Source organism: Micromesistius poutassou (assembly GCF_964030765.1).
Source record: "Micromesistius poutassou genome assembly, chromosome: 1".
NCBI classification, from domain to species: Eukaryota; Metazoa; Chordata; class Actinopteri; order Gadiformes; family Gadidae; genus Micromesistius; species Micromesistius poutassou.
The window spans coordinates 7,896,316-7,948,566 of record NC_140271.1 but is presented as its reverse complement, the minus strand read 5'-3'; the positions used below and the strand labels follow the sequence as shown (position 1 = coordinate 7,948,566).

Here is a 52,251-nt window from a genome sequence, read left to right as displayed (position 1 = left end):
TCGTTCCAACATATAGCTATCATGTTCGCTCAGTGTAGCCGTGGATCCTCAAACAATACATACGTATCCGGCACGCGTCACGTGAGGCAGGAGTGATAAACGGTCGTTTGTAGCTGGAAAGGCGGGACGGAAAATGATGACGCAGAGCAGACTGTCAACCGGAGTAGAGAGAGAGAGAGAGAGAGAGAGAGAGAGAGAGAGAGAGAGAGAGAGAGAGAGAGAGAGAGAGAGAGAGAGAGAGAGAGGGGGAGAGGGAGAGAGAGAGAGAGGGGGAGAGGGAGAGAGAGAGGCTTGAACGGGATAGCATACCCTCTACCTTCACTAGTGGAGTAAAGAGACGTATCTGACGAATGACGATCACATGAAACAACCACAGTGTAACATGGGCACGCCACTCGTTTAGCTGCACGTGACAATCGTACGCCGATTAGGATGCACAGTGGGGATTAATTGCGACTGTCAGGAGATACATAGCAAAGAGTGTTCTATAGGACGACGATGCCCGTGACAACCTGTGAGCTGATGTGCCCAAGAAATTAAGCGTGCATTTGATTTCTACTTTAATCGTTCAACGGAAGTTTCTGTGGGCGTTACACCATTTTTTGGGGGCATTTTGTTAATAGACCATGGACGACGACAATCACGGTAGGCTCCAGTCAATGCGATGCTGCATTTTCTACTTTGAATATTTATGTAGGCTATTTGTTGTTGTTATTATAATTATTTGCCGGGTTGCTGTGGGATTGGAGACAACGGCCTACTTGTTGTATTTGCTATATATATTTTTTTATTCACTAAGGAAGTACAACGAAGTAGAAGTTTCCTTATTTATTTTTTTTATGTTTAAATTGCAAAAAATAAATTTTAAGAACAATGTCTCCCTTCTGTAGTAATTACCAGCTGCTACGCATCATTCCCCTGTAGCGACTAGGACCTACCTTTGCGAGGTCAAGTTACCAACCTGCAGATATAGTACGCTGAATACTTCTCAGAGACACGTGGTCTGTCTATAAAGCTGTCATGGGTCACAGTCAGACCGCTCTGTATGCAGCCGGAGCTAATGCAGTATGTATGGATTGACCTACATATAGGGCGCTGAAAAGAACCCATAATGCTGTCTGCGTCCGAGTTGCCCAACCGTGAAGACTAACTAATGCACCATTGTGTCATCATACTGTTAGCAGTCATGGATCTGCGGTCTCTTGTCCTGACCACTATACCTACACTTATGAGGCATGAGGTCATGTCAAGCCCTCAAGCTCCACCATTGACCAAAGTTGAGAAGTAGTCTTTTGCCAGAGGGAGTGCATTTGTCCCGTGGTGAGGGCTTTAGGTCTAGAGATGGGACTGTGAAGTAGAAAATTTTGAACGAAACCAAGCTATTCAGTAAAAGCCTCTTCTCCATGACAATTATTTGTTGCAGCAGGTTAAATCGCAAAGTTATAATCCTCATCATAGAATATGAGTCACTCACTGCACTGCAAATGTAGCCATTATCCCATCATCCTGGGTGCTTTAGAGAGATAACAGTCCAGTCCTTGCATGCCCATTGTTTGGTGAGCTTATAATGGGCTGCAATGTGCATGCAGGGTGGTATGCCTGGTATGATGGTACACACTATTGTGCTATTGTACAATTGCACAGGTCTTGTCCCTGGCGATGGCACATGCACACAAAAGCACACACGTCTTTCCACTAGTAAAATGCCATGCTAACTGAAATAGGTTATATTCTGCCCTTGTGGTGTTGTCTACTGTGTAGATCTAAGAATGGACAGACAAGGGCCTCTGGTGTGTGTATGTGTGTCTGTATGTGTGTGTGTGTGTGTGTGTGTGTGTGTGTCTTCTCCAACTTGTTAACACTTTTGAAAAGTAAGGTGTAGATACATTTTGGTAATAATTACGTCCTAATTCCCATATGCGCTCACAAACACACACTAACACAAAGACAAGCACACACACACACACACACACACACACACACACACACACACACACACTGGACTTCAACAAGTGAATGTAGTTTGACGAGGAGAGATCTCAGAGAGAGTGAGAGAGAGTGTGCGATAAGAGAGAGAGAGAGAGAGAGAGACAGATAGGAGTTGGAGGACAGCCAAAGTGGTAATGGAGTTGTTCAAGGAGAGAACAGAGGGGGTAGTCTGCATATTCTCCTTAAATCAATGCGTTAGATCCAATATAAGTTCCCCTGTCTTCTCTAATGATGAACTCTCGGAGCATGCTGCTGGCAGACAGGAAGTGTTTTACATCTGTCCTCGGGCTGCACAGTGCAGTTTAGAGGATCTTCCAACAACACAGTTTTTCTTTTATTTTCCTTCCATACTTTACTTATATTTATTGTTTTATATTTATACATTTTTGTTATGGAAAGTGTAAGGGTGTTGCCATATTAGATACGAGTGACTCGTACCGTGCCCCAGGATCGATTGGCTATAACTAAAAAGGTAGGTTTGGTAAAGAACCGTGTACCCTAGTACATATAAACTGTTCTTGAGACCATTCTTTTCAAGTGGACCTGGGCACGGTTTGCTGATCCGCGCTCGGGTACAGTACACAGTGTCCACACTGTGTACACAAACTGAAACTTTGGGGTCAAGTGTACTCGGATCCTGGCCCGGGTCACTGATGTGAAAGCCCCTTACGGATAAGAATAGCCTACCTGCTGGGTATCGTTGAGCTAAACGCCCAAATCACTTTGCAAGTAAATACATTTTTTCTTAATACATTTTCAGTTTCAGGATAATATAAGAATTTTAAAAAAATTCGCCATTCCTGGTGTTGCAGTTTATATGGCGCCATATACTGGATTAGAAACGTCAAAGTTTGATATTGATAGTGTATCTGTATCAGTCAGACAGTAACAGTCAGCAATAACAATGTCTTCAGCAACGCGGATCCCAAACCGGCCTCTAATTGGCTAGACCAGACATAATGAGCCCCTCTAAGGAGCAGCCCGTTGGCTGGTAAACCAGTAGTGCGTTTGCTCATGACATGGCTAAGCAAAGAAACACAGGGAGTAAGAAGACAGCCACGTCAAATCAAACATCCAAACCCGGCCTCATTTATTTGCTTTGAGAGTGTTTGGCTTGTAATGTGTGTTAGTCTATGGAGCAACCGCCTCTTCTCGTCAGTCTATTTATAGAATATTGGCCCCCATACACAGGGGGACTAGAATAAGCGAGACCCATATGGTATGAATCAGAATATTTACGCTAGGCGCTGGTTTCACAGCCTTCTGATGGCTTGTGTTTCTGGCCATGGGCCCCATTACACACTATGAAAACAACTCATTGACGAGAATCTGTGTGTGTGTGTGTGTGTGTGTATCTGTGTGTGTGTGTGTGTGTAAGTGGGGTGTGCCTATGGGATTAATACACATTTAATCGTAATTGAGGCAAGAACAGGCCTACTCCCTATCTAGAGCTGTTCATCTGTCTGCCAGTGGCTTATAGGATATTTGTCCTGTAGCTCTTTGCTAGATTAGCGAGCGTGTTTTGTGTGTGTGTTGTGTTTCTGAGTTGAAGTGGTGCTGTTGTATTTTTCCAGTCGGTCTGTTGTAATCCAAGTACATATCTAAGGGCATATTCACACCAGGAAAGTCCTTTAGTTCACTCTCTTTGGTCTGGAACAAAATACAATGTTTACTTTTTGGTTTGGTGCGGTTCATTTTCACATTGCAATTTTTGCAACAGTCCCAGAATTTGACAACAAACCCACATGTGTGCAAAGATCATTCAATCATTGGACAAAAAGGTATGGGGCGGGGTAAAGCGTTAAATAAAAAAAGGGGGGAGGGTGGGGGGAGAAAGCGGCGGTGAAAGTAAACAATCATGGATATCCAGCGTGATATACATTGATCTGCAGACAGGTCGACCTCCTCCCTTATCCTGGTGCTGAATGTGTTAAATGCATCAGCATTTTTATGTGTGTTTTCCAGCATACCTTTTACATGTTTTTGTCGGACCGTCGGGTGAAAATGAGTCGTGGGTCAACATGGAGCAGAGGAGAGGGAATGTCTATTGGATATCGGACCCAAATATCAAACAATATCAAACAACAAAAAACTAATCAAACAATAATTCCCATAATGAGTGCGACTGAGCGGGTGCCTGTTACGTCCAAGGAGGTGTATCATTTTTAGAACTGGATCGGACCAAGGTGCGTACACCAGCCCAAAAGGTCAGCACCAGCAATTTTTTTGGTTTGGTTCGAACCAAACAAGGCAGGTGTGAATACGCCCTAAGAAGAGGGGATCTCTAAAAGTACTTCACATTTGAGACCAAGTCAGTCTTAGCTAGCACAAACCCCCTTATGTGAGCTTGATAATGAGCTGGAGCTTAACCGAGATGCCGTAGCACAACATTTCTATAAATATTGCTTGGAGAACTCTGAAAGGTCAGATTTGTGTGAACTTGGAGAAACTGCTTTAGTTGAACATGGTGCTTGCGCCTTTACTACAAATGATGAAATGTATTTATTTATTGAGCATTTACCAAATGGATGGAGTAGATAGGAGCAAGAACAAACAAAGCAGAAAAAAATCCAGATGCAGAGCAGATTACATATTCTCGACATATGAAGGCACGTGTAGGCAGATCAGTCTCCAATGCAGTTTCCAATAGGGTTTTCCTCTACAGATTACCTCTTCACCGTTGCTTGATGACCATGACCACTTCCTGGTGTCATGGGTGGGTCTGGGCCACTGTCTGGCACTAACAGGATCAGCCTCTCTCTGTGTCCCAGCCTCAGGCCAAGTCACTGCAACCTTCTTCTCTGTTTCATGCACTTTCTCCCGGTCTGTTTTTCCTCTCAATATCCTTCCCTCTCTAGCTGTAGGTCTTTCTCTCCATCTCACACTCAGAATGCATCTGCAGGCTCTGTGTATGTGTGTATGTATACTTTACACTTCTCTCTCTCTCTCTCTCTCTCTCTCTCACACACACACACACACACATGTTTTTCTTCTTCTTCTTCTCTCCATATCTTTCTCTTAACTTTTCCTTCATTATCTGAAACAGTGGACCTTTTAGTGGTAAGTCCCAGTGTGTATTCTAAAGTATTTAAACTGCTTTGGGAAGTAGAAGTAATTAAATGAAGTAGTGAGGTCTGGATGAGAATCGGATGTGGACAGCTCTTTACATTCAACTGTGTGTGTGTGTGTGTGTGTGTGTGTGTGTGTGCATAGGTGTGCTGCTCACGTGTGCACCCATGTGTGTTTTCGCATGTGATGTGTGTATGTGTACCATCTTTGACAGATGGTCTTCTGTACAGCGCAGCCAGCGACTTCCTGTTGAGAATGAATCTTACCAAGGTAGAGAGGCCTTGGCTCCACTAGTCACAGATATCACATTTCACGGTATACTCACCTGCCGGTGCTGGCCTTAAGGGCAGTTCCGAGGGAGTGTACAACAACCATGCGAACCACATCAAAAAAAACGTTTACTGTTTCTCGTCTGGGGCCCCATTTTAACGCGTGCCCCTCCTCCATGAAACCTGTGTTATGGCGAGGGATTTCAACTCCAGCCCCAAGGAGCGGAGACCCTATTGAAGTTGATGGTCAGGGGCAAAGACAGTTGACCCTTTTTGTGCGTTGAGGTTCAAAAGAGTCGTGCTCGATTTTCCAGACTACAGCTCATGGGGGGGGGGGGGTTAATAAAGTGCACTAGTCCTCCTAATTCCTATCCAGGCTAGTTTCCTCCTCTACAGCCAACTTAAAAAGAAGAAAAATAACCAGTCTGGAGTAAGTGCTGAAAAAAACCCCTGACAACCCTCAGATGAGAACCAGATTGTGCAGTATGTCCGGGGGGGGGGGGGGGGGGGGTTGAAGTGTGAGGCGAATCCAAGTGATTTCTTCTCTCTCCTTTGAAGGGAAGAACTGCAATGTGCGCTGGGATCCCAGGAGCCTGAAGTCATGCGCTGAAATTAATTTTTTAGCAAAGAGAAATAAAAAAAGTCAGGTTTCACTCAGGGCTTGATGGGAATCTCATGGTTTCACATGTTCAAGTGAGGTATGCACATGTGTCTGTATGTTTAGTGTGTGTGTGTGTGTGTGTGTGTGTGTGTGTGTGTCTGTATGCATGTGTGTGTGCTGTGTATGCGGTTCAGGAAACGGAAGGGAACAAGGAGCAAGGGAGTGTGTAGGAAAAGGCAGGGCTGGAGCAATTATGTAAGAGGCAGATACTCAAACCTGCTGAGGTAGCAGGGAAGAGGTGTATCCCACTCTACCTCTCTCTCTGTCAGTTGGTACGGCTCATCCTTCGTTCTGAGAACACGTAACGCTCAGATGGACTTGTGTTTCCTCTTAACGTTAATGTGCCTGACTAATGCTCCGTTGGTTTCATAGGGAACAGAGCATTAATGCAGAGATAGAAAATAAATGTGTCTGAAGCTAGTCTCTATGTCAAACTGCTGGTGGAGGCACTTCTACGAGCGATGAATAATTGTTGTGACTTGAGGTCTGTACTAATTCATTTAAAAGACATGGCAACTCAGGCAAAAATGGGTCCAAGCTGCCTTTTCCAGTACACGTTGATCACCTATCGTTATAGGAGGCTTTGCTTTGAGGTTCCCCTTCCTTCCTCCAACCCTTTTGATTATGTTCACAGGTTGAAAATCAATTACAATGCGAGTCAGAACAATTCCAGATGTGATCTGGCAGATCCAGTACCATTCTGCTCGCAATGTGTCCTGGGTGCAGTTACACCTTGCATTAATATTTTTATTTCACTTATCCATATAATGTAATCCAGATAGATGGATCACTTTTTCTGACTGTTAAAATAGAGATTGCTTTTTAATGCCAGATTTAGATGTGGTCCACTTCTTCAACAGTACCATCACCACCCCAAACAACACCCCCACCACAATCACTACCAACACCACCGTTGCGACCAACACCATCACTGTCATCACCACCATCACCAAGACTACCACCACTACTACCACCACCACCACCATTATCCCCACCATCAACACAACTACCATCAACACAACCAATGTCATCAACACCATCAACCCAACTACCACCACCACCACAACCCCACTCACTATGTCCTTCTCCTCACCATGTCAGTGAAACACTGCCACATGTGCTCAGTGCGTACTGTGGGATATCTGCCAACAGGGCATGTTTTAGTTCCTTCCTCATGTTTTTCTACTTATGTTCTTTATTTGTGTTGCTTTAAGATGCTGCTGCTGCTAGTACTGCTGCATCAAGCACAATTCATTGTAGTGTAGCGTGGGCTGGGGGTCCGGGGGACGGGGGGCGGGTGGAGCAAGGGTGAAGGGAGGTTGGTCGGACAAACGTTGTCGCAATCATGCACTCAGGGAGACTCTGTGTCGCTCTGAGTGGCACTGCTTGTCTCCTCAAGATCAGCAAAATGCTGCAGAGAACACAGCAGGGCAGCTATGTAGTGAAGAGAGGCCCTCCACCAATGCTTCCCTGTGTGTGTGTGTCTGTAAGTGTGTGTGTGTGTATGTGTGTGTGTGCACACGTATGTGTAACTGACGTGTACATGTGTGTGTGTGTGTGCTTGGCACGTGTGTGTTTGTGTGTCAGTGCTGCTGCTATATTTGATTGTATAAAGAGGGTTATTGTGAAACGCAGATATTCACAGACATTGTCTCTACAACGGTATGTCTGTGTTTATGTTTGTGTGAGAGAAACAATGTCAACAGAGAGAGCTTGAGAGAGACAGAGAGAATGATAGAGACGGATAGAGACTGATTCAGAGAGGCTGGGATATTGAAACAGACAGATGGAAAGACAGAGTTAGGGATGGAGATAGAGAAAGAGAGACTTTGATAGAGGGACAGAGTTAGGGAGAGATTGATAGAGAGACAGGGAGAGATTGATGGAAAGTCAGTGATTGATTGAGACAGACAAAGAGACAGAGCGAGGAAGACATTGATTGAATGAGAGATACAGAAAAAGAAAGGACAAAGAAGGAGAGAGATTAATAGACAGAAAGAGATTGATAAAAGACAGGCAGAAAAACAGGGTGATCAGATAGAGAGACAAAGTAAGACAGTTAGAGAGCGAGCCGTGAAGGAGTGTGCATCGGATGTACAGTGTTGTGTACGATGAGACTTCTTTAAGTAGGTTAAATGTTGAGTGTATCTATGCATGTATCTATGTGCGTAAGTTTACTTGTCGATTGAGTGTGTGCTTCAGTATGTATATACTTGTGTGTTAATGTGTGTGGTTGGGGGTTTGCGTGTGTGTGTAGATTTACTGTGCAGTGAGTGAGCCCTCTCAATGCATAGACAAAGAGGGGAGATCAAGTCAGGCTTGGTGATGGGTGTGTGTGTGTGTGTGTGTGTGTTAGGTGGGTTTGTGAATGACAGTGAGTCGTTTTGGGTCAGTAGCTCGGCATAGCTGCTGCATGTCATGTCTCACACACACACACACACACACATGCAGAGTAAGCGCACTCACAACACGTATAAACAGGATGCAAGCCTGACAACCTGGGAACAAACAAAAAAAATGGAAATGGATGGAGGGAACCATCTCTCCTGGTCGTTTACGTATCAGTGTGTGAATTATACAACCTCTTTCGTTGACCCTGCAGTGTATAACCCTAGATCCTCAAGAACAGGAGACAGATGCTAAAGACAGTGAAGAAGAGGCCTGTTTATATATACAGTATATAATTTACAGTATAAATTATCATATATATATATATATATATATATATATATATATATAGACTGTGTGTATATGCACACACTTTCTCTATCGGTTCTGCTGTCCTCAGTTTCACACCTATAACTCATGCATTGTTCAGCACTCAGCAACACATCCCGCTGTGATTGATAATGCAGTACATCATAGTAATACAAACACACACACGTGCAAGCACACATACACACCTACACACACACATACACACCTACACGCACACACACACACACACACACACACACAGCCATACGGCTATCAAAGGGTTATCATCATAGTAGACACATACTCATACATGCACACACACACATACACACATGCACACTCACACACTCATACTTTCAGTGGACCCAGGGGGTTGGCCGGTCAGAGGTGTGTCGTAACTCTCAAGGGGTGGTTTCTTCACCGATAAATCTCAGCTAACCTTTGACCTGTTGTCACGTCCCATCTACATAGTTGAAGGAGAGGAACGACCTGATACAATGGGAGGAGAACTTATTCTTTCATTCATTTTTAGTTCTGCTTAACTGACTAGACGGTTGGCCTGTCAGTCTATCAGGAGGGGTTGAATGTTATACTCTTGCAAGGAATTTCCAGCACTGAAGTTGTGTCTTTCAATACATTTATATTTTATAGGACTTACCAGTCAAAGCCCGTCACAGTCAAATGACTCTCTGAACAGGAAGTCCCGCATCATAGGTGTTATTCTGCAAACTGCTGCTGCTGCTGCTGTGGCTGCTGCTGACCAAGGCTAACACTCTAACGGTCGTGGGTTTTTCATATTTCCTTCCCACGTTTTTCCCATATTTACTTAAAAGTATGAACGCAGCATTTATCAAGCTGCACTCATCATTATGTGATGCAGCTGGTGGGCGGAGGACAGGCTGGGAGGGGGCAGCTTCACTGGGTGCTCCTCCTGTGTTCACAAGCTGTGTTCTTACCAGTGTATTTGCATTGTAGATGAACACAGATACTTCCACGTTATGTTTGTGGTCACCATGTAACGACCATGTTACGTGCTTTTTAAAACACCTCTCTCTCTCTGACTTTAAAGTCAGGAATATACAACATTTTAAATACCCTATCTAATGCATCTTTCTTTTTTACTTTATTTTACCTATAACCTAGTCTTTCTCTTCCTTTCTCTTCGCCTGAGTTGGCATAATTAAGCTATTAATTTTGAATATACATCCTTGGTCAAATTGAATAAACAGCTTCTACAGCCTATGCTATTAAACCATAAACAAATGCAAATAACTAACCCTGACACCCAAAAAATAAAAAGGCAAAATAAATAAATACATACAAATCGAAAAACCTTAAATAGTCAGTAATGGCCAGGCTTTAACCACCCACACTCTTGGTAAATCCTCATGTCTGGTGTGCTTAGCTCCATCCGCTCTGCTCTCCTCTTCTCTGCCTTCCTCTCCTCTCACCGAAAACAGCTGGCGGGGGCCTGTTGGCAGCAGAAAGCATCACTCTATCTTCCTGTCGCTCGCATACACCCACTCCATACTCCATACTCCATACTCCCACTGTGTCATTTCTTTCCCCCCTCTTACCTCTCCATGTCTCACGTTCTTCTGTTTTCCAGATGAACTGACTGGAAAGCTGTAGCATCCAATAAACATAGCTCTTAGGGCATTTTTTTGCTTCATTTCTGTCACACGCTCTGTTTGTCCTCTGCAGGCCCCTGTATCGGCTTTCTGGCTAGTGAGACACTCCAGTCGTTTCCTGAGTGAGACACAAAGGACCATGTGGCCAATTTTTAAGAGGCATGGAGCTCTATTCATTTAGCGATCCCAGATGTACTCACAATAGTACATTTAGAAAGTTACACATCCCACTCTCCAGTTTGGAGCCAACTTTGCTTGGTGTGAATTGACTGCATCATACATGCAAATACTAACTACACCTTATTTACTTGTTAAAGACAGAGCTGAGAGCAATTAGCAGAGGATTAAGTGGCGAAAGGCTTTTTACGTTGTGTTAATTACATATGTTGATGATTTAACTGGATAATTAACTACTTTTGCATTGCAGCCACTTCACCAGAAATGCACAATTGTCTTACAGTTGCTAACCTTCTTGCACATGGGTTTCAGTGCTCAAGGTTGAGTCCTCAGTCAACAAGTGAAGCTCATGTCTGGTGAGATTATAAAGACTGGGATCCTCACATTGTAAAAAAAGAAATTACATTTTCCGTGAACACATTTACCAATGATTTGTCTGATGCTGCATATATAGCATTCTTTGCGTTGCCCTGCCACAATAACCGCCGTCCTCCACTCTTTTATCTTAGACTTCTTCCTCTTCCTTGAGAAAAAATCATTACCCCAAGATAGAGACAGAGATATGAGATAGTGAGAGAACGGTTTGCTTTTTATGCCATCAACAGAAGGCAGACACACAGATGGCTAAAAGCAGTTTCAGTCATGAGGCATATCACCTGAGCAGATAATGTGTGCTATTTGAGAAGGAGTATACATTATAAGTCACTTTTGAAAAGAAACATCTGCTAAAGGGTTCAATGTAAATTACTTTGTGTAAAGGCAAATAACTCAGGGGTAGTTTTCAGAGGGAAAGTTAATAATAAAGAATGTGTACAATCTGAGTCAGATATACTAAGGGGAACTTGAAAAGCTACAACTCAAGTCTTGCGATCTTTGACATAATTTGTCATTTGTCATTTGGGTTATGACACAGATATCAGACCCATTCCCGACTTGGTTTTTCATCCCGTAAGAGGATGGGTATCTTGAGGCAGTAGGCACTTGTGTGAGGAGACGTCGCTTTGATACAAATAACCGATTGGACTGGTGGATGCTCTGATCAGGCTTGCTAAAGCTTCAAGTGATTCTGTCACAGGGTCCTGCTGGAGGCTTTGGAGTGACAAAACAGTTTATGTTGATTCGATGTGTCCTCTGATCATATTTTCATAGAAACATGACTATGTTTGTTTAGAGATGACAGCGAACCTAACCAGCACTGACTAGTGTGGATAAAAATGCATGTTTTATTTAACTAGATAGGATAGAGGAACAGGCGCTGTTCCTTTCATTTCAGTTGTCGTAAGACGGCTATATATGCAAAGCAATATTCCTTGTTTGTAAAAAGTGTAAGTTTGTATGTTTGTATGTATGTTTATGTAAATCATCTGTGGATTTTCTGAATGAAGCTTTTGGCGGAAGAGAGGGATTTATTTGAGAGAGAGAGAGAGAGAGAGAGAGAGAGAGAGGGAGTAATAATTCTCCTGAATATAAATCTGTGCTGCACTTGCACAGACTCAGTAAGTCTGCTGGGGGGACTGCCCTTTTGGCCATTATATTAAGAGGGGGAAAAATATGAGCAAACTTTAAAATCAATAGTACTGATGCCAAAGTTATGAGGGTAAAGTGATAAAGTGGGCGAGCGGCGAGGCCCCAGGCCAGGCTCAATGTGTAATCTTTATAAATCTTTCTAAAAGCTTTATACATTTCAGGATGAATCATGTACTTGGAAATGAGACGACAGAGAGGAGGCTGCTGGCTCTGTTTTGGCCCAACACATTGAACTGAACATATTGACGACCATTTGAATTTTCCAGACATGCAACCTTTCTCCTTGTGGTGTCCTCACATGGACCTTTATTTAAAGTAAAATTAGCCTCAAAGTGTAATAGCACCAAACTAGGGTCCCTACTAGGGATCGACCAATATGGATTTTTTAGGGCCGATACCAATACCTTTTCATCAGCCTTAGCTGATGACCTTCACGCCGATACCAATTTTCTTGAGCCGATATTTGGAGCCGATACTACCCTGGAAATCCAGAGTTCAGATTCCCCTCGCCCAGAACAATAACAAATCACATCGGTGTATCTGATATAGGCAAGCCAAAAGCGTTGCTGTTTTACCGCAGGATATGGCAAGAGTCTTATCTATTGGTTAGCTCCACTAGTCTGGATACGTCACCCCTTGTATTCTTCTGATTGCTTGTAGTGTTATCCAATTGCGTGCAGTGATATTCTCAAATGCATGCTTGGTGCCGCCCCTCGAGTTGGGCCATTTTCATTACTCATTGCCAGACCCTACAGCTTTCTAGATGTGGGTCTGGATTTCCAAACAAATGTTACAAGTCTCATTTTAAAAAAGGAACTTTTATTGAACTGTCTGTAAATCATGCCAGGAAAAAAAAAAAAGAATAATAATAATAAAATTGGCCGATATATCGGTCGATCACTAAAGCATCAATAACTTAGTTAGCGTACCGGGAGTTTATTTAAAAAGACTGTTTTACAAGTCTGTGCCTTACCGGTAGGTCCATGTTTACAGGAAGTCCATACTCACTGCACGCTCCCACGTAAATTGCTACTGTAAATAATATAATAGAGGCGCCCCTCTTGATACTTGGCTGTTTGTGACAATATCTAGTGAGTGTTGGCAACAGCTTTAGACTAATTTGGGCTCATTACTCTCTTGTCTTTGTTGCCTTAGGAAGCAGAACTCCAGATAAATGTACAGTCACTAATGGGGGAATGGGAGCCTCCGATGTGGAGTGTTAGCTCTTTGTTTTGTCCAATCAAATCACTAAAAGCAGCCATCACCGGAATGGAAAAGCTTGATGCCACCGGGGGTAGTTCAATCTCAGACCTCATCAAAGTTTAAGAGGTTGCTCTCAGAGTGAACGGACATAGTAGGAACCATGATGCTGCAGTGTACTCCAAACCCATCTGTGAAAAGTGGATGTAAATGGCTTTGCGGTGAACACCACTTTACAAACGATGTTGATGTACCTGCATCATATTGCACCAATTATTCTTGTTATGATTGTCCACCCACTGGCATTTAAATTTTGAATTTGTCCATATCCTGCTGTTTATCAAAACGTTTTAGATAACTGAGCATTAATAGCACCAATTTTACTTTTAATATCCAATAAGGCTGTTTGTTGAATGTCCTCCAATTAAAAAGCCGAAAAAGTATTGCAACAATTTGTGTGTGTGTGCATCACTGCATGTGTATCTGTATGCATGTGTGTTGGTCTGTACATGCACACATGTGTATCAGCGCTTATGTTTATGTATGCAAGAAAAAGGTGTGTACATGCATACATTTGAGAGTGTGTGTGTGTGGGTGTGTGTGTGTGTGTGTGCGGTCTGTGTGACTTCAAGAGACATTACTTTAAGTCAAGTCAAGTGAAGCTTTCTCCTAAAGAGCAGGAATGTGGACGGGACAGTAGATGATGGGAGGTCTGGTAGTACCAGATTGTGACGTAGCAGCCTGTGGAATTTGGCCTCGTTCCACATCACATACAATCTATCAAGAAGCAGGAACTGTGAGACGGCGCTCCACCTGCACAATCCTTTAGTGGCTTTTGCGTGATGTCAGATGGCTGTGAGTGGGCGTAAAATTGCCAGGACGAATGGATTACTGCATTGTCTAATGTGCATGCCATTGTGTCATTAATTGCTCCACAAGGTGTAAGAGATTAAGTGTAGAGTTACTAGAAGGTTCTCAGTAACACTGGAACCCTCATGACCAGCAGAAGGGGCCGGGACATTCAGCTCTTCTTGAATCCTGTCGTGCTGATAGGAATGATGGTCATGTGACCACTGTAGAAGAGAGATGATTGGACGGCGATCACGCACAGGCCATGAGTATTAATCAGTTTGATTAGTTAAAAAAGATAGTGAATTGTTGTAGAGTGGATGTGTCTTGCACAATGTTCATTTCTTGATCTTTGTTTTCCACAACAAACTTGTAAATGTATTTTTACTTTTCATGTAATGCAATGGGAAGTTGAGGAAATATTTGAAGTAATTCCACTACATTGGATTGAATTATTCACACACACACACACACACACACACACACACACACACACACACACACACACACACACACACACACACACACACACACACACACTTCATTGGTTTATGATGTTATTATTCAGACGTGACATACTGGAGTGACGGCCACGTACGTACTTTGTCATGTGCGTTTTTTGGTCCTTTTTACCCCACCAACCCACTATAAATAGAAAAAAGTAATGAGAATTTGAACATCCCGGCAAAAGTTGTTAATTTCCAGAGACAGTCTGACATATTCCTAGAAACTGCTTACATCACTGCTCTCACTCAGCTTGAATGCAACTCTTGCAGCGATTGCAGTAACCAGACTCAAAGGGCTTTTCTTATGACATTCTGCTACGAAGAGTATCCTGAATTAACTTTTAATGAGGAGCACCAGGGCCCTTCCCTTGTTTGTGTGGTTTCCATTGTTACTGGCAGCAGCCCGAAGCGACCAGCACTTATCAAAGCACATGTCCTCCTTATTATCGTGTCCTGTAGCAAACCTGGAGGAAATCAGGGCGTTTAAATGGATTATGAAATCACCAGTTTGCTCACCGAGGAGAATGCTTTGTTGGAATGGACATCAGACACTGTGTTTGGAAATGACTGATACCTTTTATACATTCATATTTTTATTCATATTTTTATTCATATTTTTATTCATATTTTTAAGGCAGATGAGCAAAACTAGACTGTGTGGATAGTTTTCTAGTTGTCTTCTCCTGGTCTCTTTGAGGTCTAATAGCTGCCTTATCCTATTGACCCTTTTCCCCATATATCCATCTAGCACAGCGCCATCAGCATGCCTTCCAGCTTACTACTGCTGTAGCTGCTGCACTCTATGTCAAGCAGATTAGACGGGGTGAATCCACGGTCTTGTGATTTAGCAACCAGTCAATAGAGGCACGTCAGACTTTCAGAATCAGATTTGAATCTCTCCCAGCAAGCTGTGCCAGGAACCTAAGCATTCGTCTTCCAGCTTGTCCCCACCACCCCGCCAGCATCTTCAGACACTCAGGCACTTTTTGAAGAAACTTTTTGTCCTTTCCCAAATTTTTTTCCTGCCTCTGTGCCGTTTGGACATGAGACGACGTGAAGAAATCACATTATTCAAGGCTAAGGGGATTTTTCCACTTGACGATTATTTTTCAGCTTTTCTTCTTCTTGTCGCATTATATCTTCAATGGAGAGCGAGAGCTTCATGTTTCACAAAGACAGTCATTCAGATTATATCAGAGAAACAGAGAGATTGTGTCATGAGGGAGCTTCAGACAGAGCAGTGATGCTGTTGAGCAAAAAAGTATAGATCACATGCAAACAGATCCATTCTTCCGTTTGACGTGCAGAGGGCAGGGCAAAACAAGTCATGAGCCAAACATTCAGAGTCAAAACCACGAGATGAGACCTCATTGGCAGGAGGGTCAATTGCTATCAATAGTATCTGCTTAACATTGGCTTAAAGGAGAATTCCGGTATTATAGCACTTTGAGCCCCCTTTCTGGGTTGTCTAGGATGAAATAGAGTGGTTGACACCAAAATGTTGACTATTGGTCCTGTCTCGGGTATTTGGCTCATTTAGAATCGCCCCTGCCTGCTTCAGAATGGCTTGCTACGGGCATGCACAAATCTGTCCTTAAAACAACCCTAAACGTTGGTTTTCAGAAATGTGCAACTCACCGAGTGGTTAGTAGTGTTCGTTGATGTTCCAAATCAAGTATCGTAGCGAAATACAGATTCTGACGTGTTTTATTGCGTTGGTTGTAGTCTTTTCAGTCTTCTAGCCCTACTGTTGAGACGGAGAAACGAGCAAAGACTACAAACAAACGTAAACAGCCCCCCTTTCCATTTCCGGCCAACGAGCAATGAGTCTTCCAACAGAAATAAATGGGATTTACAAAATGTGATAAATGTGCAATAAAACACGACAGAAACTGTACTTCACTACGATACTTGATTTGGAACATCAACGGACACCACTAACCACTCAGTGAGTTGCACTTTTCTGAAAACGAACGTTTTGGGTTGTTTTAAGGACAGGTTTGTGCATGCCCGTAGCCAGCCATTTTGAAGCAGGCAGGGCGATTCTAAATTAGCCAAATACCCGAGACAGGACCAATCGTCAACATTTCGGTGTCAACCACTCTATTTCATCCTACAACCCAGAAAGGGGGCTCAAAGTGCTAAATACCGGAATTCTCTTTTAAGGACAGAAGGGTCTCAAATGGCTCGCAGCCATTGCCCCTATAATGTATTAAACTTGAGGGAGTGCATATTTAAGGTCATATACTTTTATATGATCTTTAACATGCATTGAACTAGGCTTGTGACCCCATCCAGATATTTAAGTTTCCTTTTTGCAAAGAATATCAGTCAAGCCTTGATTTTCTTGGACTGCAGCTCCCTCCCTTAGTGCTTATTGGTCCTAGCATTTTTCAGTTTTTGGACTTTCCACAGGATTGATGCCTGACCAATTTGCAAAAAAACCCAAATGTGAATGAATTGGGATTCATCTCACGAGGCTAGCATTGAACCGTGCAATGGGATTTCTACTAAAGCAATGCCAACAGAGTGTGTGCTTATGTGAAAAAACAAATCAAGGCCTCGGTGTGTCTCATGGCCTCCACTGGGATTGTGTTAAAGCAGACCTTCACGAACCAGGAGTCAGTCAGAAACCTAATCCGTTATCTTGAGCCGTAAGCTTTGACCTGCGCTGGGAAAGTTGACCTCACATCGTCATTACTGTGAAACAGCAGCAAGTTGTACTGGATTACATAACATATCGCTTGAACACACAATATAATGTGCATATGTGGAACACTTTTTGGTGTGTATTGTACATACACATTATACAGTACCACAATAAAACACAAAATATATTGTGTATTGTACACAATACACTACTGTGTGCATATTGCATATATTGCAATTTCAATCAATATATATCTACTTATCTATCTGTCTATCTGTCTATCTGATTATCGTTAGCTCTATCTATCTATCTATCTATATATATATATCTATTTATCCATACATTTATACATCTATACTTTACTCACTTTACTTCCCATCTGCCACACATTTCATCGATTTTGCTCCCAGCTAATTTAAGCTAATTCCTGTGCACTAATTGCCATATTATTAGGGCAACGGAGCCATATTCACAGAACCATCATTAACCATCTGAGCACTGGGCCAAGCAAAGTGCTTTCTCGTCCATGACAAGGAGCAGTCCGTGTGTCCGAAACCTGACGGTCCTCATCTCTCTCTCTCGCTCTCTCTCTCTCTCTCTCTCTCTCTCTCTCTCTCTCTCTCTCTCTCTCTCTCTCGTGCGCTCTTGCTCTCCCTCTTTCTCTCTCTCTCTCTCTCTCTCTCTCTCTCTCTCTCTCTCTCTCTCTCGTGCGCTCTTGCTCTCTCTCTTTCTCTCTCTCTCTCTCCCTCTCTCTCTCTCTCTCTCTCTCTCTCTCTCTCTCTCTGTCTCAGAGAGTAAAGAGAGTACTGGGTGTAGAATGTTTCTCTCGCCTCATTCGTCACAAAAGGAAGGGGAAACAAGAGAGTGCAAAGCTGCTTAGAGCTGTGTGATTACGTTAAGGGGATTTCAATCCACTCTCACTCCAAGTGTGTGTGTGTGTGTGTGTGCGTTGGTCTATGAGAGAACGAAGAGCGTATAGCAGAAGCTCCGTCTGCTGTAGCTTCAAGTGAGAATGACCTACTTCCTATGAACACGCTCTCAAATGGATTGCCGTTTGGTGTGTGTGTGTGTGTGTGTGTGTGTGTGTATAGGGGGTGGGGGGTAGAGGGAACATCAGAGAGATATGGGGATGAGGGGGGAAGGTTAACGTGGAACTGTTAAATGAACGATAAGTAGTGGTCTCTCAGGACCTGTGCCTTTGAATAAAATAAATGTGCGTGATGCATGTATGGGTACATTGTATTGCCTTTGTGTATCTTTGTAGTGTGTGTGTGTGTGTGTGCATACGGGCAGTATCAAAAAGAGCTCACCTGTGCATACAACATCGTCAGGCAGTAAACGTGTATTTTATCGGTCAGCCAGACGGCGGCCATCTGACCTATATATCTTTATGATGGGCTTTATGATGGGCTCATGAACCCTGCGAGGTGGACCGTTAAGAATAGGACAACTGATATTTGAAGACGGAGTGTGTAAAATTCTATATTTCGTTGTGGGGGGAGGGGGGTAATTTGATGTGGATAATAGGACTGAATTTTGTAATTTATTATTTTATTCACTAAGCATTTATTTATTATGGTTGGCTGTACAACTACTGTGCAAATATGTTTTCCTTTAAAGTGTTTTTACTCTGATTGTATTTTAACTCCCTGAGTTAGCTGTATCTCCTGCTCTGATACACTTGATCCTGCTGCGCAGGGTGCAGGGGAAGGTTACCAGTAACGTGTGTGAGAGTATAGAGAGATTCAGTGATTTGGTATTCACTGGGTATTCACATATCCTGCCTAATCCATGTAACTGTGGAAGGACAGGTTGCTTGGCTCTGGACTGTATTCTCCACCCACACACACACACACACACACACACACACACACGCATGCACACACACACACGCACGCACACACACACACACACACACGCACGCACGCACGCACGCACGCACGCACGCACGCACGCACGCACGCACGCACGCACACACACACACACACACACACACACACACACACACACACACACACACACACCTGTTCTGTTTCGCATCTTTCTGTTTCTCACATCGCTTGCACTTATCTGATACTGTTTTGCAATCTTCTTCTCTTTTTTCTTCTCCCCTTTGTTAAACGCTCAGTACCGGAGGACTTGTCTCTGGAGGAGAAAGATGAGCTTTCCAACATCCGGCGCAGGAAAAAAGAGCTGCTGGATGATATTGAGGTAATGACTCTCACCGTTCAGATGATGCTGTTATGCAATGCCACCATCCCGTCAACCCAGCTTTACAACACATCCGATACACTGCAAGCCAACTACACATCACATCCCATATACTACACACAAACCCCACTATACATCACATCACATATAATACACACCAATCCCACTATACATCACATCCATACTACACATCAACCCCACTATACATCACATCACATATAATACACACCAATCCCACTATACATCAAATCCATACTACACACCGACCCAACTATACATCACATCACATATACTGTTAATCATCCCCACTATATATCACATCACACACATACTATACATCAACTATAGGTGTGAAAGGGCCTTTAAAATAACAGCATATTAACAGGTAGCTTTAGGACATGAACCAATATTAGTGTTGCTGTCAGCGTTTTATATCAATGTGCAACATGGCATATGATGGAAAAAAATATATAAATAAAATATAGAAAACATGACACAATGATACAAAAGCTAATTCATGTTTGGGCACTATGTCGCAGGGCTGTGTTTCATTGGTCGAGCCTTTGTCTTATTTGAAGTGTCAGTATAAAGCCCCAGTATAAAGCATACAGAGCCTGAATTTTGTCTCATGTTTGTGGTAGCGTGACACAAACAAGAATAAGAATCCTTTTGTTGTAACAGAGCACATAAAGCGCCAGTGCAGCTTGGCTGTATTTATGTTTCACAGTCAAGACTATCACTATTTCACCTCTGTCCCGACATGGCTATGTTCTTTGGTTTAAACCCAATGGGTCGAGCGGTTGTAGCTAGCATGCAAGCTAATTTGCTTATCTTCTCCATTGCAGCGGTTAAAGTTTGAAATTGCAGAAGTGATGACTGAGATCGAGCAGTTAACCTGCGTAGGGGATAGGTAAGACTTCACCCTTTGAGCTTTTCTATTGTATCTTACCCTCTCTTCTCCCTCTCTTTCCTCCTTCAACCTCGTTCAATCGCTCACTCCCCCGAGCCTCACACCTGTCATCAGTGTGTGTGTGTGTGTGTAACTTGCATGTGTTTGAAGAGGGAAACGGAAGTAATCGCTGACCAAACATTGTCTAAACATGCTCCATTTAGACCAAGGTGCTGATTGGTTGGTTTAGCGGGGAGGGTGACAGCGTTTCTGTGCAGATGGCGAGGGGGCAAAAGAATACACACACACACACCTGCGCAGGTGGCTATTTTCATGTGGGGTGCATGCAAAGATCTCTTGAAATAGATGGTTGTTGAAAGGGAAATTTTACAGGGAAATACAAACCTTTCAAAAAGCAAGACGGCTGGTTGACAGACAGGTCAAACCCATTTTCAGCTATGTATTTCTCCATCTGCCTGTATTCATGAAGAGGAATACTAACCATTCATGTAACAAAACATTCATGTATCAAAATAATTTGATCAATAACTGAAAAACAAAAACTGGGGTTGGTGTCTAATCATGTACGCTTGTGTCTGTTTTCTTGATTACAGCAAAACGACACAAAGAAACAAACAGATTGCCATGGGAAGAAAGAAATTCAACATGGACCCCAAAAAGGTCAGGCATCCTCTTGCTTCTCAAATTAAATTGAAAAGGTCCTATTGAGTTACGGTCGGCCGGTATTTTTTATAGTGGATATGAAATTACATTTTCAACATGATCTAATTAGACAGCGTAGTAAACCACACTGATATGTTTCCTGTTGTTGTTCTTGTATCCTTGCATAGGGTCAGCTGTCATATTCTAAACCTCAAACCTCAGGAACTGTCTAAATGTTTGCTCATTCAGCAGATGCTTTAATCCAGTGGCTGACAATGAATTTGTAGCTAAATTAAAAGGTAGTTAGACACTCTAAGCTAAGCATTGAGTAGATGTTTTAATCAGAGCATGGCCATGGTAAGATTTTGCAAGGCGCAGGTAATGTGCAGTCCGTAAATCTTCAAAGTAAACGTCTTCAGACAATCTTTATAGAGAAAAAATGGGTACATATGAAGATGTAGTTTGGCCATATGAGGTCTGCTAAACTCCATTTAAAAAGCAGTGCATTTATTTGACTACAGTCAAAACATATGACATTTCGTCCATGTAGATTTAAAGCGATGGCCAACAGGATGTTAAAATGTAAAATAACTAGGGCTGTCAAACTATTTTTTTTTTTAACCGCGACTAATCACATAGTAGTTAACTCGCAATTAATCACATTTTTTAAATTCAAATAATATATAATAATTAAAATATATTTTAAATCCACTCCAATTGAAGTTAAATGAGATTATCAAATGGAATGACACATTATCATTCATACCAAATGTACTTAATAAGCAAAATCTAGACCAAGTGATCTTGAGTATTATTGACTCACTCAGTGTAGGTTGAATATGAAACTTACGGAACACCACAGATTTGGGATTTGTAAACAGGCAGTTAATTAGTACAATTGTAAACCAACAGTTACTACTAAGTGTAGTTAAATTCAAATAAGTAGCACCACAGATTTGGGAATTATCACTTACTGCAATTGTAATCAGGCAATCACTTACTGCAAGTTTAATTGAATGTAAAGTAAGTGGAACTAAAAACAAAAATGATTTCTGATATGAATGTTGACATTCTGTGGTCAAAACCTTTAAAAAAAAACAGAGAATGTGCATTAATGCGTACATTTTTATTAATCTTGTTGAAATAAGATTGCGTTGCGCATTATTAACGTGCTAATTTTGACAGCCCTAAAAATAACCATAACAAATCACAGAGGGTTGTATGCCCCACACACCTACCAGGTATATTGTCAGGAACTTTTAAAGGAGTATGTTAATATACATCTAAAATTCAGCCGATGAACTCAGGTCAGACGCTCCGCCCCCTCGCTGTTTTGTACTTCCCGAAGAATCGAAACGCGGTCCATAGGCATCATCGCCCCCTAATGTGAGGGGCCTGGTTTGGCCACATGAGTGTACAGTAATTGGTCAGCTGCCTAGCTCAGTAGCCAGGAGTGAAAAAGCACTCAACTCATTAAATCAGCTTGAAGGAATAAAAGGACATTGTTAGACAAAAATAACTTGTGATTGCAATGGATTTCATGTGTGTGTTTGTGTGTGTTTGTGTATATGTGTATGTGTGTGTGTTTATGTATTTGTGTGTATGTATTTGTGTGTATGTATTTGTGTGTGTGTGTGTGTGTGTGTGTGTGTGTGTGTGTGTGTGTGTGTGTGCGTGTGTGTGTGTGTGTGTGCGTGTGCACGTGTGTCTCCGCAGGGCATCCAGTTCCTCCTGGAGAACGATCTTCTCCAGCACACCCCCGAGGACATCGCTCAGTTCCTCTACAAAGGTGAAGGCCTCAACAAAACGGTCATCGGAGACTACTTGGGGGAACGGTAAGGAATCCCCCCCCACCCCCACCCCCTCCAAGCTATAATTCTCTCCCACCTCCTCCCTTCTCTGGGGAGGCTGGAATGGGCCCTCCCTTCCTCCCCCCCCCTTCTTGTCTTCCATCCTACTCTTCTGGAGTAGTTGGTACACATAGACGGGACTGGATTTATGGAGCTGGAGGAGGAACCCTGTTTATACCTACATGTGGTTTGTTATTGGTGGGAAATCAATGGGGTTTGGGGCGGTTTGGGTCTGCTTCGCTCCGGAGGTAGAGAGGGTTGACTTGTAACCGGCAGGTTGCAAGTTCGAGCCCCGGCTCCTCTTAGCTGAGTGTCGAGGTCTCCCTGAGCAAGAATGTCGCCTTGCATGGTTAACTCCACCATCGGTGTGTGAATATCATGTATGAGCCGTTGTAAGTTGCTTAGGATAAAAGTGCCCTGGATGTAAATGTAAATGTTAAAACAACATGGCAGCCTAAGCCAGAACGACAGTCAGTACCTGTGATTAACACATTAATGACGGTGGTATCATTGGAAATTTTAGGATATTCTCATGAATCCATAATATCAATAACATTATCCAGATTCAGCTCCCTGCTGTACGCGGCCTGTGATATTTAACAGTGTCGCAGTTTCTTCGATACCCCTAGAACATTCCTATCAGCCGTGGCTCATTTGTGTTCCTGAAGATTCCCCTTTTTTAATAGATCCATGTTTATGTTATGTTATGTTAATGTTTCTCCTGTTGGATCTCAGAAGTTTTCCGACGATAATCGTTGTCTTTCCCGCCCTTCTGTGCTGCTCAGGGATGACTTCAACATCAAGGTGCTGCAGGCGTTTGTTGAGCTGCACGAGTTTGCTGACCTCAATTTAGTACAAGCTTTAAGGTGAGCAGTGTTTATTTTGAGTGTATGTATGCGCGTGCGTGCATGCTAAAATGCTATTCAAATACTTCTATGAATACACACCGTTGAAGTATTTTGTCACTCTTAAATCGAGTACCTTCTTTCTTTCCTTCATTCATTCCTTCCTTCCTTCCTTCCTTCTATCCTATCTCTCCTTCCTCCCTACTGTTATGCGTCTGCAGGCAGTTCCTGTGGAGCTTCAGACTCCCTGGCGAAGCCCAGAAGATCGACCGCATGATGGAGGCCTTTGCCTCCAGATACTGTGGATGTAATCCAGGTGTCTTCCAGTCCACAGGTACCACACCCGCACACACACACACACACACACACACACACACACACACACACACACACACACACACACACTGAGTCAAATAAAGCAGGCGGCCAGATGTCTCAGGATAGAAAACAGTACTTGACCAGCCTTCCTCCCATCCCCCCTCCCTCCTCCTCCATCCCCCCCTACCCCAGACACAGATCAATCCCCCAGCCTCCAAAACCTCTACAGAGGCTCTCTTTATTACAGTGTATTATTCCTATACGTCCCTCCCACGTGGAACCAAGTGACAAACCATCCTCTAGCAAGGGCCTTGAGGTAGTCCTCCGCTCTGATGGATCCATCGGAATATCTCATTCCATCTCCTTGTGTGCATGTAACCTCGTTCCGGGCGTTCTCATCTCCCGACCGAAGGCCTGTAATGGGGTGCACCAAATGAGTGTTTTTGGCGAGAGTGTTATTGGACTTATGAGCAGGCTTCAGGGGGAGCGTTATCTGCTCCAGTTGCAAGGATTTAACAGCCGGAGGGACAGAGGTACGGAGGGACTTCCGACAGAGGGAGGATGTGTTTGATATTGCGCTGAATACGGCATCACTGTTTGTCCAAACCTCAGTAACCTCACTTTGTTGTGGTTCTTCTTGTCCGGGCCTCATTCTTCTCGCTCCGGGGAGGGATTGTTAACTGCCATGCAGAGCGCAATAAAGGAATGGTAATTGCATTGCAGTTGAACGCTACAATTCAGGGTCCCCTCTCAGCCTAGTGTGTACATATCCATGTTGGTGGTCGGTGGTAATGATTGGTGACGGGAGTATTGACCGGTGACGCATCCTCCCCACCTACCCTCTCCCGTCCCTTCCTGATTGTGGCAGTTGGAGATGTACTGAGCGGGGGGGGAGGCAGGGGGGGTCATCCATATTAATGGGATTGGGATGGCGTAAGATGTTCCAAGTGTGTGTAATGTAAGTATGTGTGTGTGTGTGTGTGTGTGTGTGTGTGTGTGTGTATGTGTGTGTAAGCATGTGTGAATGGGTTAGAAGTAGGGCAAACAGAGTAACACGTGTGTTCTGAATTATTTATGGCGTTTCAAGTGTATTGGATGTGCGGATTGCATGATAGAGAGAGAAATAGATGGGGTGGATGGACAGACAGATGGATGGACTGATGGATGGATACATAGATGGATAGACATATAAACAGACAGACAGACAGACAGACAGACAGATATATGTCCTTGGGATGTCCTATCTGTTGCAAATGGGATCACGTTTGTGACCTAGAAAAGCGGGAAGCTTACTTGATTAATATCTCACTCTTAGCAGGCAGGGCAAGGTCAACAGGCAGCAGACCCTCATCTAGATAGACAGCTGATTCATCCAATCACCGAGTCCATCCGGGCTCATAATAATAAGGGTGATAATGATGACCAACAAAATTATTGATTATTGTATAGAATGTATTGGTGACCGACATGAGTTGTATTGGTCAAGGTCACTGCATTAGCCGACCGAAGACGATTCTACTCAGAGGAAGTGATTTTTAGGGCTGATGTCATGTAGCAATTCAGTAAATGGAATAGTGTAACAGAAACTTGATTTGAATGTTTATAATTTTCCACAAGGAAAAATGTTAAATCATCAGGACGTGCTCCTTTTGAGGGCAATCCGTTCTCAAAATAAATATATATTTTTTATTTTTAGCCTAGGTTATAATGATATACAACTAACATGGGGTCTGACTAATATGCTAATATCAGTGGCGGAGTAATACTCATAGTGATGAGTCACTTGAGCACCACTAGGGCTGCTTCCACGCTAAATGTAAAGCCAAAGGTCTAGTTGACCAATCGGGTTGCTGGATCTCCCCCGTGGTACAATTAGTAATTGGCACCTGCCACTACCCTGCCGCTAACTCACCTGTAGTGCGAAAGGGTCCCGAGTGCCACGCCCCCTTCCCATCTTTCTCATTTGATTGAATAAACTGAATCACGGAACGACACACCATTTTGAAAACGAGCCCTCCCTGGTGGACTGTCTTCTGTGTGACGTCATGTGTGTGACGTCACACGTGTGACGTGTGTTTGTTCTGCCCCCCCCCCCAGACACGTGCTACGTGCTGTCCTTCGCCATCATCATGCTGAACACCAGCCTCCACAACCCCAACGTGCGCGACAAGCCCCCCGTGGAGCGCTTCATCTCCATGAACAGAGGCATCAACGAGGGGGGCGACCTGCCAGAGGACCTGCTCCGGGTGAGGAGAGAGTGTGTGTGTATGTGTGTGTGTGTCTTTGTGTGTGTGTGTGTGTGTGTGTGTGTGTGTGTGTGTGGATGTCAAGTTGGGTATGGGGGGGGGGGGGGGGGGGGAGTACACTAGTACTAGTACAACACTAGTACTCAAGTTGTGTGTGTGTCTGTATGTGTGTGTGAGGTTGAGTTTTTTAAGTGTGTGTGTGTGTGTGTGTGTGAATGCAGTTGTTTGTGAATATGTTTGTAGGGGTCTGTATTGGTGGATCAGCATTAAGGCTGACTCTACTCTACACCATTTAAAGATTACCAACACAACAACAGCAACAACAAAAACAACAAAAAAACATTATTAAATGCCTTTAAAGTGCCCTTGGACTGGAGAAGGATTAAGAGAGTTATCAGGCAAATTCATTCATACTGTACAACTTCTCTTCTCTTACTTTCTCTCCTTTGACGGAATATATGTGAATGTATGTGTATGTGACGGTGATGTCTCGCACCTTGTTGGTAAGACCCTGAAATAGCGTGTTTCACAGTCATGCTGTATGTGTCGTGAATACAGACTTCTCAGGGTGTTGTTCCGGCTGGAGGGAACGATGCGTGAGCTCAAATCAAGTCTTTACATCTCTTTCCCTTTTTTCTCTCTCTCTCTCTCTCTCTCTCTCTCTCTCTCTGTCTCTCTCACTCTCTCTCTTTCTCTTTCTCTCTCTTTCTCTTTCTCTCTCTCTCTCTGTCGCTCTCTCTTTGTTTCATACCCAGAATCTGTACGAGAGCATAAAAAGTGAACCCTTTAAGATCCCGGAGGACGACGGGAACGACCTCACACACACCTTCTTCAACCCGGACCGAGAGGGCTGGCTTCTCAAACTAGGTGAATGTCAACCAGGCCCCTCGAATATGATCTGGCTCTCAGTCACATCGGAGAGTTAGTATAGTGATTAAATATAGAGCTGTGAGTACTATCACCTGCTTCCATCCAAAGTGACCTACAGTGAAAAGCGATTTGGGTCACCGGGATACAAGTCATAGACCTCTGAAGAATAAGTCCCGCCTCCGAGGCTCCCGGTTCCCTCAGTCAAATGTCTATGGGAAATAACATGAGGTTTTTGAATGATCGTCCATAACAAACTCTGTAGGTGCGTCACGTTTTGAACTACACACATTTTCCATCTAGTTCCGACTGGCTTTTTGGATTGTCAGTGCCGTTAAAATAGCATTTATAATCGTTTACTACTTTAACGGCACAGACAATCCAAAAAGCGAGTCGAAACTAGATGGAAAATGTGTGTAGTTCAAAACGTGACGCAGCTTTTACTTTTTCGCCACCTACAGAGTTTGTTATGTACGATCATTCAAAAACCCCATGTTATTTCCCATAGACATTTGACCGAGGGAACCAGAGCTTCGGAGGCGGGACTTATTCTTCAGAGGTCTATTAAGGTAGGGTTTAAACTAGGCCTGGGCGATATGGCTGAAAGACATATCACGATATAACTTGATCATATTGATCGATATCGATAACTATTGATAATTTTAATGACCTAAAAAGACTAGGAATTACCATGATGGATTTAAACACTTCTGTTTAACACTTAATATGACCTTCCACTGTTCTTCATTGATAAATACTCCAATGTCGATACAACAATGAAAAACACTCAAATATTGTAAATAAGTATGAAACCGCATTTGTGTAACAAACCCAGCTGCTAGATTCGGTGGTCCAGTCTCTTATCGATATATATTGAACATGTTTTATATTAATATTAATCAAAAGTCTATCACAATACGATAATTTATTGTTTTATTGCCCAGGCCTAAGACAGTTAATACATAGACAGGTCATCAAGGAGCAGGTAGGGGTTAGACAGTGAGTACAGAGACAGGTCATTAAGGAGCAAGAAGGGGTTAGACAGTGAGTATAGATACAGGTCATTAAGGATCAGGTAAGAGTTAGAGAGTGAGTACACAGACAGGTCGTTAGTGACCAGGTAGGGTTTAGACAGTGGATACTGATACAGATCATTAAGGAGCAGGTTGGGGTTCGACAGTGAGTACAGAGACAGGTCATTAGGGACCAGGTAGTGGTTGGACATAAAACCTTGGTTATTTGGATTCAGTATGTGTAATTTGTTTTGAAGCCAGTGTTTGTGCACACCTGGCAACACACCTTAACAGTAAATACACCACATGAATCATCATAAATATCTGTGGATTAGACACAGGAGATGGAATTGTACATATGTGCTAAATGGTATTTGCTTGGAATGTGTTTGTGTGTGAGTGTGTGTATGGATTTAGATGAATGTGTCTTTTGTGCGAGTGTGCTTAAATGTGTGTATTTAAGTTTTGCGTGTGTTAAAATGTGTATATTTTAATGTGTGTGTGAGTATTTTTGAGTGTGAGTGTGAGTGTGTGTGTCTGTGTGTGTGTGTGTGTGTGTGTGTGTGTGTGTGTGTGTGTGTGAGTCAGTGTGGGTGTGGGTGTGGGTGTGTGTTGAAAAGTGTGCTCGGAGAGTTTTTGGAACTGCTCATTTGTGTCCTTTGAGACCTAAGAGTTCTGTGTGCTTGCATGTGTTTTGTATTAGCACACCTCCGTCTCTCTACACTCTGTACTCACCTCATGGTTTTGCATGCATGACTCCCCCTCAACTGCCCAGCAAAGGGCCTTAATGAGTCTTTGAAACTGTACAGCCCAATGAGTTTCTCCTGGTGTCCACTTCCTGATCCACCGTGGTGCTCAGTTACCATGACGTTTGTTTGTTGCCCTTTCAGAGGTGGACATGCTGCTGCAGGCGGCTTCACTGTGGTTTTTTCACACACGCATACACACACACACACACACACACACACACACACACACACACACACACATTCACTCATGCACACATGCACAGAAAACAAACACAGAGCGTTTAATTGTAACATTCCAATAACGCCTATGGAAGGTCTCTATAGACTTATCGAACCGAGCATATGTGTATATATACGTAGTCTATGCAGATAAACCCAGCATGGTTTACATAACCAGCACAATAACATTCTCCTGTGTTTCCTCTCTCACTATTCCAGTAATACTTCCAGTTGTATTCCCAGGAATATTCCAGTAATATTTCTCAAATTTTTACTTTTGCAAACTGATTCCTGGAGAACTTGAACGATTGATGGAAAACACTGGTCATAAAAAGAAAAACTAACGGATAAAACAGGATTCCTCTTCTCCCAGGGCGGAGATTTGAGTTTAAAAGACACGCTTAAATAGAGAGGACCACCCTGTCATTGTGTTTTGACAGTGTAGTTATATGTCACTTTCAGCATAGCAGCAGAAGACAGAGTATGCTAAAGTATGTATGTATGCTACACACATACATGCAGAGCCAACAGCATGTGTGAGCCACATCTCTGACATTTATGCATGTAGCACTTTTACTTTTAGTATCTCCAATAGTAATTGTTCTCAGCCTCTTAATCTCTGTCTCCGTCTGCTGTTGCATTGTACCGGGACTCCTGAGTTAATGTGTGTGTTGACATGTGTGCATATACTTACATGCCACATGGGGCTGTTGCGCAAGCCCTCCTGCTTTCTGCTCACAGACAAAAAGAGAAACATTGTCTTTGGTTGTACTGATGCTGTTGTTATGGTGGTCCTGTGCTAAAGAATCTTACTCTAGAGTATTTTGTTGGATCGCTTCGTATGTGTACAGTCCTCATCGACACGTGTACATGTGTTTCTTTCTCTCTTTGTGTTTGTGTGTGTGTGTGTGTGTGTGTGTGTGTGTGTGTGTGTGCATTCACAGAATTCATTCTTCGCTGGCAGTACAATATTAATATGATGCAAGTGAATAATGCATTATTTTAATGAAACATAGTCCTAATGAGGTTGGAATCTAAGAAGAAAATTGATGGTTTGCCTGAATTTTTTGCATATTTTTAGATATTACATATTTATTTTAGCTTATACTAATATGATTCTTTTTCATTCATAATTACAAATGATACTCTTTCGGTTTTAGAAACGGTATGATATCTTCATGTATAGATCATTCACTTTTCATGTATTTAGCACAGGTTTAGGGACATCCCAGTCAGACCACTTCCTGTCTGGGGGTGCCCACCAGTCCTTCACCTTTTGGTCACTTCCTAATCCTTCCTGTGCTCACTTCCTGTCAGGGGGCCGAGTAAAAACCTGGAAGCGACGGTGGTTCATCCTGACTGACAACTGCCTTTACTACTTTGAATACACCACAGTAAGCCTTCATGTTTACAGTTTTAACACACACACATATGTGCATGTGGTTTTTAGTTTTTACTGCTTGTACATATATTTATCAGCTTTTTAGTATGTGTCTGTTGGGGGCAGGATTGCGTGTTGTGCTCCTATATACACAAAAGTGCAGTAAGTCTTCCATTCGTTTTTACTGTCTAATGGGAAAGCGTGAGTGTGTTCGTGAGTGTGGTTCTCCCTTCTCATTGGTGCTTATCTGTGCTAGCTGCTCTGTCAGCAATGTCCTCCCGCTACCCTGGTATTATCCACCAGGACACTGTCATTACGTCCTGTCCCCTGGACACACACACACACACATGCCGGTTCACGCACATGCACAGCACATGTGCACACACACGTTTGAGTGCACCCACAGACACGTTAAAGAGATAGGAACAAGGGGTGACAGAGAAATTAAGGTTCAATTCAAGTGGGAGCAAAACATGTTTGTCCTCTCTAACACTTTGTCTCTTCTCTTCTCTTTACCTCTCCTCTGGTCTCTTATTCTCTCCTCTCTACTCTCCCTCTCCCCTCCTCCTCCGACCCCCACCTCACCTTCTCTACCCTCTCCCTCTCTTCCTCCTCTCCTCTACTCTCCTCACCTCGCCATCTCCTCCTCCCCTCTCCCCTCCTCCTCCCCACCCCCTCTCCTCTCTTCTGCTCTGCTCCCGCTCCATATCTCCTCCTCCTCCTCCTCCTCCTCCAGGACAAGGAGCCCCGCGGCATCATTCCACTGGAGAACCTGAGCATCAGGGAGGTGGATGAGCCCCGGAAGCAAGTGGGTGGTTTTCTTTAATAACAATCGACTTATCCTTAAAGGGGAACTTCACGCTCGGCTTAGACAGAATTGTGAACAAATGACGTCAATGGTCACAACACGTGTATGAGGCAATACTTTCTCATGTTAGAGAATAGACGAGAGAGACGGTTCCCCTTTAACATTATTCCCTCTCACAATCTCATAAAGGTCAGGTCTGATTGGTCGGACGTGAACGATCAGATGGTTGCTGGTTACTTTTTTGACAGTAGAGGTAAACATTATTGACCGTACACTGCATTATCCTTTACATGACCAGAAAAGTAATAGGTATAGGTTACATGTACTAACTATTAGGCTATTAGGTATTTGAATGAGATTATAAGATACCCACTCCTCTTCTGGTTGGTATTTAAGCTCTCCTAAAGGACCTCGGCAGGACACCAACACCAGTATACATAACAGCTCTATCTGTTATTTATCATCAAGCGTTACCTGAGAAGCACCACTCCTCTGCAAAGCTCAGCTCTCTAAGTGGCTTCCAACACACTGCAAATCACTCCTTGAATTCCTGAGCTCATTCCAAACTCCATTTAAATTCTACCTCTGTCATTCAGTCTATTTATAGAAAGATGCTGAGCAGTGTTGTGAGCCAAACGATGTCCGGATGTTTGTGGTGACATCACAGTTGAGATATCAACTTGATCATCTTGACCATCATGGCCAGAGCGCAGCAGCAGCATTGGTGCCCGAACCCTCACCGTCTTCCATCACAATGATGTCATGATGACGTCATGGCTTACGTTGAGACACGGCTTAAATGGTTCTCCTTCAGCTCCTCTGACATCACCTCCCCTTCCTTCTCCCCTTCTCCCCTTTTCTCCTTCTCCCCTTCTCCTGTCCACCAATAGAACTGCTTTGAGCTGTACAACCCCAACCACAAGGGTCAGGTGATCAAGGCCTGCAAAACGGAAGCAGACGGTCGTGTCGTCGAGGGCAACCACGTGGTGTACAGGATATCGGCGCCCACGCCGGAGGAGAAGGAGGAGTGGATCAAATCCATCAAGTAAGACCGCCTCCCTAGTGCTCACCTCGGACCAGGTAGTATACTCCCAGCCGAAATGTACTGGGTTCAATGCCCAATGTCCACAGTCTAACGGTAGTGGTCTTTGAGGACATGGAGGACAAATAGTAAATCGATAATATATGACATTTGACTTGTAGTCAATAAGTTCCAGGGTAAAAAATGCCTCTTTTAAAAAATAGTCGGTTTTCTTTCTTTCGCTTCATGTTTGTGTTGACCCATTGCGTTGTTGGAGGCAGAGATCAGTAGGTGCGTATTTGGCCAACACAAACTCAGCCAGCAGTAGTAAACTGTAAAGAAGTGTCTGTAAAAGTATCAAATCAGCACTGTGTAGACGTAAACCTGACATGCAAGATGGTTTGTTAGACAGAACCATCTGGGAACTACTCCTTGGAAAACAGTTTGGATTGGGCCAGGTACTTTAAATAAATACTTGACAAGGGATTAAATGAACAATCTGTTGTTCACTGGCTTCCACGTCTCACGTAGGCCACGTGATACGGAAATATCACAGCCCTTGCCTTCTCCGTCCATCTCCATTGTTTCGACGGATAGTTAAAAATATTGGATGCGCACATATAACTACGGAGAGGGACTCCGACAGGGTCTCCGACGACGGAGAGGGCTCTCTGTGTCTACGTACAGCACTTTACAGAGGAGTATAAACCAGCCTTTAGGCTCTGTGCTGTCTCCCACCAAAGGTTCTGCCATAGCTGCACTACTGGACTCCAGATTAAGATGTGACGTACCCTGTTTTACTCTTAATTGGGTAATCTTACTACTATATAATAGCAGGCCTGTCGGACAAGTTACTCCCCCACACTTGGCCAAGTGCGCATGTGCCACTTATCATATAAAAACCGTTAAAACCGTTAACATCGCACCGACCGGCATGTCAAAAAAGTCTCACAATCTTAAAGAGACAGCGTCTCTATAACACAGAACGAAAACGTCAGTAACACAGTATGGTTCTTGAGCCTCCCGAAATCTCTTTGGATATTGATGCAGACTGTTTTAGTTATTTTATTTTTCTAATGTTTTGTGTGTAGGCTATGTGTGACTGTAGGCTAGTGCTGCCTGTCTTGGCCAGGTCACTTGAAGAGATGTTTAATCTCAATGATGTTTTTCTGATAAAAAAACAAACAAAACATCTTAAACTCTCACATCAGGTAGCTAGCTGCTATCAGACACACATGTAAGTTGTGATATTCTCCTGCTATATTCCTGATGCCGTATGTGTGAACAACATATCCTGACATTTGTACCCTGAAAATCTCCTGAATAATACTAGCCCTGAGGTAGTATTTTCTCCATAGGAAATTACATGTGAATGAGGAGTAGAAAGTCTGTATTTCTCATACCCCTTGAGTGGGCGTGTTGATGACGCTTCTGCATGTCATTGAGTGGCCCCCTAAATGATAATCAGCCTGTTGCCTTTTGTTCGCTGAATGGTTAAAAAATATTTAAATGTTGGCACTGCTTTTAAGAGTCATTTGTGGTGAACGCTAAAAGATAGGTCTTATTATAACCCTAAAAGTACACATCATACAATAAATTACAATACATGAGTGCGTGCTTCATTACGTAATAGGTGAACCAAAATGTTATACGTTGTAACATTATAGGCAAAATGTTATTATATTATGCGCTCAGAAATTTGTTACATTATTGACTGGGGTTTCCACATTACAGCTATGGGTTTAATTACAACTAGAGGTTGAGTGCGCGCAACGCGCGTGCGGAAACTCTAGTTACATTTATAGACGCACTGTGGGAGTATATAGTATGATGGCAGTCCACTGGGCTTGCGTTGCAGGTAAGGGGTGTGGGTGTGTGTATGTGTTTGTGTTTGTGTGTGTGTGGTAGCTACAGCCCTGGTGTTACATTAGCTCCGGGTGTAATTTCCTGCACGGATAATATTCTAGGTATCAGACGATCTGCAAGCTCATGTTCTTATATCAGAGATATTTCCAGCAGACCTGGCCCGAGTCGGGCCAATCACAACTGCTTATCTAATTTGGGGGTGGGCGGGTTGATACGATGACTGCACAGAGCAGCGCCCTTTGGGAACACCGGCGTAAACAACCAAGATGGCTGCTACTGATTTGTCACACGTTTCGTTGCTCTGATTGGTTGTAGGTCAATCCAATTGCATCCATATGCCTTTGTGTTGGAGTCCGTTGATAAGGCCCCTTGGAATTCTAAATGAACTGAGAGGTCCCAGACTAATTCGCTTTTGCGTATTGGTCTTGTGATGTCGGGCCACATGGATGGTGCAATGCAAAATCAAGAAGGCTCAGCAGAGCACTAATTCACTGTAATAAAGTGCATGTATTCATATTAAAATAGAGATGACCGCACAAACCGTTAACATTTAACCACAAATGCACATATAGATGCATTTTGTGTGTTTGTGTGTGTATTTGTGTTTGTCTGTGGGTGTGTAGAAGTGGGAGTGGAGCTCAATGGAAAATTAGGGCACAGACACCAATAATATGCACTAATGCGTTAGCCTGGGCTCATGCGTTTGCCTTTGGGACGATAGATTCATGCATCTCTAGTTTCTGTAAGTTGCCGCTCTACTGGTGCAGCAGGCAGATGCACACGTTCACCACGGACAATAGAAACACTTTGGATAAATGGCTTCACAGTTGATCGGAGCGGAATGCTCTAGTGAGCCGTCAAAATAAACTCACTGTTCTATGGTTCTTGTTCCTTGGAAAATGTTTTGTGGGAAAATGTGTGACATAAATGCCCCTCCTGCCCAAAAAAATTCATAAACATCACAGTATGGTGTGTGTATAGAGCTACAGAGCCTCGATGTTGGTGAAGGATGGAGTGGAGGGAATCAGAGATGTTTAGCCTGCTTCTTGCTTTGTGCCGGTGCTAACAGGATTTAGCATGCATGAAACTCGGCTTCTATTTGGAGCCAAAATGGCTTCCTGACGTGGGTGCTTTGATGGTATGGGGAAGCCTGATCCTGAATGGCTCAGAACAGAATGAGAAAATGGCACTGTTGTTTTAGCTTTGCTACTATCACAGCAGGTGGCGATTCATCATGTGTGTAGTCTAAGTGTGCAGTGTGTGTGTGTGTGTGTGTGTGTGTCTGTGTATGGGCAATATCTTGCCAGAATAGGGAATCAGTGAGGTATGCCTTGGAAACTCACTGCAAGAAAATATAAGTAAACGTGTGTGTGTTCATGGTGCGAGGGGTTAGCATGTTATTTCAGGAACCATGGAAACTAGGTCACTAACTAACTTTTGGTGTCAATGTGCTTCTAGTATTTCCATATCAAAGATGCTCAAGCCACTCCTCTCAAGTGGCCTTGCTTGGTGGCAGATTGGTTCATTCAACTATGTCATTTCCTGATTTGCTGTTTAATGTACTTTGCATTTCATGGTTTTCGATTGGCTCTTTAATATACTATGTTATTTGCTGGTCTTTGATCTGCTTTTTATTGAACAGTAATTTCCTGATCTTTAATGTTATTACTTAGCCTCTGATTGGGTCCTAACACAAACCTGTCCTCTGATTGGCTCCTCCAGGGCTAGCATCAGCAGAGACCCATTCTACGACATGCTGGCCACCAGGAAGAGACGGGTCGCCAACAAGAAGTGAAGAGGGACAGTTTTATCCACCACCTGTGACCTCAAACACCAACCCCACCATACACAAACACACCATACACACATACACCCTATACACACACACACACACACACACACACACACACACACACACACCATACCGCACGCACACACACACACACACACACACACACACACACACACACACACATACAAAGTCACATTCCATGTTTAAACTGCACTAGCCAACAGAACCTGTGCTGCAAGTTGTTGGACATGTTAAGGATGAAAGTCACTAACAATTTACCTTAGACAGACTCACCCAGGGGCCAATCCCCTAGGGGCCCAGAAGGAGAGTAGGTTAGGGGCCACAGGAAACAGGACTGCAAGGACAGCACTGTTCTGGAGTGTTTGCGCACATCGACAAACACACACACACACACACACACACACACACACACACACACACACACACACACACACATGCTCCCGCACGCACACACACATGCGCGTGCGCACAGTAAAGACGGACAACACTGATACTACACACACGTCGGTGTGTGCATGCCTGTGTGAGTGTTTGTGTGCTCCTCTGAAATATTATGTCTCAAGCTCGACCTTTCTGTTGTCCCCTTCCATCTCACTCTGCTCCCTCCTACCTCCTCCTCCTGCTGCTCCTCCTCCTCCTCCCTGTGTCTTTATGGGGATTTCATTTCCTGAATGACCTGAGCAAAGCACAACTGCCATTCCAGTGCTTCGACAGGGGCCCACATGCATACGTGTGTCTATGATGTGCGTATGGTATGCAGTTTAACAAACAGAATGTGTGCACTCTGCGTGTGCCCACACCACTGTGCTTTACAATTACAAACCCTGACAAAAGATTTGCGTGGCACACCAAGGTCACAGCTCATATGTTTGTTTGTTTGTTTGCGAGAGAGAGAGAGAGAGAGAGAGAGAGAGAGAGAGAGAGAACCGTCAGGTTTAGGAGTTATGGGTGAGGAGGAGGAGAGGAAGTGTGTGTGTGTGTGTGTGTGTGTGTGTGTGTGTGTGTGTGTGTGTGTGTGTGTGTGTGTGTGTGAGTGGAGGATGACGGGAGGTCCTTTGGGGGGCAGTGGGGGAGGGGCTGGGGATATTGACGGGAAGTTACATTTTGCAGCATAACCTCCACTAGAACACATATTCATTCCATTCTGGTGCTCCAAGTCCTCTCAGAAACCGACAGCCTCAGCGAACTGCAGTACCGCAGATTTACAGTTCAGTTCAGTTTTTCTTGTCCAGTCCATCAAGGTTATAACTCAGCTGGACTGACGACAGTTGTTTGTGTAGACCACATCTTTTTGTAATGTGCATACTTTCAATGTGCTTTCCTTGTTTATTTTTGATGGGGAGTGTGATTTGCTAGAAGAGGAGGCAGGAGATGAAACATAAACCTACTTTTGGACTAAATAGCCGTGAAATCAGAGAATCTGTGAAAGGGCCTTTGTAAGACTGATATAAGCTTGGTTTTGTATGTGCTCATAGAGTTATCAAATGAAGCTACTTTACTCTCACCCCTCTTGTGTCTGCCTGCAAGGTGTCCATGAAGGTTTCATGCATCAATGTGATTTTTGTTCATATTCATTTTTGTTATTTTGTAATTATCTTGCTTGCTTCTTTGTGTTGCCTGTTTAAATATAAACACTTATAAACTGTCTATTTTCTAATTTATTTTCATTTGTGAAATGTTTTTTTTACTATACCCATAAATGTTAAAAAATATATATGCCTAAGTTATGTATGTGTATATATTGTATAGGTTTTCTGTTCACCTTTTTGTTTTGCTAGTGTGGTTGTATGCTGTCTTGAAGCCAGTTATGTAAACTAGCTGACGTTTGGGGTGTTCTGTATCCAACAGACGTAAACTATATCAACCAAAATTGTCTTGACCATTATGATGATGAGTATGAAGATGATGATGGTGACGACTATGATAACAATGGGGACGATGATAACAATGGTGGTGGTGCTGGTGTTGGTGATGATGAGGATTGTAGCACTCATGCTGTTTTGTGATAATAACTGTGATGATTATAAGAATAAGCCATGACTGAGGATATGACAGTGGTGTCAGTGAAGATGTGATTAACTCATGACTATATGACATAGATGACTGGTGAATATATTTCTGACAGTGATATCCATCATCAATCAGCTTGATGATGTTCATGATGTGGATAGTAATGTCGAAGATGATGTCAAAAACAATCAAAGGTTTTGTATGTGATTGTAAAATAAAATGAAAGCCCTAACATTTGGGCAGAGTATAGCTTGTACTACCCTGTGAGGGCTATGGTTACTTTTACTTTTATATTCCATGTATAATCTATTGGTCACGTTGTATATTATGTGTATCTACCATATACATATATCTTATATCACCCGTGTGGCTTCGTTATTATGAATGCGCCTTTTGACCTACTTATCTGCCTCTGTAGTGGCATCATGAATAATTAATCGGTCGCTCATGAAGAGGTATTGGGTAAAAGGACTACGTTTCAATATAGATTTGGATTTTATATATGCTTGCTGTGTGTTCAGATTATAAACCGATTACACGCTGAAGGACAACCGACGAGTGAAACGGGTGAAAGGAAGGAAATAAATAAAGATACACTACTACCCTCTATCGGTAGCTTCAGTAAACTACAACTTTTGAAAAACATTTTCCAGAATAAGATTTTCTTTATTATTGAATTAACTGCTGCTATTTAAATAGGTTATGCCAGTTATTTCGGATACATGTGACTTTCCATTGATTATAAATTTGAATTGAGTAATGCTCATGAGCAGGCCAGTTTCTTGCTATATAAATAGCAATGACTAAATAGTAAAACCTTGTCTTTTGGTTTTAATAATAATAAAACAAAAAAAACAAGCAACACAGAAGGACAGTATATAAGTATTTAAAATGGCATTACAGTTGTACAATATGCACATAATAAAATAATTTACTATAGAATATAGCCATAAATATACCATAGCCTACATATTGCAACCTTAAAGCAAATATTATTGTACATAAATTACAGTGTACTTGAATATTCAGTGTTGTTTATCCATTATTTTGGTCTTTAAGACTAAACAGTCGATGCATACTTACTTACATACTTACATACCACAGAAATTGTGTTTTAAACATACCCTGGAAATCCAGCGTTCTTGCGAGAGCACCATTTGAATTTGCTCAGCGACACTCTGGGAACGAACAATATACTCACTCCCCGATTCCTTTGGCCCAGAACATTAACCAATCACATCGGTGTATCTGATATAGGCGGGCCAAAAGCGTTGCGCTGTTTTACCGACCGGATACGGCAAGAGTCTTATCTATAGAACTGGTAAGTCCCGCCCCTTCCACTAAACCCCAGTGGACCTCTAGGTTGAAAAATCGTTAATGCAAGTGAATGTGAGAAAATAATTATTTTCTGGTCCCGTTTGAATTGTGCCATGAATGTCAACATATGTTGTCTGTGAATTTTTAATATAATTTTTCATGTTAAGAGTTTGACAGTATATTGTATGATTCTTCGGCTAGCAGTTGTGGAAAAGACATAACGAGAAAGACTACATGTCGCCTATGTGACGTCACCCCATAACACGGCGACATCTTTCTCGTTATGTCTTTTCCACAACTGCTAGCCGAAGAATCATACAATATACTGTCAAACTCTTAACATGAAAAATTATATTAAAAATTCACAGACAACATATGTTGACATTCATGGCACAATTCAAACGGGACCAGAAAATAATTATTTTCTCACATTCACTTGCATTAACGATTTTTCAACCTACAGGTCCACTGGGGTTTAGCGGAAGGGGCGGGACTTACCAGCTCTATAGACCTCTGAAGAATAAGTCCCGCCTCCAAGGCTCCGGTTCCCTCGGTCAAATGTCTATGGGAAATAACATAGGGTTTTTGAATGATCATACATAACAAACTCTGTAGGTGGTGGAGAAGTAAAAGCTGCGTCACGTTTTGAACTACACACATTTTCCATCTAGTTTCAACTGTGTTTTTGGATTTTCGGTGCTGTTAAAGAAGTAAACGATTATTAATGCTACTTTAACGGCACCAAAAATCCAAAAACCCAGTTGAAACTAGATGGAAACGGTTGAAAACGTGACGCAGCTTTTACTTCTTCGCAACCTACAGAGTTTGTTATGTACGATCATTCAAAAACCCCATGTTATTTCCCATAGACATTTGACCAAGGGAACGGGGAGCCTCGGAGGAGGGACTTATTCTTCAGAGGTCTATTGGTTAGCTCCGCTGGTTTGGATACGTCACCCCTTTTATTCTTCTTTGATTTGTCATAGTATCCAATTGCGTGCAGTGATATTTTCAAATGCATCCTTGATGCCGCCCCTCGAGTTGGGCCATTTTCATTACTCGTTGCCAGACCCTACAGCTTTCTAGATGTGGGTCTGGATTTCCAGGCTATTTTAAACAAATAAAATCACAACTGAAAACAAGCAAGCCTGAGGCGGTAAAAAGTCAAAAATATTCCATCCTAACCTACGCTGCGAAAATAACTAAATAAAACTGAACTCAACATTGTACAGTATTCTCAACATTAGACGTATCATTTCCCTTTATCTTCACAGTTTTGTCTTTCGCCGACCATTTTGACCCTCCGCCCCCTCCTGCACCGACACGACCAATCAGCACGGTGAGGAGGACACTCGGTCATACTCGGGGCACTTGAGCAGCGCAGGGTAACTGGCGCCGCTCATCTGCAGCGACGCCTCGCTGGAGAGATCCGAGGGGCTGCGGCCGCGCGACCACGCCTCCGGGTGCAGGAACTGACCCGAGTGGTCGGAGCAGTTGCTGAGGCGTGGCCGGTAAAAGCTGGGGTGGTGGGGCTGGTACAGCTCCTCTGCCGTGTAGCGCTTCATGAACAGGTAGACCGACATGACACCCGCACTCTGGGAGGGGGGGGAGGAGTCACAGGAGACGGCATGACCGACTGACCACTCTGTGAAAAAAACTACAAATATGGATTCCAAACGGGAGTGTTGCTCGTCACTATGGTGAGCCACATAATGTGAGGTATGTATAGTGAGGGGTCAGCTTGACCCTTCTTATTGCACATTGTCAGATTACATATTGGATAACGTCAAAGCAGATGACATCAAATCAGAGGACATCCGATTGTATTAGATTACATTTAATCATATTAGGTTAAATCACAGTTTAAATTGGATGATGTTGAATCTGATTATATCGAGTCAGATCAGATTAGATGGCCTACCTCGGTGAGCAGGAAGGAGATGGCAGCGAAGGCGAAGGACCAGCCGTACTTGTAGTTGAAGAAGGCCTCGCTGCTGCTGGTCCGGCTGAACATCTCGTCATTTATAGTGGAGATATACAGAACCAGACCCACCACCAGAGCTAGGCCTGGTGGAGAGGGCATCGCGGAGAGTAGAGGACAGAGAGAGAGAGAGAAAGAGAGATATGCGAGAGAGAGGACAGAGTAGAAGGTAGAAAAATAGGGAAAGATGGAGAGAGATGTATTGATATACAAATAAATGGGAGAGAGAGTATAAGGGAAAGATGGTAGAGGAAGAGAGAGAGCAAATGAGAAAGGGAGCATGGGAGACAAAATCCCTCGTGAGGACGAACATTAGTGTTTGGTTCTATTTTCTAAAGGTGAATCACTTGACATTTTGTCTCCTGACAGAAAGCTTTGACGTTAACAAACAGCACAGTCGACCTCGCCCTCCCTTTTCTCTCCCCTCTGCCGCTTCCCCTTTCCCTCCTCCTGCCAGTGGGCGGAGAGAGAGAAAGAGACAGATAGATAGAGAGAGAGAGAGAGAGAGAGGGGGGGGGGTGTAGGGGAGGAGGGAGGGAGGGAGAGCCAACTGTGGCATGAGGCCAGGGAAACTACCTGGCTTGTCAAGGTTGTTCACGAAGAAGAACTGTGACCATAAACACCCAACGGCACAGAGACTAAAAGGTAATCTCGCTAACAAATATAAATAGGAAAAAAAGGAAATTCAAGATAGCACTAATCAAAGAAGCGATAAGAAAGAAGCAAGGTTTGGTTAAGTGGGGAAAGAGGAGAAGAAGAGCTTTATATAATACATTACCCAGCTATACAAAGACAAGCTACAGATCAGTCTTAAAGGCTGTTTCATAGATGTCTGATTACACAGCTATTTAGTCCAAAAGTAGGTTATGTTTCTACTCTCGCAAGACCAATTTGCAAATGTGTTAGTTAGTCTGGATTAGATTAGTCTGGAACCTCCCAGTTCATTTTAAATTTCCAAGGGGCCTTATCAAAGGGCGCAGACCAGAATGCCTGTAGACGCAATCGACAAGATAAAGGGTTGTGATTGGGCCGACCCGGGCTAGGTCTGCTGGAAATCACTCTGAGCAGGAGGTGGGCCAGAAGCATATGCCAGAGCATAAAAAACATGAACTCGCAGATACGTCTGGTTCCCAGGCTAAAACGTTACATCTACACAGAGTACACCACTCCCCCCTCCGCTCCCCTTTAAGGGAAAATACAAAATAAAAGAAAAATGAAAGTATGCACATTATAAAGTGATGACATATTTTAGCACAACATCCTGATTTGATCTATGTAGATATATTGTTCTTCCCCTCTTCAGTCTTCAGTCTTCATCAAATGAAACAGATAAGGAATGCAGTTACAATACATATCTATATATATATTCTTTAAAATATAAAGTTTATTGTGGCCATGACCTCGTTCTCACTGCGTCAAATGATTCCAATGTGTGTTTTTCGTTGTTTTTTTGTTATGTATTTCATGTTTGTTTTTGTCATTTGTTCAGCTCTCCTGCTGCCCATTCCACAGTTTGAACATGTTTTTATTATTGTATATTTTTGCCTTCATTTTGTACGCTTTACGTATTGTCCACTCCACACGCCCCGTTGTTGCCAGAAGTCTCAGAATGACCCAGCCCGGGTTATGCTGTGTGTTTGAACACAACAATGGTGGATATGACATACCGGAGAGGATGAAGAAGATTCCCGAAACGAAGGCCAGGATGGTGCGGTGGGGTCGCACGTGGCCGATGTTGTTGAGGACGAAGCCGATGAACATGAAGAGCAGGCTGACCAGGGGGAAGGGCGTGGCCGAGCGGATCATCTCTGAGGATGAGATGCAAACAAGGAACCACAGACAAGCTTCATTTGCTGTGCCAGAAGCTGGATGTCTTATTTATCAAGGAACTTCTCTTGACTGGCATGCAGGGTGAGGTTGGAATAAATAGAAAATAAATACTTCAATATATATATATATATAACTAAATACATAAATAAATAAGGGGAAGGATTATGTCAATTATAATACATTACATGAGAGTTGTTGGTCCTTCATGAATAACGAAGGTAACACCACACACACACACACACACACAAACACACACACACGCACACACACAAACACTCTCCCATATTGTTACCACCTCCTCCTCATCTTTTATACTTCTGATGACTCATACTGTGGGAAGGTTTGAAAACCTCCGAAAGATAAAAATGTGGAACAATAATTGTTTCCTCAAGGACGTTCATATATGAAGAGGAACAATCAAGCATGCTGTTTGGGTTAATGGCCTCACGGAGGTGCAGTGAGTCGAGCTGTGGTACTCACTGAGAACGTTGACGGTCGACTCGGAGGTTAACTGCACGTTCATGGGCATTATATACTCGATGGTGAAGCATCGGCCTGCCTCTTCACCTAGTGGGGAAGACAACTTGAACTTCAGTGCTGCCTCTAGACTTTGAAAGAAGGCTATAGCCCTATATCATAATCATAGTGCAACAACTCTGTAAATGCAAACAATGACGGTGAAATCAGGCATAAAAATAATTGGATAACTTTAATTTGAAGAGTTGTCTAACACCCTGACATTTCTATTAAAATTCCACTTAACGTACGTGCCATTCGCATCGGCAACAGACTAATTAACAAAATAACACAGTTCCACCTACACCACCACCATGAGTCACATCACACACACACATACCACACCGCTCCTGTGTGGTTTCATAATTGTGTCCACCCTAATCACTAACCCTCGACCAGGAGTAAGACAGTGTAAATGGTAAATGGTCCTCATTTATATAGTGCTTTTATCCAAAGCGCTTTACAGTGTTGACTGACATTCACCCATTCATGTACACATTCACACACCGAAGCTAACCACGCAGGGCGACAGCGAGCTCGTCAGGAGCAATTAGGGTGAGGAGTCTTGCGTGAGGAGGGAAACCACGACACTCAGCTAGGAGGAGCAGTGGATCGTACCATCAACCTTGCGGTTACCAGCCAACCCGCTCTACCTCCTGAGCTAATGCCGCCCCATTTCTTAACTTAACCACAAAATGGAAAACTTGCAAATCAAGTCAGAATGCAAAGAACTAAGTACGGCTAGCTATTGGATCGGGGCAGGATAAGTCAACTGTATTTATACATAACTCAAGTGTTTTGACTTTCAGAAGTGGCTGTCCATCTGGAGGTGAAGACCAGGTGAAAAGGAGGCGGATTAGAATTTCTCAGAAGAGTCAGCTGCTCTGACTAGAGGTGGCAGACTGTTCAACAGGTTGCTCGATAAGAGAACACTCTTTTAAATATCGATTTCTTTTTCACTTTTGGAATTGTTTGAGGGCCAAAGACCAAAGGGGCAGAGAAGGCAAATGTGGAATAACAACTTCCTTCAGATAGGATGGTGATGGCTCCAATTGTCCTGGCAGTAATTGGAAGCCACTAAAGGTAGGAGAGAAAAGGAGTAATATGGTTGAACTTTTTGACTCTACTTTGACTCTACTTTGAGTGTAGCGGCGTTCTGCCCAATCTGGAGGCACTTCGTAGAGGAATTTGGTATGCCAGAGAACAAAGCATTACAGCAATATAGACTTGATATCATTGGTTTGATTTAAGCAATGTTTCTAAGATGAAAGAAGTTCCGGTAATACTTTCTATGTGTTGATCAAAATAAAGCACAGGTCAAACAAGACAGAATTGGCACCGGACCTTTGGGGGATGGCAGAGCCCTCAAACACAGTGTGACATTGTGGAAATTGCAATGAAGGACGCGAGACAATTTCGCACGTTGAGCCACGACTGCGTAACTTGTTTAATCCATTAACCAGAACACACACAGTCATACAACAAACCCCTCGTCAGGCATACGTCACCAGACATTTAATGGACAGCGGACCGTAAAAGCTAAGCAACAGTGTGTAGAACAACACTTACAAACACAAGGTGAATTATGCAAGAATATGCATTTGATATTCACTACAACATCTTCAAATAGTACCGTTTTAGCTTTTGAGCTTATGATTAGCAGCTCTGTTTTCCCTGTGCTAAGCTGTAAGTAGTTTGTAAAGCTAAATAATCCACTTTATTCAGAATAGACTCAAAAAAATGTATATCTATATAATATGTAATATAACTATTGTAGTTTGTAAAATTGTGGAAAATATAACTTGGTATTGTAACCGTCGATAACTGTTCTATGTAACTTTTCTACAGTTTCCTTTACTACCTTTAGTAGTAACGGAAATAGTACATGCCTGATTGTTTTTTTTATTGAGTAAATACATACTCATACTTACATACTTACTATTTAATCAATAAAAATCGGAACCAAAGTTTCTCAAAAACATTTGCATGTCTATGCGGCAATAAATCCAGATCATTACTGCATCGTATTTATCTGGTACACTTTTGCCTCACTGTGGGAAAATATCAGCAACTGCCGTCTGGAACTACAGTATATAATAATTATAACCGTGGCAACAACGCATGCCACTAGAGGGTGCTAAAGGTGGGAATGTAGTGCAGGTTTAATGAATAATGTATGATTTTGCAACTGTTGACATTGATGCAAGCAACCAAAGTAAAACTAACACAGATGGTTTGGGTCTTTCATTCATCTTTCATGTCTTGCCCTTGTAAAGCCACCTTCAAACGTGCAGCGCAATGCATTGCATGGACCCACAATCAACCCAGCCTAGGACCAACTGTGCTATATAATGTTTTCATCAGGACCCCCCCCCCCCCCCCCCCCCCTCACACACACACACACACACACACACACACACACACACACACACACACACACAGCGTGAGAAAGTGGGTTTGAAATTGATTTAGCATGAGGGTGAAGGCAGGTAGAAGCAGCAGTATTATGGTGATGTGATAATAGAGCTCATCAGCTTGGTCTCAGTGCCTCATTTCGATTGCTCTATCTTACAGTGCCTAGGGAGCACTCCACAGAAATGCCTCAATCAGTGGCTGCACTCAGGCCACGGTCAGGTGTCGCCGTCCATTAAATTGCACAGGAGGAGTAGAGACAAAAACGTCACTCAGATCATTAGCAAGCACTCCTGGTTGCACTGCTCTCGCTCACACGTGTTCGCCCTCAATCTCGTTCGATCTCATTGCTCTTCGGAAAGTGTCTGATAGTGTTGTGGTTAGGCTAGGGACACTCTTAACCCTGTGGATTCATCAAGCTAGACCCCAGCACTTAATCCACATGTTCCATCCAGCCTCCATTCCACCGACGATCCTGCTATACATCCCGATCCAATCATGTTTTTTCACTTTGATTTTGAAAGGTTTTGCCCACAGAATGTCAACATTCATATCAGAAATATTTTAGTTTTTATTTCCACTTAACATTCAATTACACTTGCAGTAAGTGACAGCCTGTTTACAATTCCCAAATCTGCTTATTTGAATTTAACTACACTTGTAGAAACTGTTGGTTTACAATTGCACTAATTGCACCCACCACCCAAATCTGTGGTGTTCCGTAAGTTTCATATTCAACCCACACTGAGTGAGTCAATAAAACTCCCTCAAGATCACTTGGTCTAGTTTTTGCTTATTAAGTATATTTGGTATGAATGTGATATGATATGATATGTCATTCCATTTGATAATCTCCTTGAACTTCAATTGGAGTGGATTTAAAATAGAATTTTAAAAGTGTGATATAATCACGAGTTAACGCACCAGTAGGCTACTATGTGATTAATCGTGATTAAAACTTTAATCGTTGCCCAGCCCTAATATATATACATATATATAATATATATATATATATAAACATCGATCCCTCCCCCATCAGCCACCCATTCATCTGAATCATATTCCTAACTCTTGTAATCACTAATGTTTTTAAAACAACATCTATATGGAACAGTATATCTGCAATGCATGCGTACCCATCCATCAATTCATCCATCCATCCATCTCCTAACTTATAACCGCCTATCCGTGCACCCCCTCATCCGTCCATCCACCACTAGTGTTCTCCCCGACTCACCAGCCAGGAAGCAGACGCGCCAGAGGCCTGAGTGTAGGGAGCTCCGGACCTCCGTACTCTGGTTCAGGGGCAGGACTACGCCCTCCTCCAGGTAGAGCCAGTAATCTGTGCTGACGGCCACGCCCAGCAGTGCCAGCCCGCTGACGGCAAACACACTGCTGAGCAAAGTCAGGGCCTTCCTGCTGCACGAGCTCATCGTCCCAACACTTGGGAGAGGCAACGGTCAGAGGATAGATGGGGAAACAATCCGCTAGGAACTCTGTTGGGGCACAAAGAATCGGAGAGAGAATGGGAGGATTATGGGAGATGGTTGTAAATGCTGTACTTTGTATTTTGTTAATGTGTTGCTTGTAATTGGATGGATCCATGCTAATAACCTGTGGTTATTAGGTTATTTGGTAATTTTACGAGACGGATGCCATTTTTCCACTTTGCATTTTAAGTCGAATAAACACCAATGTATGTTTTTAAATCCACAACATAAAATATATGTTAATCCTCCCCTAACCCCTAACACCACACTTGCCATGGCGTGCTTCAAAAAAGTGACACCATGTGCCACCTTTAAGACCTCGTCTGTCAAAGAAGAAATTCCCTTTCTGTTTGTATGGTTTGTATGGTCCATCGCTTAGAACGTATAGGACAGACACTTATCGATCTGTGGTTTGTAGATAAGGGTTAGCATCGGTTTCATGTGCTCCCATATAGCTGGGGGACTTTTGTGTTTGGAGGATGACAATGTGCTAAAGCAAATAGGCTATTTTTCACCACCTATGTACAAAACACCAGTGTGCAAAGAAGCTTGTTGGTGCAAGGAGCCAAAGATGACAAGCTTGAATTTGTATTTGCATGTGTAGTTTTCAGAGAGATCAATGTGAATTGAAAGCTCTTCTTTTGGCAGGTTTTCTTTCCACCACTCTGCAATAAGAGAACTGCTGATTAATGTTGAAAATATGCCTTTAGAATTGATGCAGAAGAGCGTGGTATAACTCCATTGTTTTCTTTACTGTAATCTTGACAGTGGGTAGGTCCCTCCCTCGCATCTTCCCTTTCTTTCTCTGCTCTGGCCCATTGAGTGATTTTAACCTTTGCCAAGCCATCAAAACTGGAGAGCTAAACAGTCTTGTCTTTGCCCTCTGTATACTCATCATTCATGCACATTTTGCTGGAGGTGTGACAGGTTAGCATTTCTGTCAAATTATCGGGATCTGAGATATCTATGAGCCTTAAATAATGTAACTCCTTAACAATAAATATGAGATTTTCATGCATCTTTTACAGCCAGGTGTTATGGTCAGAGAGAGTTGGATGAACAACCCACAATGGATGAAGCTTACAGAAAAGAGAGTATGATATGCTATTTGTGTTTCAAGTAAGAAATGTATTTTTCATTGTGTCAACAAGAAACTTTTTTCTGCTTCTTAACCTTGTTCTTGTTGTTGTTGATTGTTTGCTTTCATCCTGTCATTATCTGACTGACGTCATCTCTGGTGAAGAAGCTTTTGACTTTAGACTAGAAAGCAGTGGTGAACATGTCTGTTGGATGTCTGTTGGTAGTACAAAGGTTTTCACACAAAAAATTGTGACGCTTCTTTGAGAATCCAAGGGCATTCTCTGCAAACTCTTGTAACCTGTACTTTTTCACAATCCTCCCGCTGTTACCTTCAAGACTAGTTGGTTCTTCCTTTTCTTTTCTTGCTTTAAAGTACTTATTCTTTATATCTGCATTCAAGGCTTCATGGTACAGTTTTTTCTGACATTGGAAAAAAGTTGCGGTTCAATCTGGACTTCAGAGAGTGAAAGCCAAAGTTTCTTTCCCCAATTCCTTCTCCACCATGGCCGAGAATCATTACATGGGTCTTATTTTGCAAACCCATGTTACCCATGTTACCCCAAGTTACCCATGAAAAGAAATGTATGCACTCGCAATATTGCAAGAAGCTTTTAATAAAAATGTCCACTAAACAGCATGCACTTGTATGTGTGTTAAATTTGGAGGTCTACTAATAGAGAACAGGTATGATAAATAACAAAATGATAAATAACGACACGGTGAGATGTTAAAAAACAGTCACACGCACTAGGCCTACCTCCACCTGCCGTGAAGGAGATGCATGCTCATGCATTATTTCAGAAGGCTTCATCCATGCATATATAGAACGAGATCAGGGAGAGATGGAGTGATGTGGTTTTTGGGAATAATCAAAATACTTTTCCCTTTTAATATATAATCGGATTTGATCGGATTTGTAGTTCAGTTATCGACATATCGGCTACTTGTGAGTTGACTTAGGCCTACACCATATTAGGCTACTACCGATAATTAAATAATCGCGGATAAATTATATCGAAACCATTAATTAATACGTAAACTATGCCGAACGTATTAAACGTTACCGCCAAACCAGCAACTGCTTATTTATTTTAAAACGAATCTTACAACACATCAAATCATCGAATCAACAACACATTTTCTGCATCTTATCATGCCCAGTTTGAAACAAAAACCAAAAGATGTCAGATTAACAGGTAATATTGCCTGCATGAGAGTCGACATGGTTGTCAGTTTTACCTCATGAATTAATAATACTTAAAAATATGTCTTCTTACCTGAATGTTATGTTCAAGATGACAGCGGTATGCTTGCCTCTTGCTTGAATGGATGTTTAACAGCTGTCAGGTAAAGTAATTTAAGGAGAAAACGGCTGCGCAACAGACAGTGAGGTCGACAGATCAAATTGTAAACACGTAATAAAAAACAAAAAACGAATGATTAGGGGTACTGGGAGAACCAATTAAACGCCTGGAGTTGTGCTCAGCGACAATCGCAATTGTTAACGACTTGCCTACTTGTAAGCCTGCTTGTCGTCGCCGTGCCCAAAACTGTTTTCAACTGGTACAGAATTGCGAACTGTGACTGGTGAGGAGAGAAAGCGCGGGAGAGATAGAGAGGGACTGAGGGAGAGCGAGGCAGAGAAAGCGCGGGAGGGGAATAGAGCGAGAGGGACTGATGGAGAGCGAGGCAGAAAAAGCGCGGGAGAGAGAGAGAGAGCGCGGTAGAGAAAAGAAGGGAGGAGAGCGAGAGAGTGATTGAGATGCTGTCAGCACGAAGGACAGCTCCTCCGCACCATCGCTACGGGTGAAAAGATTGACAGGGCGTTCTGTTATTCTATATTGGACCACAGCAGAGTGTTATCATAGCAACCAGGAAGCCTAACTGATTTTTGAAAAGCACATATATTGTCATTCCATTACTGCCATTTTCTTAAGATAGGTATAACATCTTTTAAGCATTAAGAATACTGTTGTGACCATAATTGTATGGTGAAATCAAAGGACAATAGGCTTCCTAAAGAAGAAAGTGTGTGTGTCAGTACTGTTTTGTATATGAGTTTGGAATAATAAACCTGACAATCAGATTTTATACCTTTATTCATACAGTATCCTTTATACCACAATAAACAGAGAGACAAGAATAATCTGGTTACCAAAAGCAGGGGGCACTGAAAGGGAGAACAGAACGAATAACTCGGGCCTACTGTGGTATCCTGACAAGCATGCTGTGCACATCAACATGGGCCCCACAGGTTGGTCTCTCTGATACTGGTTCTCAATGTGAGACATTGTAAACATTCATTTATCTTCTCATCTTAAAAAAAAGTAATTTTGGTCCAAATGTGAGTTAAAACATCAGGTACGATAATAGTGAGTATTACTTAACTACAGGATGAAGACCCTAAAGTGTGCAGAGTCACTGACGTTGGCAGATTCTGAACGGAAAACAAACAAATTTAGGTGTGAAGTAGGTTTCAGCCTCAAAACTAAGCAAGCTGCTGGCCAGAGCCTCCTCGCTACCACAACACGAGTTTCAGCTGGTCAGTTTGGCAACACCACCAATTAGCATAAAGCCAGCTGAACAAGAAACGTACACCCAACCAAAATCGCCTTAGCTTATACAGCTCGTTTAAACGCTAGCCAAACGGAGCTCGGAACGGAGGAAGGACGAGCAAGAGAGAAAGCGATGGGTAGAAAAAGAAAAACATTGCGTGGCATTCGGTTGGCTGTACTCCATGCTTCACACCTGGGAAACCAGTTGTAGCATGCAGGGGCCTTTGTCATGCTTAGATCAGTCGCACACATGCACACTATTAAGCTAGAAAACACAGGGATTTTGCTTTGTTCTGAGGGCCATTGAGGGCCCCATACAACCTCATGTCTGGCTTCCAGCAGGTAGATTGACAACTGGTTGTTTGGTCTTGAGGAGACAGAGGCGAGACAGAATCAAACTGGTTTCAAGCACCACTGATAAAACGTATGGTGTGTTGTAAGTTCTATGACACTGGCTAACGAAAGAAAACCTATGGAAACGAGACGAAACGAAACAAAAACAAAACACATGTGTAAGGTATTAAAGCACATTCAGTTTGCATTATAAAATTTGGAAGAAAGGTATCTTCTAATAACTTTTTTTTTAACATATTTACAAAAACATGAATGGTGTGAATCTCGCTAGACATAAGGGATCACAAAGCTTAATGTAAAACAACATGGGGAAAAAATGATTGATTAAAAACTATTTTTCTCAAAACATGTCTTTTTCTCAAAACATACAACAATTATATATCAACATATATCTTACTAAGTTTACAATGATACAGACATGTACGGGTCAGAAATTAAGCATGCAACAGAGAACTGCCTTGTGAATATGGAGATAGTAAATATAGGTTCAAGTCAAATAGATACTCAATATTTGTTGATCCACAGATTTCTGACTCCTCATACACGTCAGACATCCTAATATTTGCATCTGCCTCTGTAACTTTATATATACTTCTGTAAATGTGTTTACATGTAATTCCCACAGTCCTATCAAGAATAGTGAAAATAAAAAGATCCAGTGGAAAAGGGTTGGAACTCGTTGATAAAAACCGGTCCAATATGAGACCTTGTAGTTCCTAAGT

General features: G+C 42.8%; 2 protein-coding genes across 5 annotated transcripts; one reads left to right on the top strand and one right to left on the bottom strand.

Moving 5' to 3' along the window:
- Positions 1-302: 302 nt before the first annotated feature.
- cyth3b (cytohesin 3b) lies at positions 303-36,994 on the top strand. Its single transcript, XM_084471835.1, has 13 exons — positions 303-645; positions 19,354-19,436; positions 20,282-20,346; positions 20,940-21,006; positions 22,705-22,823; positions 23,624-23,704; positions 23,905-24,017; positions 26,099-26,247; positions 27,003-27,114; positions 30,413-30,489; positions 31,213-31,284; positions 32,175-32,329; positions 35,894-36,994. The coding sequence occupies exons 1-13, from the start codon at positions 627-629 to the stop codon at positions 35,964-35,966; spliced, it is 1,185 nt and encodes a 394-aa protein (XP_084327961.1). The 5' UTR covers positions 303-626; the 3' UTR covers positions 35,967-36,994.
- A 3,648-nt stretch (positions 36,995-40,642) lies between these two features.
- Positions 40,643-47,483, bottom strand: cacng5b (calcium channel, voltage-dependent, gamma subunit 5b; the record flags this gene model as incomplete). 4 transcript variants are annotated; one of them, XM_084488856.1, is made up of 5 exons in its annotated part: positions 40,643-40,906; positions 41,233-41,378; positions 42,960-43,100; positions 43,603-43,705; positions 47,265-47,483. In XM_084488856.1, the coding sequence occupies 5 exons, from the start codon at positions 47,481-47,483 to the stop codon at positions 40,643-40,645; spliced, it is 873 nt and encodes a 290-aa protein (XP_084344982.1). The 4 variants fall into 4 exon arrangements, with proteins under 4 accessions (XP_084344982.1, XP_084344984.1, XP_084344983.1 ...); XM_084488858.1 differs by having other exon boundaries at positions 47,268-47,483; XM_084488857.1 differs by having other exon boundaries at positions 43,603-43,725; positions 47,288-47,483.
- Positions 47,484-52,251: the final 4,768 nt, after the last annotated feature.

Coding starts and splice junctions, on each gene's coding strand:
- cyth3b (XM_084471835.1), top strand. Junction 22,824..23,623: donor GGAGACTACTTGGGGGAACG/GTAAGGAATCCC, acceptor TGTGCTGCTCAG/GGATGACTTCAACATCAAGG. Junction 23,705..23,904: donor AATTTAGTACAAGCTTTAAG/GTGAGCAGTGTT, acceptor ATGCGTCTGCAG/GCAGTTCCTGTGGAGCTTCA.